The following is a 72,089-nucleotide window of genomic DNA, read 5'->3' on the forward strand; positions in this document are numbered from 1 at the left end:
AACAAAGGTTACTGGACATTACAATTAGGTTCAGATTTTACACACACTAAACAGTTAAAATTATGCTTATCTTAAGAAACTATAACTCATGCCCTAAGGTAAATATAACACACACCCTCAGCTTGGGCCCTCGCCATGCACTACTTATTACCCCAGATATTACAGCACTCATGACAACTTCTATAATGTCATTAAAAATCTAAATGAAACATTAGCAGTCAAATTATTGAAATAAAAAACGGTGCATGGCAGGGGCTGGAGTTTATAGCTATCTTAGGGTGCAGGCTATACTTACTTGTAATAATTCTAGCTATAACTGCTGAATTTCTATGGTTTTGTGCGAGTGAATCAGAACCTAACTATAACGTCTCTGTAACCTTTGATTTTTTTAAAGTGAATTCTTATGGGTTTTTTAAAATTCTATTTCCTAACTATAACGTCCTTGTAACCTTTGTTTTTTAGTGAATATACATATATATATATGGATATTTATATATATATAAAGCTCGACTCCTCAAATCGTAAACAAATTACGACACTCCACCAGGAATCTATGCAAATAATTTATTAGTAGAAAAAAGAAGAAAAAAAAGAGCAGGACAATAGTGTGAGGTTTATCACAATTTATAATGTTAGACATTCCCAGTTGAGTAAAGCTATAACTACGCATTGGCATTTGATTAAGAATGATCCATGAGTAGGTAAGAGTACAGAAAGCCACAGATCACGTTTAGGAGAGCGAGGTCAATCAGAGACTACCTAGTTAAAAGTGAAGTGACTGCAACGAAACAAGGCTTGAGAGAAGGCTTGAGATAATGGTAAAGATTTGACAGAGATCAAAATTGCACCTAAAAAGACAATGCAGATAAGGAAGTCATTGAATTGTAGAACAGAATTTGGGTTGTGTTTACTTCCGTGTTCCCGCCCTAAGAGCTATGTGGGTAGTATGACCCTCCCGGTCCATAAGCGGAGCCTTCAACATTTGAGATCAATGAAAAACAATGATCCCACATATCAAGTGGCTTGACATTTCCACAAGCAACATGATAGTAACCATACTTTGTTTTCGTATAGTGCAATTGAATAGGCACCAAAGAGATCGAAGGGAGAAGAGAAAGAGAAGGTGCTTCACAGGCTTGAATCAAGATATGTATTACAGCTGAACACCCATGAGCTATATGGATATGGATGAGGATATGTTTGTTAATTTATGAGTTCTCATGGTAAAAAATGTTTTTAGCCAGCATAGCTGCTAAATGTAGTGTGTTAGTGTTATTGTATGAATAATGTTGCAAATAGGTTTTTAACTTTTGATTTTGCATATGTGTTTTAACTGTAACAGTGCCTTCAGGAGGGATCTAGGTGATAGATCTATCAAATTCAATAGTCAAGGTTAGTGTAATGATGCGCTTATGAGCATGTATTTGTGAACTGACCTGATGGAGGTGAGAACGAGGTTATATTTACCCACTGGGAATTTATTCAAATGAGCGTATTTTTCTTTTTTTTACATGAAATGAGGACAATAGTTGTCAATATTAGTTTGTTTACTTTTTTGAAAAGATCTGACTAGTTGATCAGTTGAGGACGCTGCCTTTATGCTCATTACAAAGTTATTTAGAACAATGTTTCTCCAATATGGTTAAATTGTGAGGAATGCAATCCTATGATTAGTTTTCAAATAATTGAAATGTATTTTTCTGTTTATGTTTGCAATGTGAGCTCCAATTAGGTACAGGTATTTATTCTTTTTTTACTTTGACAAGTTGACATGTTGAAAGATGGCACTGCCCATAGTATATATTCTGATTGTCCGTTGTTGATTCTGATTGTGTAGTGCACCAATGATGGTAAAAACACAAGTTTATTAGTTAATTAAAACCATAAAACTTTCCTTCCACATAAACATTTAACAGAACAATTTTAGTGCAAAATGGCAATTACAGTTCTTTAGCTTAAGGTGAAGTGGTTAGTGGGTTTTTCTTCTATATAAAGATTTTAAGAAAGGAACGTACTAGTGCTTTAGGTATTGATAATGGGACAACAGAACAATCTTATTGTGGGTAAAGTAAATACAACGGCAGATAAAATCCTGTGTTTAAAATGAAAAGCCATATGAAATATCCTTCCCCCGAGATATTTAAGGAGAACAGTAGCAGACAAATGAGGCATTGGTTAAAATAGGACAGAGTGGGAAGAGGCCTTCTATCAGATTTATCTACCCCTACTTACGTCTGATTGTTGAAACCGGGCTTTATTACGACACGAGCTAAGTACCGTGTGGACTACATAGTGCACCAATGAGTTTTGTTTAAATTTTGTGTTTGGGGCTAACAACAATGTTGTGATAAAGGCGCAGGAGTGCTATAATGCCTTTGACAGTCCTTGGACTATTAATTCACTGCTTAAATTCCTGGTGGAGTACTGCGATTTCTTTACGATTTGAGGAGCCAAGCATTTCATTAAATAAGGTGTGAGACGCTGTGCCGTGTGTGGCACCGCTAGCGATTTGGTAGCCCGAAGGTAAACGCGTCAGTGAGTGTGGAGTCTATCTATCTATCTATCTATCTATCTATCTATCTATCTATCTATCTATCTATCTATCTATCTATCTATCTATCTATCTATCTATCTATCTATCTATTTATATATATTGGTATGAAAAAACAAAAGTGAAAGGAACATTATAACTAGGTGAAACTGAGAAGTTTATAGTCATGGTGAGGGCCCAAGTTTTAGTTACTGTAAGGGCACAATTTATAGTTCTTGAGGTAACTATAACAGCGGCCCACAACATTAAAAAATGCTTGGGGCGCCCCCCGCCCCTTCTAGGGACATCACCAAGCTGCAAAAATGAAGTGTGAACAGTTCTTGCAGGGCATTTTGGGGCACTCATTCAAGCAGCAGGGAACAATAAAATGAACCACATGTGTTGCTAATTTATTATTCACTTTTTTGTAATATTTTTAATTTTCTTTGGGGCTGTTGGGGGAGTTCGAGGACCCCGCGGCCTCAGTTGACTCCCTAGCCAGCACCCACTGTAGGCACCAGTGGGAGCAGGCATTTCTATTCATAAGTGGGTGCCCTGGTGCCCAACTTGGACACCCACAGTTCAAATTTTAGAGGGAGTCTGTAGGGGGATCAGCTGGCTCCCTTGGCAAGAGCTGGACATTTTTTTAAACAACGGATGGGTGCTCCAGTGCTCACCTGTGGCACCCAACCTGCTGCCACCGTTAGGGGCTGTTGAGGAAGCCCAAAGGCTCCTGCAGCCCCAGATGGCTGTCAACCAGCTCATTTTTGTTAAAAAACAATGATAGTTGCCTTTTTTTTTTTTTTCCATGATATGGGATAATAGCAAAAAAAACATTTTCGTCATGGGGGGTTCCCTCACGGGCACCACCAAGGGCTAGGGGTGCAGGATATCCCTATCCTGCTCCTTCATATTGTTCTTTAGTTGTACATTTTCAGGACAAGGGAAGTCCTTTTGTGGCTGCCACAACATACTGTGGCCAGCCTTTCAGAGTGCTCGCTCCCACAGATCCTCCCTCTCATGGTGGCCTATAGCACTCTATTTTTTTAAGTTGTGCTTGCAGCATTTTTGCAAGAGTCTCTCAAACCCAACCATCCAGATATTAAAATATTTTAAAATTGAATTTCTATAAAACTACTGAATAAATTTACACCAAATCAAAAAAGCACAGTTTCTAGACTGAGGTCAGTCTTCCTGCAAACTTTGGTGTAATTCTGTTCTGCTGTTTTGGCTGAACCACTGTTCAAAAATCCCAATGAAAATTGCATTTAAGGATTCCCCCCTTTTCTCATCCCCGCTAGTCGACCCCCTCGAAAGTTTTCAAGAAGGAGCTGATAAAAAAAGAGCAGTTTTTTGGAAAGTTTTGTGAAGATTCGTCAAATTGGGCTTAAGTTTGAAAGCTATTTTTATGGAAACACCATCCTACCTATTACTACCTAATATCTGTGTTTTATAGATATACTTCGGTATGTTTATAATATTTGACTTTACATTAAAATTGAAATTCAACAAAAACACAACGGTTAAAGTAACATTATAGTTAGGTGAATGTCAGAATGTTACATTTTAAACTCAAGAACACTTTAGTTAACTATAGCTTGCGCCCATTCCATGCACAGTGTTGCCATCAATTATGTCATTTGTGATGTCATTTTGATGTTATCAATGATGTCATAGAACATGTCAATACTGTTGTAATACAAGAGGTAATAAGCAGTGCACAATACACCTAACCCTAACAGGTGGGCAAGACCTAATTTCTGTTTTTGTTTTGCCCAGTAGCGTTACACAGGAGCCACACTGAGCACTGCAGTACTGTGGTGCAGTGAAAAAATCTGTATTACATAACCCGAAGGGGTGTCCCTCTGGGATCCCAACAAGGGCCAAAGGGTTAGGGCACGCATACACTGTCACCTTAGTCTTTATTTTTATTTTGTTTGTATGACACGGGGACCAAGTCCCTCAGTCATTAAATGGCAGTTGCAATTTCTCTTCTTGTTGCGGCCAGCCAGTCACGTCGTGTGTATTGAGTTTGCGGTACTCTAGGGTAGTATAATATCACTACATACATATAAATCTACATCATTCTTTCTGGCAAATATGGTCTTATTTAATTCAGCCATTGGGGCTGTAGTACTGTTCAATGTTCCCGTGGAAAATTGCATGGGAAAACACATTTTGGACCTCGCCCCTTTTTCTCGCCCCGCTTGACCAACCTTCCCAAAACTTTTCACAAAGAAGCTGAGTTGGCTAAACATTTTTGTGGAAAGTTTTGTGAAGATTCATCAAACGGCACCAAAGTAATTAGTGAACTAAAAAGGCAATTTGCTATGGAAACCCAGGCTTAGAGTCTTAACCATAACAACACAGGTCAAAGTGAAGTTATAGTTAGGTGAAAATTTTAGTCCTAATGTAACATTTTAAACTAAAAAACAAAACACTGCAATTCACCAGTTATAATTAACTCTAGTAACCGTAACTCGTGCCCTAAGGTAAATATAACTCACACCCTCGCCATGTACAGTAGTGTCATCAATTATGTTATTTCAAATGTTGCAGTGATGTTAACAATGATGTTATAGAATGTTGTAACATGTGGAATAATTAACTTTGCATGGCGAGTGAGGCCTGCTCCTCCACCCAACCCATTAGCACAGTCCCACAGACCCTTTTTTTTTAATGGGATGGGGCAGCTCAACCCTCGTCCCTGAGCCACTAATGGTCCTGGGGATGCCTTCCTTGGGGCCTTTGCATATTAAGGGGAGGTAGTATTTTGTCCACCTACTAAGAGCCTCAGGGATCCCATCCCCCATGGCCATTTTCATAAATTAAGGAGAGGGGTGCACAGCCCCCATCCCTGAGCCAATGTATATTTATAAAGCAGAGAGGGCAGGGCTCCCTGAGCCAAAAGGGGATCGGGGGACCTGGGGCCTTTAAGGGAAGGGGGACGTGCAGTCCTCCTCCCCATGCCAATAGGGGGATTCAGCATGCAGCCCCCCCTCAAGCTTATAATGGCCACAGGTATCCCATTTCCCGGGTCCTCAGGTGTTTGTAGGTAGATGGGCCAGTGTCCACCCAAGCACCCAGCAAACCATATGCTATGGGGCATAGAGAGAGCCACAGGTACCCCATGGCCCATAGCTAGCTCCTCACACGCATCCATCCTGGGTGCTGCAGGAGCTAACATTGCTCCCACCTGGCGGAAGCAGCTGTTTGTGCCTTGCATAATGTATGCAAAGGGGGCATTACTCCATTGGAGGGGCGAAAAAATAACTCAAAGAAATCTGCGAGATTTCTTTGCATCTTTTTTTCACACTTTTAACGCCTGCTCAGAGCAGGCTTTAAAAGGAGGCATACCATTATTCATAAGGGGCCTCAATGGGCTTTGCAGGATTAGCGTCAATATTTTTGATTCTAATCCTGCAAAGCTCGGAACTAGGGTAAAAAATTCTGACGCTAGTTCCCTAACTACCACCATGGTTTGCCGTATCTTAGATACAGCACACACATAGTGGCATTAGGGAGGTGCTAAAGGGTCCAAGTCTTCTCCCACCCTGTAGAGCTCCTGCAGAGTGGAAGCAGACATGCCTTCCTTTCCCCATGTTCCTGCAAACAGGGAAACCACTGTGTCCTGGGGTGGGCTGTCGGGACACAGTAATTGATCAGACCTCTGGGGGTTGGGCCCCAGGGCTTTTACAGGCTCTGAAAGTGGGGTCATCCTCCCTCTAATTCGAGCATATGTTGCAAATGATAAATTTAAATCACAAATAAAATGATCCAAAACATAATCCGAGATTGTGACACATTCAAGTGCTATTGCAAGGAGTGGGGGAGGGAAAATTAACATTTAAATTAATTTTATGTTATTTAATTTATTTACAAATAAGTAAAAAAAAAAAAAAAAAAAAAAACATTTTATGATATGTGATGTTTTAATTAGTTCAGGTGTGTCACTTGTTAACGTGGTAGCCCTTATTCTAATAATGTTTAAATAATATATAAATAATATTTTTTTATTTTTCCATATTACTTCCAATAAGGAGCTCTTTGCCCTGTTGGTAGAGCGCTCCAGAGATGAAAATGATGATAGTAGTACATTTTCTGTCATAACTCAGGCCATCATTACAAGGCTGGTGGTCATTAGACCACCAGCCTCGCTGTGGTGGTCTTACGCCACAAAGCCGTTGGTAAAGACCGCCACATTACAAGTTGTGAGGTTTGGCTGAAGCCAAACCTCCACAACGGCACCTGGCCCGTCGGTGCTACTGTGAAAGTTAGCACCTCCAGCTCTACGGCAGGCCTAAGCCTGCCAGCCGAATTATAAGGCTGCAGAGCAGCAGGCTTTCCGTGGCGGTCACCCCGCCACGAAAACCCTGGCAGAAACACACCCGGCGACAGGAATCCCCACTCCTGTGGCCAGCACACACACCCAGACACGTCCACTAACATGCACATGTGCAGCCACACACCTCCACACTCTTAAAAACACGCACCCCACTCACCCACACACTCGCTACATACATCCCCATTCACTTAGAGACACACTCTCAAACATGCACACTGAAACAAGCATTCACGCACTCAGGCACACCCATGTAAATGCACACACGAACACCCCCATTCACGCGCACACATGCACACAAACATTCACATTCAATCGCATACATGCACGCATTCACAACCCCCTTCTCCCTCCGCATACATACACTCATACTACGCGCCCTTCACCCTCTGCATACTCGCACTCACACACTCACACATGCAGAAACGCACACAGACACCCCCGCACTGCATACATGCACCCACAAACACCCCCCAACCGTATACATCCATTCATACACCCACACTCACACATACACACACCCCTCATCCGCTCATCCACACACTTGTACACAAACACCCCACTCACTCACTCACTCAAAAACACGCACTCATACACCCCCATTCGCACACATACACACACACACCACACAAAAGCACAGAACACCCCTCCTATTCAGACAATCACCGTATTTTTTTCCAGGGAGCTAGTCATCCGGGAGGGGATGGGTCCTGGTGGTTTTGCACCACCAGCACCACCACGCCAGCAGGACTTTGCCAAGCTATAATAGAGCTTGTAATACGGCGGGTGGAATCTTGCTGCCGTGATGGTGCTGGCGATGCATAAATGGGCGGAAGTCCTCCAACAGCTCTAAATATGATGGTCAGCAAAACACCACCACTGGCAGCCTGGAAAAGACCGCCGAAATCATAATGAGGGCCTCAGTCTTTGTAGCCTTTACGACCAGAATAGTATTGGAAACCGTCAATGGAAACACATCTGCCACAGGGAAAAGAGTCACATCACAGGTCAAAACCTCATTTTCATTGAGACAGACATTCATCAATACCAACATAGATCCTCACCCAGGAAGATCCTTAACCCAACAGAAAGTCACTCAAGCAGGCACTCACCTATAAATAGAAGACCGCCAAAATCATAATGAGGGCCTCAGTCTTTGTAGCCTTCATGACTGGGATAGTATTGAAAACCGTCAACAGGAACACATCTGCCACAGGAAAATGTGTCACATCACAGGTTAAAACCTCATTGTCATTGAGACAGACATTCATCAATACCAACATAGATCCTCACCCAGAAAGATCCTTAACCTGACAGAAAGTCACTCAAGCAGGCACTCACCTATTAATAGACAGGCACAAACTTCAGGTAGACCCACGGCAATGTGTATCCACATTGAGGCAGACACACTCACCAACAGCAAAGAAAATAGTCAGCCAGGTGCGCACTCAAACCCAGGCACTTACCTAGTCAAACCTCACCCATGAAGACACAAGCTGACACTGATGCAGACATTTATCCAGACTCACACCCATGAAAGCACTCACAGTGGTTCACACCCAGAGTATCCTTCATCCAGATAGACCTTCTATCCACTCACTGACACTGCTAAGGGAATAAATCAATGGACATTGGCAAGTATGTTCAGAACATTCCACTCAAAGACAAAGTGGGGTTGAATATTAGTCAATTATATGTTAGCTGGATTTTCTTTGGAAACAAACAATGGAGCCTGCAATTTCTTGCATATGGCTGTTGACACGACCTTCACAGGTAGAGAATGCTTTGGCATTATGGAAGCCACATCGTGACTTTCAACAAACCTTATCAGACACTGCTTGGTATTTTCTGCATTTCCTCTATCCTCTCTAGTATTTCGTTTCCATTATGGAAAGTGACTCCTGCAGGACAGGCACTTTTCCCAGATAACAGTGCAGCATGCAATAGACAGACTGCTAAAATATAGTGTAAGCTTGAAAACATACAGAGGGCACTCGTGGTCACTGGTTAGTGACATACTGTGGAATTCCTGAAGCAGTTCCACACCACCAGCAGTCACAACTCCCATGTTTGGCATCACAAGCTACCGCTGTATGGAAGGAGAACACAGATGGGTGAGGCAAGCAGTCAAAATGAGCAGCTCACAATCAGTGTCTGGGAAGATTTTCAAACTGCACCTACATAGAATCTGACCATGTATGAGCGTACACATCAGTTTCAATGGGCCTTGACGGTGGATAAATGAGGCAAGTGTGCAGGGTCAGCCATAGACAAAATCCTCATGAGGAACAGGGAACAGGGTCAAGACTGATTTGCATATGGCTGGGTCTAACCTGGGGTGGCGTGGTGAGGAAATAAACGATGGATTAAACCCAGATCTTTGTGACTGGGGGTGAATGTTTGATTTGCTCTGCATTCCGTCCATCATCTGTTCTTTTTGCATGTGCCTCATAGCCAGCATCTAATTACCGGCCTGGGCACCTAGTTAAGGCAGGTACGATTTCTAATTCTTGGCCAAAACATCGTAGATGCCATATCTTTCATGGATGATCATCAGGAGAACGCGAGAACCCCAGTATTAAAGGCCCTAAAACAGCTGCCTGGTACAAGATCATACTGCCAGCAGATTTAGCTATATTTCCAAATCAGAACACAGCTTCAAGGGAACAGCACAAAGGAAACATAAAATATATTCTTTTCATATCTGTACTTATCTCAGTTGAGTTACATCAAAATGTGGTATCTTCTTCATCTCCAACCCAATTAAAAGCTTGCCTAATACAACCTTCTTCAAATTTAAGTAATCTTCTGGATACTGTCTTCCGCGGTATGAAGTGTTAATGACTTATTTTACTGGGAAAAGACCACAACCATGTTTGGCATTGAATTTGCCTCATGGGGTTAGGCATTTTTGGATTTTAATGAGATTGGATACACTTCCTTAAATGCATTAATTTCTAAATGGCATGATTTCTCAAATGTTTGTAACCTGTGTCAAAATGATATCTAGGATTTGAACCATGTCTTATTTGTCTGCCCTGCCTTACTATTATGTTATCACAAGTTGCTGAGACCTCTTTTTATGAGACCTCTTTTTATAAAGTTTTCTGCATGAACCACAGCTGAGTCCTTGCAATTGCTTTATAATCCCCCAAATGAAATGTTTTGTTCCCCTGTTTTAACTTTTTAAAATCATTTTAAAATTTGTATTGACGAATATTCACCAAATTTTCCAATAAAAGTGTTGTGGTAATTCTAGTTGCGCACTGAAAGTTTCAGGATGGTCCGTCAAGCGGGCCGAGAAAAAGGGGGTGTCAAAAAAATTGCGTTTCCCATGTTAATTCTTATAGGACCTTTAGACATGACTGCAGCCCGAACTCCTGGATGGAACTACACCAAAATTTGGTACGCATATTACGCTTTTGCTTATTTGGTGCAAATACGTTCAGCAGTTTTTGCGAAATTTAGGGAAATTCAAAATTGCATATCTCTGGCTACAAAGTATTTGTGAACAAAGACGAGCTTGTGCAGGGAAATGCACAGCTCTGATTGGCTGGCAACACTTCAAACCAGGAAGTGTTGGCAGTCATCATGGGACTTGAGTTCCAGTAAAAAAAAAAAAAAAACGGGCTAAGTTAGGGACACCCTGACCCCTTAGCCCTGGTTCCCCCCCTAGAGTAAAAATGCATTTTAAAAATATTTTTTTTGCCGCAAATTCATGATATTCGTGGCAAAAAACATTAATAAAAACAAGTGCGGGCGCATCGGGCTCCCTCACAGCCCCTGGGACCACCACCTCCCTAGGGCTTTTAATGTAATAAACGTGGGGAAGCTACATGGCCCCCCTGAGCCCCAGGGACCACCACCTCCCCAGGGCAATTTCAAAATTTTGTGCAGGGGGCACATGGCCCCCCTGCAGCCTCGGGATCACCACCTCCCCGGGGCAAACAACAAAAATATGGAAAGGGGTTCTGTTTCTGTCCCCCTTATCGCAGAGGAACACCATCTCCCCGGGTCTATGTTTGTTGGGGGAGGGGTGCACAGACTCCCTCATGGAGCCACTGATGGCCCTGGGGACTGCCACTCCCTAGGGCAACTCCTCTATGTCCTGAGGCGCTCACCCCCAAGACATATCTGTAAAGCAAGTCCCACTGTCAAAAACTGCAGCTTTCATCTCTGTCCCCTGCACGTGTGCAGGGAACAGAGCTGAAATGCTTAAAGGAGCTCATTGCATGCTGCAGCAATGGCACCTTGAGGAAAGCCTTAAGGCTTCCCCGTGGTGCCATATAGCCAGTACAGGGCATTTTGTTTAATATTAAAAATAAATAAATATGTAGGGACCACGGGAGGCCCTTGAGGGCTCCCTCACGGTCCCAGATAGCCCAGAAAGGGCTAAAAGAAAAAAAAAAAGAAAAGCAATAGCTGAGTGTGAAGGTCACAGACCTTCACATTTAGCATTGAAGGTCTGACTCCAGCTGGACTCGTTTTTCCTTTTTTTTTTACTAAAGTATAAATTATTATTATTATTTTTTAAATGACAGATACATTTTGCATTTTAAATTGTACACAGATATCTCATTCTAAGTATATCAGAAATCAAATGCTATAAAAGTCTCTATCTCTGTCCCTCTTTCTTTCTCTCTCTTTGTCTCTCTTTCAATCAATTTCTCCCACTCACATACCCGCTCAGACACTTGTGTCCTAAGCGAACTGTAGCTCGCACCTTTGCCATGCACAACTATTTACTCCACATATTATATCACTGATGACATCTTCTATGCCATCTTTCATATTATCACTGCAACATCTGCAATAAAATTATTGATAAGACAACTGTGCATGGCAAAGGCGTAAGTTATAGTTAACTTAGGGAATGAGTTATAGTCACTTGAAAGAACTCTAACTGCTGAATTTCTGTGGTTTTGTATGAGTAAATTCAGAACCTAACTATAACGTCCATGTAACCTTTGTTTTTTTCAGTGAATATATATATATATCCAAAGCAAAGCGGCTAGTTTCAGTGGTGCTGCGCTCGCGTTACCGGTGCATATGCCGAGGGCAATCCAAACCCTCAATTAATTCTGTAGAAAAACGTTTGGCAATGCACTCCATCAAGGTACCAAAATTAAATGTTTATTTCAAGACTGCAAACAAACAACGCGTTTCGACCGAAAGGTCTTTTTCGAGTTATGAAGTCCTGTAACAATTCTCCCTTTTATAATCATTGAGTGTTATTACAATGAAGATGCATGTTGGGGTCTGTAGTCCAAATAAACAATTCAAACAAGTAACAGGACTCCATGAAATAAAATTACAGCATTGAAGCGCTTGGCACTTAAGAGAATTCCTTTCTAGGTGAATGCGCCCTTTATAAATCCGCAGAATGCTGCCACTCACAGTGAAGTCAGCTAGCAGCTGAATTGGACTATAGCCGGTGGAAGAAAAACGCAAATGGCACTATAACAGACCAACAGGTGAAGAAGGCTGGTTAAAAGCCCCTGTAAAGAAGTACATTATCCATATTATTTTAGTAAAATCAAAAACCATATGCTTTTATCCACATGGTTAGTATGCTGCTACAGCTTTGTTTTAGCCCGGCCTCCTAGTTCAAGAGTCTGGTGAAGATTCTAGCATCTGTACATCCCAACTGTACAGATAAGAGAAAAGGTAGAATCACGCAAATTCTGTAAATGTGAGCATCCACTCACATTTTTGGGTGGCCTACATGAGCGGAATGCTTAACGTGCTCACTACTCTGTGCCATTTCATCTTGGACCAATGGTTTGTGCCTTGTTTCTGCTTGTTTGAGTGCCAGAGACTACATGCTTAGTATCATTATAATAGTTATGAATCGTTGTTCTTTATCACAGATGGCAGTGCTATACCATTATGGTGGTGGCATACTCTCTTTTTCTGCTGGTCTGAATCCCACGGAAAGCATCTTTGAGTTGTGACTCATGCCCTCATCATTAGATGTTCTAACAAACTGTAATAGTAATCCAGCAACCAGAATTACTAATGTTGTTGAGCACAGGACTTTTCAAATGCAGAATAACTGGGCCTTTCAGACTTGTTCAATTGGCAATGGAGTACATGTAATGTGTTCTGATTCCCACATGTTTTTCACCGATTCTGGGTTCTCTTCCATGTATATTGAACTTTGAAGCATGGTTCGATGGGACAGCTCAGAATCTCAATTCTGCAATAAACAGATATTTTTGGCTGACTTAGAATTACTACATTTCTTTCATTGAGGCCAATTGTGTTGCAATCCTACTGGCACGCTCCCCTAAGTTATCATGCTTTTCGCTCCAGGATTCTGGTCCTTGCATTTCATTCTACCTCCATCATCCTGGCTTTTCCTGACCGACTGGTTCCCTTTTCATTCTCCCATTCATGCTTGAAGCTAAAACCCTTACATTGTCCTTCTCGTTATGTATACATAAAGGTGAGTGACCAAAGATAGATTTTTATCTCTAGCATTCCAGCCCAGTGTATGCAAGCCTGAAGACACCATGAAGAGAATTGGCCCAGTCAAAAAAAATAGCAACTGCAAGGCTTTTATGCCCTATTGACTTTTTCCTTTTGATACTGCTTGCTTAGGCATTACTTTCCAAGAAGCATCCTCAGCCCATGAACCATGCACCTTAACCTATCAATCTGACATATTGTGTTGCAACATGCAGTTGTTTTAAAAACACATGTGAATGTTTTATTAATAAGAAATAATAATTCTTGATTCACTGTTGCTTAAGTTACCATCAACCATGAATAGGCCCAGATCAACATTATTAGGCCTCAGCCTTTTTCACTGACTTGAAACTTGCATTCATAGACAAAAAGTATTGCTTTTATTTTTCATGAATGTCCTTTCAAGTTCATGTCTCTAGCTGGTGTTTTTTCCATTTCCAAAAAGTAAACAAAATGGATGTCATTTTCATGGTGTTGCAAAAATTGCAAATTAAGGCCCGTATTTATCCTTTTTTTAGCGCTGCATTTGCGCCGCTTTTTGACGCAAAACGGCGCAAACCTACAAAATACAATGGTATTTTGCAAGTTTGCGCCGTTTTTGCGTCAAAAAACGACGCAAATGCGGCGCTAAAAAAGTATAAATACGGGCCTAAATGTATTAATTTGCACTAGCCGAGAAGGAATCTTTGTTCAGGAGATGTGCCGCACAAGTCACAATTTCAAGCCTTGCTGCCCAGGCTATAACTGTGCTTCATTCATTGCTTAAGCAGTTTCTTGATTTTTGTTTAGAATAATGCCATAGGGTATAGGGTGCTCGATTACTCTTCATAATGTAGGGATTTCACATTAAATGTTGATTGTCTCATCTCTTGATTATTAGTGCAGCCCTATGATACTAAGGGCCAGATGTAGCAAGGGTTTAGCGAGTCGCAAACGGCGAAAATCGCCGTTTGCGAGTCGCTAAAGCCTCATTGCTATGTAGAAATGCATTTTCCGACTCACAAAATGCATTTCCGACTCGCAAATAGGAAGGGGTGTTCCCTTCCTATTTGCGACTCGCAATGCTATGCATTTTCATTTGCGACCGCAAAGCGCAGTTACCATCCACTTGAAGTGGATGGTAACCCAGGCGCAAACGGGAAGGGGTCCCCAAGGGACCCCTTCCCCTTTGTGTCTGGAAAAAATATATAGTTTTCAGGGCAGGCAGTGGTCCAATGGACCACTACCTGCCCTGAAAAATACCGAAACTAAAGGTTTCGTTTTTTTTTCAAAGTGCAGCTCGTTTTCCTTTAAGGAAAACGGGTTGCACTTTGATAAAAAAAAACTGCTTTATTTAAAAGCAGTCACGGACATGGTGGTCTGCTGTCTCCAGCAGGCCCCCATCCCAGTGAGTGCCCTGAATCGCTATGGGGTCGCAAATTGCGACCCACCTCATTAATATTAATGAGGTGGGTTTTGCGACCCCATAGCGACTCGCAGAAGGTGTCTGAGACACCTTTCTGCATTCCAAATTGCGAGTTGCAATTTGTGAGTCGCTGGGACTCGCAAATTGCAACTCGCAATTTGGAATTTTGCTACATCTGGCCCTAAATCTCACAACGTTGAGTGTGTTTTTTTTAATCTCTCTGAAAACCTATAAAACATGCCTTTCTGGGATGTGTGGCAGACTTTTCTTGCCTTTAAAACTGAGAAGTCTCTATGTCAGACTGTTATGTGACTCTGTACTTAGACTTTTTGTTTACTTTCTCAAAGACAGACTACATATTGGTCCGTCTGCTAATTTCTATTTAGACGTCCTTGACTTTTTAACCGAGCTGATTTATAGTCTTTTGCCGAACTATATTTTAATTCTTGCTATTTACTTGCCTTGGAGAACCACAGTGTGTAATTACCTCTTTTAAATTACATTATTTACATTATTTGATGTATTATTGACTTTAAATTTTGTCCTGTGAAGGTTTTCTTTAATGGTAAACGACCACTGCCCTCTGGGACTCACACAGCCCGGGTCCTAAGCATCAACCCTTTTAACTTATTTTAAACATTGACAGAATGATGACGCAAAAAACATTTACATTTTCTTTAATATATTCAGCAATCAAACACATATTTACATTAGATTTGCACTGATAGGTAACCTTGAAATGTGCTGGCAAAGTCATATAGCATGTTTAAATGCAGAATGCAAAATAGATACACTTGTTTACATCACCTAAAAACATTTTTGGAAACAGAACCTCACACCCACAGTGTGTAGAAAAGCCATGGCCTTGCAAAGGTTATTTAAAGGTTAATTGGATTGTACACAAGATCTGTATATCTATACCACCTTCTAGTAAATTGCAGACTTGAATGTGGGTGCCAGCTGCTGGATCCATAAGTAAACTATTCACAGGGCATAAATATCTTAAAGTATCTTTCCAAACTGAAAATCATCAGCCTCCTAAAGGAGTTATGTTAAACAAACAACAGAATGTGACAAAGGAAGTCTCAGAGAAACAATTGAAGAAACAGATTCTCCCTGTACCTATATCCTTTCACCGATTTTCCACACATACACACACAGCAGCTTTGGTTTCAGCAAACCTTGGCAATGTTTCTGCTCTATTTTAGTCAGTGCTAGCAGACAAGCTTCCAAATTAGAGGATGGTATGGATTTCTCAATTTTAAAACCTACATTCACAGTTCATAAAGTAAGTGCTGACAACTTTGCAAAGTACATTCAGTTCTAATGGTCCATTTACATACCAGTCAACTTAATTCTCCTTTTGCCAGTGCTTAAGCTGTAAAAGAGTAAGTGCTGGGCCTAGATTTGTTGAAAAAGCCCACTGGTGCTGCTGCAGAATGTTGAGCTTTCCAAATGCCAAGAATGACTAGTCTTTATGTAGCCTCATGCCTCTTTCGTCCACTAATATAATATCCCTCTCCCTGTACCACAAAGTCATAGGTCCCTTTTCATCCCCACTTTCTCCATTTGTGACAGTTTTTTTCATTTTCTTCTTGCCCATTCTTTTCCTCTTTACTGCTTTCGTTGTCTTGATCTGTGTTAAAGTCTGATGATTAAAATTAAGAGAGTGCATGTTGGCCCCACCTGCAACCAATGGCTGCTTAAAATCTGCCCTGCCTAAGGCCATCTTCCTAATACCATCTCAGGAATTCCCTTTGAGACATAAAGTAGGAAAAAACGCAAGCAAATGAACCCAGCAGTGGCATGATTACTTACCGGCAATCTTCATTACTCCTAGGGCCATCTTCCTCGTCCCATTACGTACTTCATAGTTTGAAGGAACTTGGGGCCAGATGTAGCACGCAGTTTTGCCCATTCTGTGTCTATGGGAAAATGTGTTCGTACATATGGCCCTTGAAGAAGTAGCCCCTGGAAGTAATGTATGCCAGTGTCAATCTTCAACAAGGCATGCATTTATAAAAAGTAAAACACTCCTCAGGAATGCACTACCAAGGCCGGATTGACCATTAATTCCATCAGCCATTTCCCTTGGCAGCTGGAGCCACTGGAAACCGTTTTTTGAAGTTCCACAGATGTTGTCTCTGTCTCCAATTCAGCAGGGTATATTGGTAAAAAAAAGAGAGAGAAAGAGTGGGAGGGAGAGTGAAAGAAGAGAGAGAGAGTAATAGGAATGAGAGAAGCAGGAAAGGAGCAGGGGCTGGTTTGAACATTCAAGTAGGGACTGGTTTGTATATATTTGCCATCATTGCTTTTCGTTTCTAGACCAACACTGTACACTGTGGTACAAAGCTGTGGCACAGATACCTTTAGCCCCTACTGCTATTATTCAAAATTAGTTAACAGAAAGATTTGTATATTACTATGCTAATAATCAGGGCCATTATAGTTATGCATCAGGGAAGGACCAAATTATGGGTCAGGCCTGACTAAATTATGTAAGAATGAAAGGCAAATTACGCAGCATATTGAGGCTCATTGTGTGATAGTATTAACACAATATTTTGCCTTTCTCTACACATATTAACACTATTTGTCCAAACGTTTTGCCTCATTAGTGTCAGTTTGACACCCAAATACAGCAATTAGCAACAGTAAGGTGACCAGTCAGCCTTTGCATATGGTCCTACACTGCCCACCAGCATGTGTTGCCATGTGCTTAGAAACGTTTGATCTGTTTTAGATAAAAACAACTTTGTTTGTTAAAATCTGCAGATTATGTATTGATAACACGTCCCGTCCTAGATAATTTACTTACTCTGGGACTCGTTTTAGGCTAATTAATCTTTTGACCCTGATTGGAGACACCTTAAGATGAGATAACTAATCAGCATGTCAATCAATAGATCAATAACCTCATCAATATTCACAATAGCAAATCAATCAAATTAGTTAATGACATTAATAAGAAACAAAAACAAACCATGACTTTTCAGTCATGAATGACCACACAGAATTTAACAAAATGTATGATATTTATTCCCTATTCGTTACACTCTACTGGTAAGTTTATTAGTCTCAACACCAGGAAACACATCAACAAAGTCACTATATGGCAACTTGAATAAGACTTTATCAAAGCAAAGATCATGAACATTAGAACAAAGCACGACGTCAACATGAATTAACCTTAGCAGAGTATCATTAGCGCATTATTCAACAAAGCATAGATTCAGTCATTTGTCTATTTGCATCAGTTTTAGTGAACCCCTTAACTAACCTCGAATTAGCATTAGCATGTTGGGCTTCATGCAAAACAATTTAGCAACACAAATTTAGAAAACATCTAACTATGGTCTTTGTCAAAAGAAGCAGTTAGTACCTAGAAAGAAAAGGCAAACATACAATTACAATTTCATTAATATAGTTACTCTCCGTAATGGGTCAGCATACAGAGTCAGTCTTCGTCCTCAGGACATCAGTTGATTCGCCAGCAGCCAGGATAAGCAGCAGAGTTCAGCAAGACAGGGCAATAGGAACACTTCCCTCATAAGGAGGGAAAGTATGAATCAGGCGAGGCAGGGATGAGTATGGTTTGAAGAGTCAAACAGCAAAGTCTTTAAGACAGACTACCTAAGTAACAGCACACAATGGCAAAGTGGCTAGGTAATGGCAAAGAAAGGCACGTAATGGCTAGATAATTGCTGAATTCTCCTTCTGACAGGACATTATATTAATCTTGTTGTACAGTCTCCTAATTTCCAATTGGGCAAAATATGTTGCATCATTATCTCCATCCAATGATCGGCTTGTCACCTCGCTAGAATTTTCACTTAAGACAGTTCTCACGTAGTTTATTGGCTCCTGTAATTGACTTCTCCAACGGGTAGAATGTCAGGTGCTAAAAAGTTACTTCTACTGTTCAGTCAGTAGTTCCATTGTCTTTACCAGTTCAGGCGACCTTGTACCTGTCGCAAGTTTACACTGTTGAATTCGACAAGAATGTCTCCTTGAGCAAGTCGAGTCCCATGAGAAAGAATTTACTACGGTTACACACACATCTTCTAGCTTCTGGAAAAGTACGGCTACATGTCCTTCAACAAGTCAGCTCATTGTACTTTAGAAAAACACATTTAATATGAGACCAGGCAGCTAGGCCCCGGCTCTTGCTAACTAAGGCCTAGTGGTTAATTTAGCAAAACCTTAACATATAACTCCTAATACTAGTACTTAGTACATTATTACTCCATTATTAATCAATTTCATTAATCATCATATACATTGGGGGCCGCTCCCCGTAGGCACATTTCAAATGAGTACATTAAAAGCACAGCAATACATTTTCTATGCATCATCATTATACATTAATTTGCAAGCTTTTCGTGTTAATTTTAATTATAAAAGCTACACTCCAACAATCCCTCCTCTGATGACACTTGTCATCACACAAATTCCCTCGTATTCAATTCATTCATTTTCTTTTCTCCTTCATTTCTTTTTCTTCCCCTGATTTTGTCTTTTCATGTTTTGCCCTGAACAATTTTTCCCTTTTCTTTTCTACCCTCCTCGCATTGCGTTTTGTCAATTTTACCTTGATCCTTTTCCTGATTTTGCATGATAACCATAGCCCAAATAAACAAACCAAAACAATTACTATCCACTGTATTAATTTTCCCAATATCCCATGCCAAATGTTACTAAACCAGCTGCCCACCTTTGCAAGTCCTTTCCCAACCTTCTCCCAGACACCTGGTTCTTTCAGTTCTTTCAAATCTGCACTATCTCTTGTCAGGTTAGTAAGCATACTTCTAATCTCATTACTATTGTCGGGTATATAGGCACAGCAGTGACGCTCATTAAGCATCTTACAGACTCCCGCATTTTTCGCTAAAAGAATGTCAAAAGCAAGCCTATTTTGAAGAGTCATAGCCCACTCCGTAGCAAGTTCAGTATCCATCAGGAGTATAGCCCCTGTGAAGTTTGTCAGCATGTTATCCACAATAGTAGACAACTTTCGAATCTTTACAGAGTTCAAAATAACCCCTACCGAAGGAATTATTGCTCCAAATATGTCTCCTACTACACCAGCAGCAGTTTCTCTCTTATGTCTAGTATGAAGTAATTCAGTCACTTTTGGGAAGTTCTTCAGATCATCTAACTGATAGATCTTTGGGAAAACTATTCCCAAATAACATGTCCCATACCATCCCTTTGGAAGACGGTAATAAGTATTAAGTCCACAAATATAATAGGCCCCTGGGATTGCTTGATCCATTCCATTTAACATGAATGTCCATTTACTCTGAAACAAATACACATGCTTACATTCACTCGTTCCCACAAACACATTATCATAATATGACTTTGGCTGCGTAACGCAAAGCTTACCTACATGTTGTGCATCTAAAGCTAATTCCCCTTGTTCCCTAACCCCATTGTAACTACCACTATTAATAAAGGATCGTTGCTGCAAGCCTTTTTCTACCTTTCCCTTTAAAACCCTTCTTATATCTTCAGTGTGATCTAAAAAGCTTTCCTCTACATGTGTAAGCAAGCATGTCAAGTTATTGCAGTGTGCATAAGATGTACTAATTGTTACCCTAGGCTCAAAGAACACCTTAATCAGCTTTATGGCATACTATTTAGCTACACTATTCAAATATTCTACGATAGGCACATAAGAGAATACAAGGTCATAGTTGGTGTAAAAATATTGCACTTCTTCTTGGTTATAGAAATGCGTTAGTAGCAGACTACAACTTATTCCGTAGGTTAGTGGCAAACTGTGATATGTAACTCCCTCTTGTACTGAAACGGGAATTTGTGTACACACATAACAAGCTTTTTGCATCCATAGTATCAACATACTCACTTAGCAAGCGATAGAAAACATTAGTAGACAGTTCCCCTTTTGTATTAGTTTCCTCATGCAGATACTTTGAATCTTGCTCAAACCTCTCCCAATGTGTTAGTGTAGCACTCTCAGAAACTGTAGCATTGTTAGCTTCATTCTCATCCACCAAACGCATCTCCACAAACAAAGCTATAATGAATATCACACATACAACACCCAAAGCAACACCCAAATATTTACAATGCCTACTCCCCTCACTATCATCTCCCGTGCTAGGCATGATCTGTAAAGAATCAGAAAGAAAAGTGCTAATAGTGGAAACAACTACCAACTGAGGATGTTTAGAAACTCTTTTTCCCCTTATTTTTATTTCTTTTTTCTCTTTTTTTTTTCAGCAAAGCTAAGTGAAAGTCTTTCTCCAGCAAATATTTACAGCTTTCTCATTCACTCCCAGGATCCTTGTCAAATCAGGTTAGCAGCTTGTCACAATCGATTTTCAAAAGTCAATTCAGGTTAACAGTGTCACATCCGGTAATTCATCAGTCTCTTCTCTCAGGTTTCCCTTTAACTCAATTTCAACTTAACACAGTCTCTTTTATTTGTGGCCAATTTCAAGTACCATAATATTGATCTGGAACTTCTCAATCAAAACAAAACGCCAAGAACTCTTGTTGCCATTCAGCTGATGTTGCATAAGCCCATTCAGGACCCGCGTATCTTCTGTTTGCTATTCTCTTTCTTTTCAACTTGCGGTCACCCTGCAATTCTCCTTCACTCAGGTCTTCTTTCCATGTGGTATCGACCTCTTCCTCTATTGTTTCATTAATGACCACTTTTCCTTTTGCTACTTGTGATTCTGGCCACTTATCTCCTCTCATTTTAATATTCGGCTTTTCAGGTTGCTGTTCAATGCCCTCCTCTTGTGCTATGGTGTTTTCTCCTGCTGGACCTGCAATCGGCCCAGGAGGAGTCTGGACACTCTGACTTTCTTCTGCCTCAACTCCTTCGCCCTCTGGGTCTGTCAGGGGTTCAGCCTCAAACCTGTATCCGTCTGCTTCTGGGAGAACCTCTCTTTGGGTCGGTCCTCCTGGTGCCTCAGTTGAGATAGGCTCACCGTCACCCCTCTGGATCTCGTTTACTGTTTGAGTGACCAAGCCGTCCTCAACGGGCTCTCCTCCAGTCTCAGTTCCCCTTTGATTACTCTCCGGCCCTGAGACTTCCTTTTCTGTAGTTGTTATTTTCGACAACTCAAGTTCCTCATCAGTTGGACACGTCACCTTCTTTGTGTGACTGGCATGGATCCAGTTTGGAATTCCAGCACATTTCATAGCAGTAGTAGTTGTCAGTATGACTTGATACGGCCCCTTCCAACATGGCTCCAAACACGACTTCCTCACGTGTTTCTTGACAACAACCCAGTCACCAACTTTCAGGTTGTGACCTAGATCATTAATCGGTGGTAGTGTGGTTGCTTCCACCTGGTGAGAGAAAGACCACGTCAGCCAGACACTTGCAGTAGTCCAACACCATATCATCTGTGATAGCCACAAGAGCATTTGCAGGCACTGCGGTCAATCTCATAGCTCGGCCCATGAGAATTTCATGAGAGACAGTTCTGTCTTCTTGTTGGGTGTATTTCTCATTGACATTAGCACTAAAGGCAATGCATCTGGCCATTTCAAAGTTATAGCTGCGCACATTTTCGCCATTCTTGATTTCAAGGTACCATTCATCTGTTCCACTAATCCTGAGGCTTCAGGACAGTAACTACAAAGCAATTTCTGTTCAATGTTCAATGCTGCACACAAGAGCTTAACCACCTCATTGTTGAAGTGACTTCCTCTATCTGATTCTAAAGAGATCGGGAACCCGAAACGTGGTATCAATTCCCAAAGCAACAACTTCGCTACTGTGAGACTGTCATTCCTACATGTAGGGTATGCTTCAATCCAATGACTAAAGATACACACAATCACCAACACGTATCTAAGACCTCCATACACTGGCATCTCAATCAATTCCAATTGCATTCTGCTAAATGGACCTTCTGCTCTCCCAATGTGGCTCAAATTAACCTCTGTCCCTTTCCCCGCATTCATCTGCTGACAGATGATGCACCTGTGGCAAATCACTTCTGCAACTTGTCTGAATTTCGGGTTAAACCAATCAATTTTGAAAAACCTGATCATGGCATCTCTCTCAATAAGTGCTTGCCTATGGTAAAACCTTGCAAACTGTGACAAGAGACTGTTTGGCAAAACCATTTTCCCCTCATCTGACACCCACAAATCAGCAGGTCTTTGTACACACTGCATTTTAAGCCAAGAGCGTTTCTCTTCTCCGCTGGCACGTCCCTGCAACAATTTTAATTCTTCCATTGTGTCAACCACCCTCAATGCGTAACCTGTGCATGTCTCATTTTCTCTTTCCGGTAACAATTCCCACTGATCTTTGAACAATATGCAGTTCAATGCACAAAACCTTGCGACTTGATCTGCATATCCATTTCCCATTGACACAAAGGCCCTCATTACAACATTGGCGGCAAAAGCTGTTTACCGCCGTGCAGAAGACTGCCAACACACCGCTGTGGCAGCGGAATTCCGCCACGATCATTATGACCCACTGCTCAGAATCCGCCAAAATTCAGACACCCACACAAGTCCGCCACACCAAAGGTCAGTGATAAACTTTCGAAAACAAAACCTCCACCGCCACGCCAACAGAAATACGCCCACACTATCACAACACACGAATCCACGCGGCGGTCATTCAACCGCGGTATTCCATTGGCGGTACACACCGCAGCGCTCAAAATACACACACATTTACAAAACACTACCAGATTGGACAATTCGAAATACACACACCTGATACACATACACACACCACTCCCACACACCCATTACAATATAAAACACGCACCCACATCACCCACAAACTCCTACAACAAAATTACTGAGAGAAGGCCAAAGAGAGACACTACAAACAACTACCAAGCATCCACAGGCACACAATACCATCACCCACATAACTTCCACGCACCTCATACAACACACCACTAAATATCACTTCACTTATCACTACACACACCACCCCACACATCACACACACCACCCCATGGCACGGCAAAGACATCCCAGGTTCTCTGAGGAGGAGCTCAGGGTCATGGTGGAGGAAATCGTCCGGGTAGAGCCACAGCTATTCGGATCACAGGTGCAGCACACCTCCATAGCTAGGAAGATGGAGCTATGGCGCAGAATAGTGGACAGGGTCAATGCAGTGGGACAGCACCCAAGAAATAGGGATGACATCAGGAAGAGGTGGAACGACCTACGGGGGAAGGTGCGTTCCGTGATCTCAAGACACCACATCGCGGTACAGAGGACTGGCTGCGGACCCCTCACCTCCTCCCCACAACTAACATTGGAGGAGTAAGTCTTGCCGATTCTGCATCCTGAGGGCCTCGCAGGAGTAGATGGAGGAATGGACTCTGGTAAGTCAAATCTTAACTATTACATCCCACACCCTACTTGCATGCTATCACATACCCCCACCCTCACCCTCACCCTCATCACTCCAACTCCTCACAAATGTCCCAACATCACAAACCACACATCCTAACACCAAGCCCTGCATGCAACAACAAAGCATGGACACCCATCACCAAATCTTGGCCACTGCACATACCCATACACCCCCCTAAACCACCATCACACAAGGACCCACACAGAAATGCAAGCACTGGGGTACAGGGTCACCCAATCATTGCACACCATGACACAGATGTAATAAACATCCTTTTATACCCTTGCAGGACCACTACCCAACGTCACCGGACAGGAGGGTCCACACATGTCCACACCACCAACAGAAGAGGCCCACAGTGATGACAGCAGCTCTGTCCAACTGGATCTAGATGACCAGCCCGGCCAATCTGGGAAATCTAGACAGTCGGTTCCCCTGACACAGTCACAGGCCACCACAGAGCTTCCCCCCTCTGGAAACACCAGCACAGCACCCACCCAGCGGGCCCCTACCTCTGTCCCCAGGACACGTCAAGCAGCAGTGTGTCCACCACTACAGGGAACCCAGGCTAACCCACCATCCCAACAACAACAGGGACCTGGGGGCAGTGGCAGTGGGCACACGGAACTAGGAGGGCTGCTGTGCGACAGGGGGAGGACAGGCCAAGGGAACCCACTCTCCACGAGGCCCTCTCCAACATCATGGGATCCTACCACCATTCCCAGGAGACGATGGCAATGGTACTGGCCAAGTTTCAGGAGACCCAGCGCCTGCAGGAGGAACAGTATTTGGGCTTCAGGGAGGAACTCAGAGCCATCAATTCCACCCTGGGCACCATCGTAGGGGTGCTGAAGGAAGTCCTCAACACCAGGAGGGACACTGTGGCACAACAAGGGGCCCCTGACACTAGCTTGGACGATGAACTGCCCACCACCTCCACCGGCACTAGTGGACAGGAGGCACCGCCACAGGACCACCACACCAGCACCCCACCCCCTGCAGAGGGAGAACCACCCCGCAAACGGTCCCTGAGATCCAGGACAAAGACAGAGAATGATGGCAAGACCCCCGCCAAGAAATGAGACCACCCTGAATGTCATCCTTCTGTCCCACCTTGCCACCCTGTCCATCCTCAAACTGCCCCAGCTCCACTTCCTATGCCCATTTGGGCAATGCACCTGTGAGACCAATAGACTGGACTCTGCCATGGACATTCCCCCACCATCACCCCTCACCATTTTACAACCCCCTCCAATATTTAGCACTGAAATAAACACCTGTAAAGCACAAAACAATCTGGAGTCTGTCTGTGATTTTAAAATAGTGTGTTAGCAATTACAGTGACAAAATGCTCTTTCAATTGTAATGTCAACTTACCTATGTCACACAGCTCTAGTCCACGAGGAAACAAAGCAGATGTCACACAGTGGGACCCACATCTGTGAAATCGTAAGGGAAAATGACAACTCAGTGACCATACACTGGGTGAAAAGGACAGACAGTAGAGAGGTAGTAATGTTAAAGTACATGTAGTAGGCAGGTTTGTCTTCTTACCTGTGTCTCACTGGAAGTATTGCAGGATAACTGAGTTCCTGTTGTTGATGTCCTCTTCTTCTGCTTCCTCGTCTTCACTGTCCACAGGCTCCACATCTGCCACAACACCGCCATCTGGACCATCCTCCTGCAGAAAAGGCACCTGTTGTCGCAAAGCTAAGTTGTGAAGCATACAGCAGGCCACGATGATCTGGCACACCTTCTTTGTTGAGTAGAATAGGGATCCACCTGTCATATGGAGGCACCTGAACCTCACCTTCAGGAGGCCAAAGGTCCACTCTATAATCCTCTGAGTCCACCCATGGGCCTCATTGTAGCGTTCCTCTGCCCTTGTCCTGGGATTCCTCACTGGGGTCAGTAGCCATGACAGGTTGGGTTAACCAGAGTCACCTGCAAATGGCGAGGGCAACTGTTAGACACACACTAACCTGTAGGGATATCCCCAGACCCAGACAACCATTCCCACTGACTTGCTTCCAGGTGCTCACCTAATAGCCACACACGGTGCCTCTGGAGTTGACCCATCACATAAGGGATGCTGCTATTCCGCAGGATGTAAGCGTCATGTACTGAGCCAGGGAATTTGGCATTCACATGGGAGATGTACTGGTCTGCCAAACACACCATCTGCACATTCATGGAATGATAACTCTTCCGGTTTCTGTACACCTGTTCAGTCCTGCGGGGGGTACTAAAACCACATGTGTCCCATCAATGGCACCTATGATGTTGGGGATATGTCCCAGGGCATAGAAGTCACCTTTCACTGTAGGCAAATCCTCCACCTGAGGGAAAACGATGTAGCTCCGCATGTGTTTCAGCAGGGCAGACAACACTCTGGACAACACATTGGAAAACATAGGCTGAGACATCCCTGATGCTATGGCCACTGTTGTTTGAAATGACCCACTTGAAAGGAAATGGAGTACTGACAGCACCTGCACCAGAGGGGGATTCCTGTGGGATGGCGGATAGCTGACATCAGGTCTGGCTCCAGCTGGGCACAAAGTTCCAGGATTGTGGCACGATCAAGCCTGTAGGTGATGAGCACATGTCTTTCCTCCATTGTCGACAGGTCCACCAGTGGTCTGTACACCGGAGGATGCCGCCATCTCCTCACATGTCCTAGCAGACGGTGCCTATGAAGGACAACAGCGAGCACAGAGTCAACCAACTCAGAGGTACGTACCCACAGCTTACACAGAACACGAATCATAATCCGAAATTTGGCCTGTATGAGTGTCGAGACAAGGCCTAGGTATGTGTGACGCAGTTAAAAATCAAGCCATGTGGGCCCCTGAAATGGCGGCTGCCTGACCTGTAAAGTGGGACAATGGGATGTGAGGTAACTGCGCTGGCGTTGTACACCGTTGCGGTAGGCAGTCGAAGACCGCGGCACAATTCTGCATTGGTTAACATTGGACCCTATGGGTCCTAGGAGCCAATGACGATGTACGCAGGCGGTGACAGTACGCACTGCCACGGACGTGACCGCCATTTTCTATCTGTTCAATCACTCGATACCTGATCTTCGACAGGAGAGGACCTGCACTGCAAGTGCTGCTCTGACCTCGGTCTGGAAGAGACAATGGCTCGTGTGCCTGGGGAAAGGGCCCCTGCCTTCAGAGAAACTCGTGGATGGGGTCCTCCCCCAGTACACGCTACTCTACGGTCCTCCAGACAAACAGGTAAGTACACTGGGAGCATGCGGTATGGGCTATGCCTGTGTGGAGAAGGGTGGATGAAAGATGGGGGCTGGATTGAGGCGTGCATGAAACGACGGTGAGTGCATGTGCCACATGGCAAGGGTAGGAATGGGGGCCAATGACTGTGACGGTGCAGTTGGTAATAACTTTTCTTTTTCCCCTGTACAATTCCTGTAGGTCAGCGCCCACCAGAAGAAGGATATTTGGCATGCCATCGTCAAGCACGTCCGCACCCTGTGGTCTACCACTGCCGTAAGAGATGGGAGGACATTCGCCGCTGGAGCAAGAAGACGGCGGAGGCCCAGCTGGGGATGGCCTCCCAACGTGGGAGGGGTGCCCGTCACACCACGACCCCCCTGATGTTCAGGATCCTGGCGGTGGTGTACCCGGAGTTGGATGGGTGCTTGAGGGCATCACAGCAGCCACAAGGGGGTGAGTACACTCTCATTCTGCTGATTTTGCGTGCAGTGGTGGTGTCTGGGTGGGGGAGGTAGGCTGTGGGTTTCCCTAGGCCAGGGCGAGTGTGCTAGTTAGGTCCCCTTGTTCTGGCAGACCCTGTGGCACCCCACCCCACCTGTGTAAAGTGCCAAGTACACCTAGTCAGGCTCCTGTGACATCCATGTGTGCAGATGTCGGCCATAGCCTTGAAGGCCATGTCCCAGGGATTGAACAGTGGACCCCAAGTGCGCGGTGTAGGGCAGGGGGCTTCTGTGTCCGTCGTGTCCACCAACTGTAGCGGTAATGCATGCACTCAACATATCTTTCTTCTGTCGTTCCCCCCCTTTTTGTGGTCTCCCTGTTCTTGTGTGCATTAGCATCATCAGGCGGAGGAGCAGTGGCACCGGAGCAGGAGGGAGCTGCATCCCACATGGCTCTAGAGGGAGACACTACAGACTCGGAATTCACCAGTGGGACGGAGGGCGAGGGGAGCTCCACGGCGGGGACAGGAGCTGACACCAGTTATATGGACTCGGCCTCTGATGGGAGCTCCCTTGTGGTGGCGGCCACATCTGTGCCCCCGCATCTACAGGTACAGCCGCCACCCCCCTACCAGCACCGCCCTCCCAGCAGCCCCTCAGCCTTTGCCCCGTGCCCGCTCACCCAGGAGGGTGGGCATCACCTTCGCCCCAGGCACCTCAGGCCCTGCCCCAGTCACCCCTGCTACCCTCAGTGAGGAGGCCATTGACCTCTTCAGGTCCCTCACTGTTGGGCAGTTTACCATTTTGAATGCCATCCAGGGTGTAGAAAGGCAGTTGCAACAAACAAATGCATTCCTGGAGGGCATTCATTCTGGTCAGGCGACCCTTCAGCGAGCTTTTCAGACTCTGGCCTCAGCACTGTTGGCAGCTATTGTCCCTGTCTCTAGCCTCCCCCCTCCAACTTCCTCCACACAGACCCAATCCACTCTACCTCAGCCTATCCCAAGCACACCTTCAGACCAGCATGCACACACGTCAACACACAAGGGAAGCTCAGGCAAACATAAGCACCACACATCCCACAGGCACTCACGCAAGCATCACACACATGCAGACACACCAACATCCACTGCCTCCACTGTCTCCCCCTCCTCCTCATCTCCCTCCTCCCTCCCAGTCTCGTCTCCACTCACACCTGCATGCACTACATCTACAGCCACTACTTCCATCACCAGCACACACATCACCACACCCCGCTCACGTGCGGTCACCACCCCCACTACCATTCACACGTCCCATGTGTCCTCTCCCAGTGTGTCTGTGACGCCACGTCCCAAGATACACAAACGCAGCCACACACCCACCCAACAGCCATCCACCTCACGACAGCCTACAGCGCATGCACCATCACCCAAAGTCACCAAACGAACACCTCCTACAACCACAACCTCTTCCTCCACTCCCAAACCCCCTCCAGCTACCCGTCCCAGTGTTCCCAAGAAACTATTACTGTCCACCCTTGACCTCTTTCCCTCACCTCCCCCACCCTGTCAGTCTCCTAGGGCCCGACTCTTCAGGTCCCAACCTAGCACCTCAGCCACAACATCTCCGGGACCATTTGTGCCTGTAGTCACCGGAATCTGGAGGGCACCGGGCAGCAGGGCAGCCAGTGTGGCATGGAGCCACAGCACAGACAGTCCCCCACCTGTCAAGCATCAAAAGTTGGCCAGTGCCCGGCGGGAGAGGGGGAAGCCTCCAGCCATCAAAGCCGCTCCCAGGGGTACAGGTGGGAGTGTGGAGTCAGCTGCGACACCTTCCAAGGTGGGGAAGGGGCACAAGAAACTCAGCAAGTCTGGGAAGAGCAGCACGGCGGAGAAGACCGCCATCATCGCCGCTGCCCAGGAGGCCAGCACCAGCCCTGCTGCCCAGAAGGCCACCACCAGCACCAGCCCTGCTGCCCAGGAGGCCACCGCCATCATCCCCGCTGCCCAGGGGGCCACCGCCAGCACCAGCCCTGCTGCCCAGGAGGCCACCGCCATCATCCCGGCTGCTCAGGAGGCCACCGCCAGCAGCAGCCCTGCTACCCAGGAGGCCACCGCCAGCACCAGCCCAGCTGCCCAGGACAGGACCGCCAGCACTAGCCCAGCTGCCCAGGAGGCCACTGCCAGCACCAGCCCAGCTGCCCAGTACAGGACCGCCAGCACCAGCCCCGCTGGGCCATAAAGGACCGCCAGCAGCTGAGTCACTGCCAAGGACCCCGCCGCCACAAGCACCGCTGAACAGGACACTGCCGCTACAAGCACCGCTGAACAGGACACCGCCGCCACAAGCACTGCTGAACAGGACACTGACGCCACAAGCACCGCTGAACAGGACACAGCTGCCACAAGCACCGCTGAACAGGGCACCGCAGCCACAAGCACCGCTGAACAAGACACTGCCGCTCAAGCACCGCTGCCAAGGACACCGCAGCCACAAGCACTGCTGAACAGGACACTGCCGCCTCAAGCACCGCTGCCAAGGACACTACTGCAACAAACACCGCTGGCCCATGAGCGCCAAGGGCACTGACGCTACTGAGTCCGTCACGAGCAGGATGAAGCACTCTGGGCACAAGGCCCCCTCCAGAACCAGTGGAGAGATACATCCACTACCTCAGTCCTTGGCAGGATGAAGCACTCTGGGCACAAGGCCCCCTCCAGAACCAGTGGAGACTGTTATCCACTTGAGAGACTGTAGCTTTGCACTCCCCAGGATGGAACAGTGGGCATCCCACCCACTGTTGAGACTTGAGAGACTGTGGCTTTGCACTCCCCAGGATGGAACAGTAGGCAACCCACCCACTGTTGAGACTTGAGAGACTGTGGCTTTGCACTCCCCAGGATGGAACAGTGGGCAACCCACCCACTGTAGAGACTTGAGAGACTGTGGCTTTGCACTCCCCAGGATTGAACAGTGGGCAACCCACCCACTGTAGAGACTTGAGAGACTGTGGCTTTGTACTCCCCAGGATGGAACAGTGGGCAACCCACCCACTGTAGAGACTTGAGAGACTGTGGCTTTGCACTCCCCAGGATTGAACAGTGGGCATGTGGCCCCCTCGTCGATTTGGCATCGTGCACTCAACTGGCTGAGGTGCCCCCCCTTTCCCTTCCCCCTGAGGTGCCTGTTTTATTGCTATCTGATGCCCCTGCAGTGTTCTCTCCGTCATGTTCGGGGATTGAGTGTGGGCCTCGCCCATGCCGTGTGGGGCCAGTTTTCCACGGACTTCAATGGAGCAATATCTGGACTACTATTCTTGGTGTATATATTTGTTTATAGTGTATATTCTTCCAGGGGGTTTGGGGGGTGTAACTGTAACACATGCTGTATTAGTGTGTGTGTTGTAGTGGGTGAGGGTGGGGATGGGGGTATTGCGTGTGTTTGTCCCTGTTTTTTCCCTCCCCTCTCCCCTGTGTCGTAGGTGCAGTACTCACCGTGGTCTTCACCGCCGGCGTTCGTGCTCCTGGTAGAGGAGCAAGAAGATAAGGGCTGGCAGGATCTGGAGCTCGGGTTCCATGGCATCCGGATTCCTCGTGGGGTGTGTAGAGGTGAGCGTTTTCCCTTCGAAGTCCTGTTTCCGCTGTGTTTTTTTTCGCGGTGATTCCGCCCCGGAAAAGGTGGCAGATTGGTAGGTTGTGATACTGTGGGCATTACATTGTCCTCCGCCTGTCTGTTGGTGGTGACCGCCATGCTGTTTGTTTGTACCGCCGTGGCCGTCTGAGTGTTAAAGTGGCTGTCTATGTTGGCGGTTTCCACCACGGTCGTGATTCCATTCTTTTTTCCACCGGCCTGTTGGCGGTCTTACCGCCGCTTTAACACCGACCGCCAGGGTTGTAATGACCACCAATGTCTTGTGACTTCACGTGAGCACTGCATTTCACCACGGCAATTTCAAGAGGTAACTGAATCGCATGCAACAACTCCTTAATTCTTTCACCATTCTTCACTGGGGAAACAGAAGAGGTCATGAAACCCCTCTGTGACCATAGCTGACCACAATCATGGACAATTCCAAATCCGTACATGCTGTCACTTTCAATTTGTCAGCGGCATGGCATGCCCTTGTAAGAGCAACCAATTCAGCCACTTGAGCAAAATATACTCTTTCAAGCCAAGATGCTTCTAGGATACCAGTTATTGTACACACAGCATATCCTGCTCTCAGTACTCCCACTGAGTCTCTCAGGCATGAACCATCAACAAAGATAATGTAATAATTTTCTTCCAATTGGGTATCTTTAACGTCAGGTCTCGGTTTGGTGCTTAGTTCTGTTAACTCAAGACAATCATGTTCTACCTCCTCAGCATCATCAACATCTGTATTCTCATTGGGAAGCAAAGTTGCTGGGTTTAACACAGTACAGCGCTTCAATGACACATTTGGTGACCCCAATATAATCGTCTCATACTTTGTTAGATGGGCATTTGTCATATGCTGCGTCTTAGTTCAGGTGAGTAGTATTTTGACTAAGTGTGGGACCATTACTGTTAAAGGGTGTCCCATCACTATGCCTTCACACTGAGTAAGGCTTTGACCAAATGCTGCAACTTCACACAGACAACCCGGTAAGGCTGCTGCTACAGGGTACACAGTAGCTGAAAAATATGCTACTGGGCAGTTTGCACCTCCATGGACCTGTGTCAGGACAGACAAAGAACAAGCATCACGTTCATGACAAAACAGGACAAAAGGCTTTGTGTAATCAGGCATACCTAAAGCTGGAGCCCTGCACATACACTCTCTCAGCTCAATGAATGCCCTCATCTCTTTCTCGAACATAGTTAGGGTATCCGGGCCATCCTTAACCTCCTTAACGGTCAACCTCACCAATGGCTTAGAAATAATTGAGAAGTTCGGAATCCACTGGTGACAGTAGCCCACCATTCCCAAAAACATCCTAACGTCTCTCTTGGATGTCGGGGGATTCATCTGCAATATGGCTGTCACTCTCTCTTTCGATATTCTCCTTAACCCTTTCTCAATCAGATGGCCTAAGTACTTCACCTCTTTCTGACAGTACTGCAGCTTCTTTGGGGACACTTTATGTCCATTCTTTCCCAAGTGATTCAATAGGGCAATAGTATCATACCTGCAGTCGTCTTTCATTTTGGATGCAATCAACAAATCATCTATATACTGCACTAGAGTCGAATTAAAAGCCAATTCCAATGATTCCAAATCCCTCTTCAATATCTGATTGAAGATGAAAGGCGATTCCGAAAAACCCTTGAGGAATTCAACACCAACTGTAAACTTTGTCCAAGATTTTGAAACTGAAGAGTAATTGGCTGTCCTCATGAAGAGGCACAGAAAAGAACGCTTGAGACAAGTCCACGACTGTGAACCACTCTGCATTACATGGAATGTGGAACATGATCACGGCTGGATTTGGCACTATGGGACAACATTTTACCACTATGTCATTAATTTTCCTCAGATCTTGGACAATTCAAACTTTCCCACAAGGCTTTCTCAGTCCCATTATTGGTGAATTACATGGGCTGCTCATCACTTCCTTCAGAACCCTTTGCTTCACAAAGTCTGCAATTATCTGCGTCACCTCTATTAGGACATCTTGTGCCATGTGGTACTGCGGTACCTGGGGAAACAAGGCATTTGGCTTCACATCTACTTTGACTGGTTCTACTCCTCTTATCAATCCCACTTCCTTTCCTGTCAAGTCCCACACTTTCTCTGTGACTGTTCCCTGTAATTCTGCTGGCAAATCAGTCAGAGTGAACATCGGTAAAAAGCTTATCAAAGGGTACTCCTCATCTGTGGTCTCCGTTTCTGGCTCTGAGATCTGACCATCATCCCATTCATCATCACTGTTTGTCTGCACCTCGATTCCTTCATTGGAACAGGTGATCGAACACCTCATCTTACACAGCAAGTCTCTCCCTAGTAAGGACACGTGACTTGAATTGCAGACTACAAACCAGTGCAATCCCTGAAAGGCACCAATCTCAACTTGGACCGGATAGGTAATCAGATTAGTCAGGAGCTGATTTGCTACTCCTACCACCTTTATCGTGCACCCTGAAAGAGGCAGTTTCAGAACCTCTGCACTTCTGACTGTAGAGCGTGCAGCTCCTGTGTCAACCAGGAATGAAACCTTGTGACCCATCACCTTCCCCTGCACATAAGGTCCCCTCTGATCTACTTCTAGGGATGTTGCAAGCCTGCACTCCTCACTCTCTCAGCAGTCATCTGGCCATTCATTGTTTATTCCATTCTCACCACGCAATGGGAACTGTTGTACTGCATTATTTTGACTCATTGTTTGATCTGTGACCTGTTGAGGAAGCATCACCTGTTGCTATCCCATTGGAGCTAGAGGCAACTGCATTTGCTGTCTAGGTACCACGGGAATCTGCTGTTGCACTTGCTGCACCTGCACTGGTTGTACGCGTGGCATTTGCACTTGTTGCATGGGTTGGAGACCTTGCATCTGAACCATATTATTCTGGAAGTTCAGAATATGACCCCTCATTTTTGGACCCTTCACATTTTGAAATGCACCAACATCATTGCTTTGTTGAACAACACCATCATCGGACATTCCCGATTCCAGTGTCCCACGCCCCCGCACGCATGGCATGGTAACATCTTCTTCATCCCTTGCACATCATTTTGAACCACAACAGTATTAAAAATCTGGACCACGGTTCATAAAACCTCCTCGACCTCTGCCTCTCGCTTGCGTCTGAAACATTCCGTTTCCTTGCGGTTGCTGCACCATCTGCTGTACTCCATTTCCCTGCATCCCTGCTTGAGCTGCCTTAATTTGCATCACCTTCAGTTTTCTCTGCTTCAATTCAATCTCATCACTACAGTATTTTGCATACTGCAACACCTCATCAATCGGCTTCGCTTGCCAACAGATCAAATGATTCTTAATCATCTGGCTAATTTCTGGCCTCAATCCCTCAACAAACCTGAACTCTAGGTGATTCATGTCTTTCGGCTCTATGACCTCAGTGCCACTGCAGTGCTTGAACGCCTTTAACAACCTCTCATAGGAAGCATGTATCAACTCTTTGCCTTCTTGTGCCGTTCGATCAATCTTCTGCCAATCAATATTCTGCGTCGACACTTTCTGCTTCAAAGACTCAATCACCTTAAAGTAATACCTCAGGTGATGGTGCTCCAGTAACCTTGTCTCTTGCCGCCTCTTCTGTCGGCTCTTCTGTCGGCCAATCCACACTCCTCTTATACTCAAGCCACAAATCAGCTGGAACTATAATCTCAAACAGTGTATTCAAGTCTTCCCAAAGACATTTCGCAAGCTTCACAAACCTGTCTGTCTGCTGATACCACTCTATCGGCTTTTCCCTCAGTCTGGGAAAGTCATTTGTGAATGACAAAATGTCTCCTCTAGACCATGGTACATGAACTAGAACCCCTCCAGCTGTTTCTCTCATCGGTAACATCTTTATTGTACCCGTATCTGGCACAGCTTTCCCCTGCTGCTGTTCCAGGCAGTCACTTTTCCTCTAGTCTCTCTTCTTTGTCCATCTGCCTTCCCACTTCTCTAATGCTCCCCAATCTTGAGCACTCTGTAGTATTTCTTTAAGGTGTGCCTTCATTCCAGTAGACCTCATGTGATCAAAATCTTTAGGCTCGAAGTCTAACCTGTAACTCCTCTTCAGATGCTTAGTATTGTCTAAATCTATGCCATATTTGTCTGCCAAGTTCGCTAACCTCTGGTGCACCTTACCCACTTCTTTGGTTATCTTGGGGCACAGATACCTTAATTCTGCTTTGGTGTATGATTCTAACCTGTTTACTCCCATGCTTCCTTCAACTAGCTCAGCTGCTTCCAGGCCCAACCTCACGGAATTCAAGTATTCCTCTCTCTCCGACCGCTCTGCTGTCGCAGGAGTAGTCTGTGGTGAATTAAGCTTGTCTAAACACTCGTTCAATTGTTGCGCAGTCAAACCTTGCAAAAAGATATTTCCAGCCTACACCATTGGTGTTTGTGATGTATTTGCACTCAGTACCTGTGGAGTCAGTAGAACCAAACCTGCTTGTCTCATTGTCTCTAAAGGAACCCCACTGAAGTCCAACAAGGATCTAGACCTCTCTGCTGTCTGTTCTCCCGGTTTCATCCCTTGAGAGCTTCCTGCGAACCCTCCTCTTATCACCTCTTGAGTCATTACTCCTTGGTCACATACACTAGGCTTTGCCTGAGCATACAATGGCACTGGCGGACCAACAGTAATTGGCAAAGATATAGCAGCTGGTGCCTGTCAGTTTCCCAATCCCTGTGGAGCATTAACTCCCATAGCTTAATTCATTACAGGTGCTGTGACTGGCTGCGGTCCTGTGACCGAAGCATAATTCGGAACTACCTGTTGCTGCGGCTGGGGCAGCAAATGTGGAGTTGGCTCAATCTGCACTAACTTTGATCTTGTGTACACTGGATCAGACGGCACCATCAAATTCGTAGTCATCTCTAATATTGGGACATCAGGGTAGAGCCTCTGAACTGGTGGTGGCTGCAACTGTGTCTGCGTCTCTGGCGCAGTGGATACACTAGCACCATTCTGTATCAGAGCTGATGTGGTAACATTATTCGCCTGTGCTGTATTCGCGGTCCCCTGATTCTGTGTCGAATTTACAGGACCTGCACTAGTAATCTGTCTATTGTCATCCATAGCATGTGGTGGCGGTTGATTAAGCAACAACTGATTAAGAAACTTTTCTTCATCTGAATCATCTGCATCTACCCAAGATTTCTGAGTCTCCTTTTGCTTGCTAGAGCCCTTGTCTGTTTTACAAGTGGCTTTTCTTCCCTGCGTGTCAGCTTCTTGAGTTATTGCCGGAAACATTCTAACTCCGTCTATTATTTCCCTTCTCCACATCCTAGTCTCACTATCCCATCTAGCTTCTGCTAGTGTCTTTTCTGCTTTCCTCATTCTCCTCTCGAACTTCTGTTGCCTCTGTATTATGGCCATTAATTCCCAAATCGCAAATGCCTCAAACTGAGCTGGTCTCGGAGGCGGTTTTTGCTCATTTAAAACCTTACGCAAATTCTCTAGGATCCCTATGTAGAACGACCCATTCTCTGGGAACGCCATACACCCATCTTTCTCTGTTAATCTGCACCATTGCTTTAGCCAAAGACATGGCGCGACTCCCTTCTCTTCCATTACGGCATACGCCGGAGTATCCTCTGGTGGTGTAGGCTCTCCCCCACTCGCTGTAATGTACACATCTCCCCTCAAAGCACTCTTTAGAGCCTTGAAAAACTTCACCTTTGCTTCTTTTTGTTTTGTTTAGAATCAAATCAGGAAGTGATTTTAATTCCCAGAACACTCTTCGCCTACCTTCTCAACCAATTGCCTCTCACGATGGCTGCCAATCCGTGCACGACCCTTCTTACTAGCTGACCTATCCCAGCGTGGCTCCAATGATGTCACACACACTGCGGCTGACAAAGTCTTGAGGCTTGTCTTCCTCACTCTTGATCCACCCAAACTAATGCAATATATTGCGAGCACTTCAACAACAAAACTGAAATTTGCCGGTTTACTACAGGAAGGGTAACACAATCGCTTCAGAACTTTACAGAGATTTCCCTTGAAGCCTCAGTCGCTACTCTCTCCTTCTCAGATCCCGCACTCGCAAGCAAAATTTGACCCGCAAATTTCACTCTCGACTTGTCAATGGTTCGTCCTAGTGCACTTTAGAACTTACCAAATCTCCATTGAAGGGCTTCACTCACACACTTTGACTCAAACTCGACTCGTCAACCACGCCCGATTGACCTATTAAACCGCACAAATTACAACATAAACCAAGTGTCTCATACACTTATCAATATACTCCGGAGTATTAGACCACGCAGGGTCCGCACATCACCAACAACCACGTGGACAATTTTTGAGCACAAAGCGCCACACTCACATGAAGTTTGCCGACTTCCCTACTCTCATACTGCGGAGTATGCCCACTCCTACTAAAACATTACCTGGCCTAAATTCTCACACCCCACAATTCACCTGTGGTATGCATAAGCTGTGCAAGCGCAAATTCTACGTCACACATACTATAACTAGAATGCTAAGAACATACCCAACTCACTTCGGCAAGCTCCGAGATTCCGGGAAAGTCATTTGGGACTTAGGGGCACATCATATCACAAATTTGCATTATTTCAAAAATACTTCTAAACAATGGTCCCTCGTCCTAGGGCCCCAAAGGGCCTAAACCATCCTCTGCTACCAGAACTGATAACGCGTCCCGTCCTAGATAATTGACTTACTCTGGGACTCATTTTAGGCCAATGAATCTTTTGACCCTGATTGGAGACACCTTAAGACGAGATAACTAATCAGCATGTCAATCAATAGATCAATAACCTCAAGAATATACACAATAGCAAATCAATCAAATTAGTTAATGACATTAATAAGAAACTAAAACAAACCATGACTTTTCAGCCATGAATGACCACACAGAATTTAATAAAATGTATGATATTTATTCCCTATTCGTTACACTCTACTAGTAAGTTTATTAGTCTCAACACCAGGAAACACATCAACAAAGTCACTATATGGCAACTTGAATAAGACTTCATCAAAGAAAAGATCATGAACATTAGAACAAAGCACAACGTCAACATGAATTAACCTTAGCAGAGTATCAATAGCGCATTATTCAACAAAGCATAGATTCAGTCATTTGTCTATTTGCGTCCGTTTTAGTGAACCCCTTAGCTAACCTCGAATTAGCATTAGCATGTTGGGCTTCATGCAAAACAATTTAGCAACACAAATTTAGAAAACATCTAACTATGGTCTCTATCGAAAGAGGCAGTTGGTACCTAGAAAGAAAAGGCAAACAGACAATTACAATTTCATTATTATATAGTTACCCTCTGTAATGGGCCAGCATACAGAGTCAGTCTTCGTCCTTAGGACATCAGTTGATTCGCCATCAGCCAGGATAAGCAGCAGAGTTTAGCAAGACAGGGCAATAGGAACACTTCCCTCATAAGGAGGAAAAGTATGAATCAGGCGAAGCAGGGATGAGTATGGTTTGAAGAGTCAAACAGCAAAGTCTTTAAGACAGAATACCTAAGTAATAGCACGCAGTGGCAAAGTGGCTAGGTAATGGCAAAGAAAGGCACGTAATGGCTAGATAATTGCTGATTTCTCCTTCTGACAGGGCATTATATTATTCTTGTTGTACAGTCTCCTAACTTCCAATTGGGCAAAATTTGTTGCATCATTATCTCCATCCAATGATCGGCTTGTCACCTCACTAGAATTTTCACTTAAGGCAGTTCTCACGTAGTTTATTGGCTCCTGTAATTGACGTCTCCAACGGGTAGAATGTCAGGTGTGAAAAAGTTACTTCTACTGTTCAGTCAGTAGTTCCATTGTCTTTAACAGTTCAGGCAACCTTGTACCTGTTGCAAGTTTACACTGTTGCATTCGACAAGATTGTCTCCTTGAGCAAGTCGAGTCCCATGAGAAAGAATTTACAACGCTTACACACACATCTTCTAGCTTCTGGAAAAGTACGACTACATGTCCTTCAACAAGTCAGCTCATTGTACTTTAGAAAAACACATTTAATATGAGACCAGGCAGCTAGGCCCCGGCTCTTGCTAACTAAGGCCTAGTGGTTAATTTAGCAAAACCTTAACATATAACTTCTAATACTAATACAGAATCATACATTAGTACATTAATAATCCATTATTAGTCAATTTCATTAATCATCGTATACATTGATGGCCACTCCCCGTAGGCACATTTCAAACGAGTACATTAAAAGCACAGCAACACATTTTCTATGCGACATCATTATACATTAATTTGCAAGCTTTTCGTGTTAATTTTAATTATAAAAGCTACACTCCAACAGTACCAGTTGGCAAATATGTAGCAAACGCGTAAAATCCATAATTATGCAGAGCATGCAGCAGCCACAATATCAAATAATTCCAGTGGCCTTGTGATAACATAGGGGAAAAATCATTTATATAAAGCAAGCACTGGTAAAGTCAATCTGTCTCATTTGATTGTTGTTTCCTACAAATGCCCTTGCTTATGCTTATTAAATTGGGCTGGCAATGGCAAAATCAATAGAGGGGGACATCCTTCTTGGACATGCATTTTCTGAGATATTGTCACATGACAAAACATCTTAGAAACAGACAAGATGGCTGCCACTTTGTGGCATGTCATACTGCATCACGTAAAGTAGTGGCCATCTTAGGAGAACACAAAATAGACTTCAAGGAGAGAGAGAACAAAAACGCAGAGCTTGGTGCTGAAGGGATGGAAAAAAGATGACTATGGAGTGAGGAGAAAAAGAATAGGCTGATGGAGTGAGGGAATGAGCATAAGCATGCTCTTCATCAGAGAGAGTGGAAAGGAGAGAGAAAGGGGAAGAACAGGACGTGTACTCCCATGGAGCACTCCATAGCAAATGATGCTGAAAAAATGAAGAAAGTAGTTCTCTGGCTCAGATAGTGCAACAATGTACTCAACCAATCAAAAGCAAATGTGAAACCTAAATGCCTTAGAGATGGGACTAGTACAGCTAATAGGGAGCAAAGAACTTGAATCATGAGAAGCAAAGGTTACTATTTGTAGAAGCCCGCTCTTAGAAGTACTGACGTGTTGATTACAATAGTGGCTGTGATAGACAGCTAAAACTGTGTGCAGCAAGAAACTAATAATGATTATGAGGGCAATAAATAATACAGCAGCAAACAAAAACTGTCTGTCTGTTTTTGTATTTTGGAAAATTCCAAGATTGCAAAATTACTGCAACAACTTAAAATGTGTTTGCACACAGAATAAAAATACAATGAAATATGAGCATGCATGCAAATAGTGCAGGCACTAAATCTCATAAAGTACTAATTCATGAATAAATAACATGAAAATCATCAGCTAGAGCAGAAGATAAGGGGAAATCAGGACTATTGTGAACCACCACACATATACCTCTTGATCTATGCTTAAATACACTTCCAACATCTACTTCCCTTGATCCTGCACCAGATGGGAGTACCAGTAGAAATTTAAAACAATATGCAGCACCATTGGCACATCACTTAACTACTACTATAGCCTAGCAGGATATAACAGTGTTTCAGGCAGTAGAAACTGTGGGGCATACTGATCAAAGAGTTGTCCTGCTCTTGTACCACACAATGGGGTGCAAAAGTGGTGCAACTCTTAAATTAGATTTATCAAGCCAAGCAAGGCCGCCTTGTATGACACAGACAGAGTGTGTCACCCTTGAAGGAAGTAATGGTTCCCTCTTAGAGTCTTAGAAGTCCTGGCTTGTCAGGCATTTCTTCAGTCTCACAATAAAGACCCTGAGCTGAGAGGACAGCCTCAGGTGGCAAGAAGAGTGGAAATCGGGTGGCAAACACTCAGGATTGTTGCCCTCTGCTCTGAGAAACCACAGAGGTGAGGGAAACTTGAGAAGCAAGTAGGGGACTCCTTGCCAGTCCCAAGGTTGGAAGTGAATCCATTAAGGTATTGATTAGTCTACTATAGCTTTTGGTTGGAGTGAGGTCATGTTGGGCCTGGACTTTTTGGCAGGGTTACCCCCCTGGATTTCTTTGCCTTCTGTTGCTGACCCCAACCCATTTTGTTGTCATTAGGACTCCTTGCACCTTTTCCCAGCTAACCAGTGGTAAAGTGCTTGTGGTCTCTCTATAAAACATGGTACAGTGAACCTCTAACTGATTGCTACATTTAATTTACATATAAGTCCATAATAAATATAATACATGTACCCAGGGCCTGTAAATTAAATGCTACTAGTAGGCAGCAGCACTTAATGTGCCACCCGTAAAGTAGCCTTTCAAAACATGTCTCAGGCCTGACACTACAGCCTGTAGTGCATTTGTGAACTGCCATTTCAACTGGGCAAAATAAACCTTTTGCCAGGTCTAAACCTTCCTTTTTAATGCCTATACGTCACCCCAAGGGTAGGGCCTAGGGGCTAATAGGTGCATTGTATTTAAAAAGTAGCAGATTTGCACTCAGGTTTTGCATGTCCTGGCAGTGAAACGTTCCTAAAGTCGTATTTCACTGTTGTAGGCTTATCTCTCCCATTCATTAACAATGGGTTACCTTATTACCTTTATAAAGTGCTAATGATAAATTGGGAGTAGGTAGAGATTTTCTGTTGACATTAAAATTAATTGTAATTAAAATTATTTTCAATTGTGAAGTCAGATTTTAAGTTCCAATTCTGAAAATGCCACTTTTGGAAAGTTGGCATTTTCTTGTCCCAGTCAACTGTGCCTTCTGCCAGTGTCCTGGGTCATATGACCGTGAATAGATCTGCTGTCGAGGTGTTTTGCATTACTTCTATACAGTGACACAAAGGGAGCATAGGTGTGGGCATGCTGGCAGGATGAGTCGGGAGGGGCTGTGCCCAACCTCACTTTAACTTCAAAGGGCTTTGCCTATAGCACACACAAAAGGGCCTGACACCAGGCTTGCCCTCCCTTTTTTCACCCCAGGCAGTTTAGAGCATTAACCAGGGAAAGTCTTTCCAGAACCAGTGTTGGGGCACGACAGGGAGTCCCCCATACAAAGGTAGGCATCAAGCTATAGGTTCACCATGTGTTAAGTGATGTGAGTGGAACACCAGAATATAAGTTCACCATATGGCCTATGTTGTGACTGGAGTTTAGTATATTTTGAGCAAGACCCATGAGTGCACAAGTATCATAAAGATTTACTTCATTACAGCAATTCATTGTTAGCTTAGGCATTAAAATCACCAAAAATAAGAAAATTCCTGGGTGAAAGATGAATTCACGGGAGCAGACCATAAAAAGCCTTGCCACAGTTGAGGAAGTGGCTGTGAGGTTGTCATATAAAGTTATGCTTCAAATCACCACAAACTGCACTGCCAATCACCTTTCACGCAAAAAATATTTTGAGCCAAAAGTTGACACAGGCACACTACAACAACTGCTTTGTGTGATGGAGGCCCAACCTGGTATTATCTACATAAACATGGTATAACAGGTGGGAAAAGCACAGGACCTGATAGGGTCTGACTGTTTGAAATCATAGCTCCAAATAATTATATGGCACATTATCAATGACATCACCATTGTGATAGAAGAATTTCACTCTAAAAATATCATATAAACTTTTGTAAACCCCTATAGAAAAAATAAAAATATTGACTACAAAAATATTGACATAGCAAAACATCTTAAAAATACCAATACTGAAAAAATATAAAGTATAACAATATCAAGGAAACATGCACACAAATAAAACAATAACAATATTTATAACCAAAGCATTGGCTACTGAAGTATTATTCTAGATATTCAGTATAACACAGAACAGAGAAAATAATATACTTTAACTGAAATAAAAAGTAAACGTCAAAGCATATATGATAAATAAACCATCAAACATAACAATGTTCTTAGGGCCATATTTATACTTTTTGAGGCAAAACTGCGCTAACGCAGTTTTGCGTCCAAAAAATTAGTGCCGGCTAACGCCATTCTGAAGCACCATGCGGGCGCCGTATTTATTCAATGACGTTAGCCGGCGTTATCCGCCGGCGTTGCCTGGTGTGCGTGAAAAAAAACAACGTACACCAGGCAGCGCCGGCGTAGGGGGATATGGAGCTTGGGCGCCAAAAAATGGGGCAAGTCAGGCTGAGGCAAATTTTTCGCCTCAACCCGATTTGCGCCATTTTTTTCGACTCCCAACCCCCATTGAAATGACTCCTGTCTTAGCAAAGACAGGAGTCATGCCCCCTTGCCCAATGGCCATGCCCAGGGGACTTCTGTTCCCTGGGCATGGTCATTGGGCATAGTGGCATGTAGGGGGGCACAAATCAGGCCCCCCTATGCCACAAAAAAAAAAAAAAAAAAAAAACTTACCTGAACTTACCTTAATGTCCCTGGGATGGGTCCCTCCAGCCTTGGGTGTCCTCCTGGGGTGGGCAAGGGTGGCATGGGGTGTCCCTGGGGGCATGGGAGGGCACCTCTGGGCTCCTTCCGAGCCCACAGGTCCCTTAACGCCTGCCCTGACCAGGTGCTAAAAAACGGCGCAAAAGCGGCCGGACGTCATTTTTTTTTAACCGCCCACTCCCGGGCGTGAATTTTGCCTGGGAGTGTAAATACGGCGCACATGCCTCGGAGTCAATTTTTTAGACGGGAACGCCTACCTTGCATATCATTAACGCAAAGTAGGTGTCCACGCAAAAAAATGACGCAAACTCCATGGACTTTGGCGCTAGACGCGTCTAACGCCAAAGTATAAATATGGAGTTAGTTTTGCGTCGGAATTGCGTAAAAAAAAACGACGCAATTCCGGCGCAAACAGAGTATAAATATGCCCCTTAGTGTTTTCCAATGTTCTTAGTGTGTTCCAGTACCCGACTGAAACCTGAACAATGGTGACCTTCACTCTGCTCTAGTGTTGCTGTCTAGTGCCTTGGAAGCTCACTCTATAGAAGTAAAGCACCTGCTTCCATGAAAGAAAATTAGCTTGCCAACTTTTTAAACATAAAAACATACCTTCTAAACCACCTTAAATTACAATTAATGAAACTAAACATCAGAAAAAAATATTTTTACTATATTCTCAATAGAGAATACAACTTAAATTAGTCTGAAACTGAACGTAGAAACCTCTAAACACAATTGTTAAATACTGCACATTTCAAGATCAAGCCAGAAAACAAGAAAAATGTATTCAATGCAAAATGCCAGATTATTTATAGTGTAATAAGATTTAGAATTAACAAACTATTTAACAATTAATTTCATTATATTAAATGCATATTTCTGTAATATATATCTTGCACAAATTTCAAACTGTCCAATATGGGTACCTGCACACCTTCATAGAAAGCCCCTAACAAAGTATATGGGTTAAACCTATACTAAAGAAAGCACTACCAACAACTGAACCCCCTGGAAGTGTAGTAAATGTTATTCAAATGCCTGTAATGGTTGTGAAACTACCAGAAATTATATTGTTGAGCATATGAAAGAACACAATCATTCACCTAATATAACTGAAGTACAAACTCTTAACGTAGCCCAAGACATGAAAGAAGCAAGCGTCCGCTCGTGGGGACCAATAGGAAGAACTGTACAAGACTATTTCCTAATGCTACTGAAAAAGCAATGGGACAGTTGCCTTCCATTCCAAATGTATAGAGATTAGTAACTAGAACCCGAAGAACAGAAATACTAGACACAACTGAACCAAAACTATTTGATAAGATACTTTTTCCTGACACAGCAAAGGACCTACAAAATAATCCCTCTTACATGCTAATTAAAACAATTCATAGCTACTGTCACAGTGCCCTTTCCTCGGGATCTGGACGCTGCTGAACAAAAGGCCCACCTCCTGGCATAACCAACTCAGAAAGCTATCAGAGCACAGAGTTATGATGAAGCCAGGCGGGGGAAAGGGAATTATGGTAGGGAACTGCAGGGAGAGAGATCTGAAAAGAAACGGTTAGAACAAATGTGCATACACTCATTCATAACAGTATAAACTCACCAATAGACTCTTGAATAAAGGCGTCTCTGTGATATCAGATTGAGACCCTTTGTGAATTGGGCATAGCCCCTTCTTTGAATCATGGAACAAGAACAAACTTCAACCTCTGAACCGAGAGATGGCAAGAGCTTTGGACTATGGTCATACTCTGAATATCAACCATCTAACAATTATGCATTCATAACATAAACGTTTGATCTCAGCCTAGAAATTCTCAAAGACTTAAATATGTATCTCACATATTATGCTTCCCAAAAAACAATTAAACTATAATTTGCTTATCTCCAAAACGTTTTCACATTTACTGTTAAGGCCTGAAAGTCTTACTCATTGAACTTGAAGCGCTTTGTTTGTTGGGCAGAAGCGCCTTGTTTATTGTTCATGAAGCTCTTTGACCATCATACATGAAGCGCTTTGTTCATTATGCCAGAGAGCGCTTTTACTTGCTTTGTCTGAAGCTCTGCGCTCGTTATGCTAAGGGGCGCTTTACTCATGTGGCCTGAAGCATTTTGATCCTCGTGCCAAGACCGCTTTACTCATGTGGCCTGAAACGCTTTGATTGTCATGCCAAGGGTGCTTTACTCTTGTGACCTGAAGCCCTTTGCTCGTTGTGCTAAGGGGGTGCTTTACTCATGTGGCATGAAGCGCTTTGACCGTCATGCCAAGGTCTCTTTACTCGTGTGGCCTGAAACTTTTGACTGTCTTGCCAAGGGCGCTTTACTCGCGTGGACTGAAGCGCTTTGATTATCTTGCCAAAGGCGCTTTACTCGTGTGGACTGAAGCACTTTGATTATCGTGCCAAGGGTGCTTTGCACATGTGTCCTGAACCGCTTTGCTCATTGTGCTAAGGGGCGCTTTACTCATGTGGTCCGAAGCGCTTTGATCGTTGCGCCAAGGCCGCTTTACTCATTTGGCCTGCAGCGCTTTTATCATCGTGCCAGGAGCGCTTTACTCTTTGGACTGAAAGCGCTTTGCTCGTTGTGCTAAGGGGCGCTTTACTTTTAGAAGTAACAACTCCCTTCAAGATTGGGCTCATCAAGACCTTACCGCTACAAGAACGACCTACTTGTATCTGAATTCACCATGGAAACAAGGATACTCCAATTTGCTGCCAATCTGCCATGCAGGAAATTTGTTCTTCTTCAGAGGAACCCCACGAGGTCTGACTGCATCGAAGTCTTCAAAATACTGAGCAATGTGCTTGGGTGTCTGGGCTATATAGGCCTGCCACACCCCAAGATGGCCGCTGCCTCTAGAAACCTGGGAATTGTAGTCCATTCATAGAATAGCACAGTGCATCTTGTCCACCAATGTCCTGACCCTGCAGCTACATGAGCTTTACCACAGGGCAAGCAACGCTGATAACCACTTCTAGAACAAGAGGGGATGACAAGTGGTGCGCATGAAGTGCCGCAAATACGTGCAGCGGAGTTTCAGGCTGGACCTGGACCACACACAGCCTTATTCCTGACAGCTACAAAATATACTAACACTAACAATTTGCACCATCTAGCTCATGGATGTCACATTTAAATCCTGTCCGCTTCACTTTTACCAGATATACCCTATCAATGGCCAGTATCAAAATACTAACGTTCCACTAATTTATGCCCTCTCGTCCAATAAACAAAGCAGCATATAACATGAATACTAACACAACTTAAATAAACTCAAAGCAAGTAGACCCCCTAAACTATTGCTATGAATTTTGAACAGATAGTGGTTCAAACATTTGTCAAAGGTTATCCCCAAACAGCAATACAAGGATGCTATTTCCATTTTAATTAAGCTTTAAGGAAACACATTCACAAATCCACATTAATTATCAACAACCCTATCAATACTCAATTTAACTCCAAAATCAAAACATTTTCAGCCCTAGCCCACGAGGTTGGAAAAGTTACTCCTTGCAACTTATATCCAGAATAGCCATTCTATTAAGCAAATGAAGATAAACTAACTTCCTTTTTTAGTCTACTTTGAAGACACTAAGGTTGGACACTGTTCAAAGCAAAGGTAGCAATCCATGTTTCACATATATTCGTGGATTTTGTACAGCAATAATCTACCCAAAGTAGCCACAACTAATAATGCAGTAGAAGAGTGGTATAACTCCTTCAAAGAAACCCTTGGAAGACGTCATTCTTTCCTATAATCAATTTATTGAAATTAACGAAAGAGCATAACTATCAGGACCTACAGCAAAACAAAACACTTATCCAAACATTAAGGCCTAATGCTTCTAAACAAACTCACCAAATGCATGAGACGTTACCTGTCAGTGTTCTACTCCAAACAACCAAAGACTACATTGCCTAGAAACCATAGCTGAAAATTCTTTGAGAAAACATATCAAATCCTAGCCCTCCCCTAAAGCTTCAAAAATAGTTTACAAAATAAACACTAGAGTAAAGCTGAAAAATGAAAAGAAAATGATTTTAAACCATTTTCTTAAAGAAATGAAAACAATGTATGAGCGACCAAAAAATGTTCATTCCAATTGAACAACTTCACCTTACCCTCCTCTTTGAGCAGTTTCAATCAGCTGGATCACACTTTTTTCACGAAATACTGACACATTCCAATCTAAATCACAATTATGAGGGGATATTGAGTAATGGCCACTACTATTTACATTTAAGAAAAAGGCAGAACTGGTGACCAAGTTCCACATTTGTTGGACAGGTAAAGAACAATCATCCAAGAATCAATGGACAGCAGATCTGTGCCTACTTGGTTTCCTGCCTCCTCAAAAAAGTGGGAAGCACCCATGCTTGGTCTCAGCTAGATCTGCCATCAGAAACTCTGTGCCGGAGGTGCCAGAGGTCTACCTTCCACTGGACCACTGGCTGAACAGCATGAGAAGACCCTTCCAGAATATAGATTATAGAAGTCCTACTGATGGAGATTTTTTCGGCCAATTACTGCTAGGCCAAAAAAAGGAATTGACACTATGACTGGTAGCTGGGTCAGATTTCACAATGTGACTGATAGTGCTCCTACTCTGCTTGTAGGACCTCTTTCAGCAGAAATTCCTTGATGAGATGTCGAGGAAGTGTAACTTTGATGGGTGGGCCACATTGAGGCTGGCAGAGGGGGGCCTTTACTAACCTAACCACGCACCAAAAGGTAAATGAAACCCTAAATATGAACTGGGGTAAGGTAGGGTTAGACCTGTCATCTTTTGGCATGTATTCCCCTGCCTTTTTACTTCTGACCTCCTGTTTTTTGATCCCATGCTATAGTTCAGTTTTGCCAGATTTAGTACTCTGAGCAGTTTACCACCTCTGACCAATGACAAAATGCAAGTGCTCCCTGTCTAAATTGATTTGGTGATTGTTTTATTCATGATTGGTATATTGATTTACTTGTAAGGCCCTAGCACAGTGCACTGTGTGCACCCAGGGCCTGTAAATCAAATGTTACTAGTGGGCCTTCAGCACTGATTTTGCCACCCACTCAGTATTCCTTTAAACATGGCTCACACCTGCCATTGCAGTGTCTTTGAGTACAGTTTTAAACTGCCATTTCAACCTCGCAAGTGAACTCACTTTCCAAGCCTGAACCTTTCCTTTTATTACCTTTAGGTCAACACTAAGGTAGGCCCAAGGCAGCCCGTGGGCAGGGTGCAGTGTAATTAAAAGGTAGGCCATGTATTTGTGTGTTTTACATGTCCTGTTAGTGAAATACTGCTAATTTAGTTTTCACAAAGCAAGGCCTATCTCTCCCATAGGGTAACATGGAGATTGCAGTGAAATATCTTTTAATGTAATATCCTATTGGGAGCAGATAGAGATGTGGAGTTTGGAGTCTCTGAACTCACACATTAAAAATACATCTTTTGCTGAAGTTGTTTTTTGAATTGTAAGTTTGAAAATGCCACTTTTAGAAAGTGGGTATTTTCTTGCTTAACCCTCAGGTGCCTCTGCCTGGCTGTAGAATACACATCTGGGTTGCCTGATAGTTGAACTCTTGTACATTCACTAAAGATAGTCACACAAAGGCAGCTGAGGTGTGCCTTGCATATCCTAATGGGCCATCACCAGGCTGATGGACCTTCCTGTGCTAAAGTGGTGGTAGGAGTTGTCACTGACACCTGAATAGGGCCATGTCTGTCCTCACACAAAGCAGTCTCCAACCCCCTGGATTGTGTCTGGAACCAGGGCAGGAAAAAGGCAGAGTCTTGGGCACTCTTCTTTGAAGGTATAAGTACTGGACCACTGACAATATATGTCAGTACATGAAGTACACTTCTGGACTGAGAACATTCTGCCAAGAAGAAGGGCTGGGTGCTGTAGGAGGGTGTGCCTCTCTGCCTGTTGCTTTGTTGTGCTGGCCTGCTGCTTCTGTCATGGGAGTGAAAAGACTGGACTTCACTTTCTGTGCCCTCCTTTCCAAGGTTCTCTAAAGGATTGAGTTGAGCTTGCCTCCATTTAAGAAGTCCCAGGGACATCAAAAACTTAATCTGCTAGCAGCTGGGCTCCTCTGCTGACAGCCCTGTCAAGTGGTGCCAAATCCAGTCCTGGGCCCTTGAGGGACGTTTTAGTGCTACAAGAAGAAAAATCCAGGCATCAGCTCCAAGCAGTGTGTGGCACACTCCTCCGACTCTGACGCAGTACCTGCTTATCTCTGTGTAACCGACACTCCATGGCCTGACTTCAATGCATCATCCCTGGGCACCATTCTCTTCATCAACGCTGCACCGCAGTAAAAAAACAACACTTCATGCCGCAAATTACACATCACCTCCCTTGTGGCAGTAAGGAACTGATGCATCACCTCCCATGCCAAGCAGTAAGGAACCAACGCATCACTTCCCCTACAACAGTAAGGAACCAACACCTCTCCAGCTCTTTTGATGCATCACCTCCCCTGAGGCCCGCATCGTCTTTGTTTGTGATGCCTCTCAGGTACTTTGCCCCAGTCAAACGCTTCATTGACTTAAAGGTACAGTTCATCTTTTAAAAATTGATATTTTGTCTGGTATGTTGGATTTTTTTCATTTTGGTCTTGGTTTATACAGATAAATATTGCCCAGTTTTGTATACTGGTGTGGAGTCCTTTTGTAGTGTTTCCACTTTTTTACTGTGTGTGTGTCTACAAATACCTTACACATTGCCTCTGAAATTAGCCTGACTACTTGTGCTAAGCTACCAAGGTGGGTGAGCAGGGGTTATCTTAGCTGTGTGGCTCCCATACCCTGACTTGAGTGAGGGTGCCTACTTTGACAGGGTGCAAACCACTGCCAACCAGAGACTAAAATTCTAACAAGGAGCATTCAGCTAAATTGACATGTAAGATAAAAAAGGAGGTGTTACATGTAGTCCTACTTTAATACACAACCTAAAAGCAGAAAATGTCCCTCTGATATGTACATGCATCACAGTTTCTCATCTTCTTTACAATCAGTGGTTTATTTTTTGTTTTTCTGAATTGTTTTTTCTATCTACCCAGACTGTAGTTTCTGCCCAGTTGAATAAAAATAATTCAGCTTATAGCCCCGTTTGAGAGGTAAGAGAAAATATTGCCAATTTCTGCTAATCATACATGTCAGGAGCCAGCTTAGACTCTTTTTCCAGAATCATTACATGTGCAAGAGCAAAAACTGACAGCAAGCATTAAAGGAATAGGAATATTCTAAGCCTGACCAAAACTCTTTGTGATATTAGGAATTCTTATGTTGCAAATTACTGTTCCTTTTGGTAATTGAACCTATGAACGTACTGTGCCTTCTGAAAACCAGAGGTCGACACAAATTAGAAAAATGTGCATGGGCAAAAAAAGTATCTTGAGAACAATAATTCTAAAGGAATGAAAGTATCTACAAACTATATGTCGAAGAATTAACGATACAGAATACAATTATGTACTTAGCCCTTAGACCCACAATGTTAAAGGTCAGTCCTGCACCACAACCACTACCTGGATTTTTCTGCTGGTGGTAAAATACCACTAATTATACATGTGCATGCTGTTCCTGGGGCTTTTTTAAGTCCAGAAAGCCAAACACATTTCAAGCATATTATCAAGTAAGTCAGAGATTTCCTAGATTTCATGGACCTTCATTACATTATTGGTGACGGAAATGGGTTGTTGTCAGAGATGTTTTAAAGCATGGGCAAAGTGGGCTCTGGCCCAGGGCCCCAGCCTTTTAGGGGGCCCTGAACAGAGGTAGTTCTGTTCTGCAGACAGTCTTGCCTTGAAGACCTTGAATAATTCTTAAGCAGATTGTTTTAAATACCATTTCTCTTTAATTTATTGTTGATGTGGGTGATGTGTGAGAGTCTGTTACAGACATTTTGCAGATAAACATTGTGCTTATGATTCATGCAACAGCAGTAAAAAGTTTCTTTTAGGGGCATGGCCAACCAACATGGCTGAGCGAATGTGATCCACTATGGCTCTGCTCCATGCCACATGGTTAATCTGCTTATAAGGGCCAATGATCGCATATATTAAAGGCTGCCAGGGAACTAAATGATACAGGAAAACCAAGAAGGCAGACTTGATGCAATAGAGATTGGAAAACGACCATCCTGGCGTGAGGCGGCCTAGACGAGGGAGATGACGCCCTAAGATAGCTGGCGCTGATGCGTGGGCTGCAAGGAGGTGATAGAGAAGTGAGCAGCTTGTGGCCTTGAGGAGCATGACGGCCGAAACGATACAGGTGGGGCCGGAAGGCCGCCCTTTAGGACCCAAGAGTGTCAGAAAGGGAGTGGCAGAGGACCGACTCTGAGACAAAGTCTACTTAAGGCTCGAGGGAGGAGAGGAGGTGCAGAACGCTGTGGCACAAACACCAGAGAAGTGGCGGGACATAAGTGAACTGGCAAGTACACCCCCAGGGGGGTCTGCTTGGCGGGGGCACCCGTTGAGTCTGGACCAAATAACAGAAGATGGTGAAAGTTTGCAAGCAAATGCCTGACCCTAAGATGGTGGCTGGTCAAGCAGTTGTCACCCTGGCACTAAATAAAACGACCTGGGCCGGGGCTGTGCATACAGGGAAACCATGCTTAGAGCAAGATGAGGATCAGCAAGAGGAGGAAATTGTAATAATTTGAACACAGCGCTAACGGTCAAGGTTAGGAGATGAAGATCCTCGTGAGGAGGGGAGTGAAGGAACTACCCATGGAGGTGTCTGGGGAACCACCTTCAAATTTATTCTCCAATAAAAGATGCAGATGGCTCCAGACCACTTGCTGTGATCCGGGGAACAGTGGCTTCTTCCAGGCTGCAGTGAGGTGTTGATCTGTGGGACAAGAAGGTGAAAATCTGGAAAGAAGGTGCCACGAAACTTGGAGGGTGTTCAGCCCCTGCCCTCTATCAACACGCGGCAGTGACAGCAGAGGTCAATGTCGCGCAAGAAGACACAATCTAATAGGGTGCCCAGCTACTTCTGTCCCACAGACATCCGTTTCAGATGATGAGGTCCGCCCGAAAGGCAACACCATAGTGCTCACAAAAGAGGACTTCCTGGCCTCCCTGCACAAATTAAAAAATGAACTGAGGGAGAAACTCAAGGCTGATATTAAGGCCACTTTTGAAACTTTCAGAGAAGAGATTAACTCCCGCCTAACAAGTCTCCAGAGAGACATAGACTCAGTGGGCATACGCAGAATAGATCTGAGGGCTAAAATTCAAGACATGGAATTTCTCACAGTGACAGGGGAAATAGACACATTTCATCCCCAATTACGATCTACGCTCCTAAAGTGTGAAGATTTGGACTACCGTTTCTGTCGGGACAATATAAGAATGCTAGGCCTGTAGGAGGGCTGCGAGGGCCATGATCTTGAAGCCTTCATGGTGGGAATGTTCTAGGAGATTGTAGGGGATAACTACATGGAGGTATGGTTGGAAAGTGTGCACTGGGTGGGTCTGCCCACTGCCAGGGAAGGGAAGGAACCCAAAGATATCCTAACCAAGGTGAGCTCTTTCAAAGTCAAGGAGATGATACTGCAAAAGGCCAGACAGCAGGACGTAGTGAGTTTTCAAGGAACAACTTGCTCCTTGTCCCAAGATGTAGCTCCAGCCACCTTGGCGCGAAGACAGCAGTTTCAGCCCATTACAGGGGCCCTCCAATCCAAGAACATTAAATAAATAGAGATAGACGTTCTCATTTGGGATAGCATTTGAGATGAACAATAAGTCATACCACTATGTGGATTTTGACAAGGCGGTATCCTTGTTGTAGGTATCCAGAGAAAATCATCGAATAACTTGAGACAAGAGGAAGCGCAGTCAGGGAGACCTGGGGACAGCAGAACCTCTAATATGTGTCACCAACAGAAGAAGGGGAAAAGACCCCACAAATCGTAAAGAGGCAAAGGACTTAATTCCCCACAACTTTACTGGAACTTGGTCAAAAAGGAGGACCGATGAAGGCTTGCATGAGTGAGACTTTTCTGTTCACTGCAGAGAAGTTTAACAAGCACGCTGAGGATGTTGGACTATTCTAGGATGGATGAACTGAACCCAGGGATCCCAGAGGGGAGACCTATATTCAAGCTCGCGAAAAGATGACTCAGTTTGAAAAATTTACCAGCTACAGGAAATAGGCCGGTGAAAACCTATAGCAACCAGAGGGGCACAAACGCGGGTATTGGTCTACGGCCCACCTAGAAGAAAGTTAGTTACTATACTAATTGTCAGACAGTATCATGATTAATAGTTTTAAAGTTTTTTAATAGTTCTTAATTTGAGTTCACTGTAATTGATGTACCTGGCATGGGGGGATGGGACATATGCGGGGGGAACAGGGGATGCTGCTGGTGGAAGAGGGGAAATACAGGAATAGGAGTGCTTTTCAAGATCCTACTGTGTACACTAGGGAGCTCCTCTCAACACTTCACAACTTTGGAAGACCAGGAGCCAACCCCAGTACAATGGAGGACACTTATACATGGGTGAAGACTGATATAACACTTACCAGACACAAATACCCAAGAAGAAACGGAAACAGAAGGGAACAAACTAAGAGGCAGAGGCAAGAACTGGGAACAGACTCAGGCTGAAGCAAAGGCAGGAATAGGACTGGAAAAACTTCTGGTTGGAACAAACAGAGAAAGGAATGGGAGCAGGCTCTGGCTGGAACAAGCAAGGACAGGGCTGGAATACAGGGAGTACGAATATGCAGTAAACAGGACTGGGGAACAGAGAGCAGGTTCAGGCTGAAACAAGGCAGGAACAGGACAGAAAAACGGGGAGCAGGCTCTGGAAGAAACAAACAGGTACAAGGCTAAGAGATAGGGAGCAGACTCTGGCTGGAACAATCAGGAGCAGGGCAGAGAAACAGGAAACAGGTTCAAGCTGGAACAGAACAGGAACAAGACTGGAACACCATCTGATAAGGGGTCTGTAACACAAAGGAATCGAACTCCAATGCACGACAAAGGATCTTGAGGAAATGGCTGCTTATAAGCAGTTCCAAGCTGCAGAAAACCACTGGTGGAATCACATGACTGGGCTGCACAGGAGTGGTCTCAGGTGTGTGTAGTTTCAGACACTCCCAAGTCCTGGAGGAGAGGATCCGGTGAAAAGGAGCAACTGGATTTCTCCCATAGAAAACAATGTAAAACAGAATCTAGGCTTTCCTGACTACCAGGCTGTGCATTATGGGATTTGCAGTCCCAGGAAGCAAATGTAATACTACAAAAGCATACCATGGCAAAAAAAGAAACAAACGGGAGTCAGCAAGGGACTCTAGATAAGTGTTCAAGGTGATTCCTAGGCTTCCGACAGTCCCCTTACAGCCCCCCTAGAAATGGGATGACAGAGTCGTAACAAGGACAACAAGATAGGCCTTCTGTTGGCAAGGGAATTAAGTAGAAAGCAGGAAAAGGAATATATAGGGCTGATCAGGGATGAGGACGGTAGGGTGCAACATCAGGAAGAGGGGAAAGCTCAAGCATTTAGGAAATTCTAGAAGAAGCTTCTCACTCCTGACAGGATCAATGGGATGGGAGCAATTGACCTATCTCGAATTAGTAGATTAGCCGCAGGTTCCCCAGGACATTGTCGAGGATTTGAATAACCCCATCCCAAGAGAGGAAGTACAGGAGTCTATGGACTCCCTCAAACTTAATAAATCTCCACGTCCTGATGGACTGACCGCACACTTTTATAAAACCCTTAGTTCTGACCTGACACCACATTCAACTACATTGTTCAACCATATTGAGGACGGGGTTGCAATATCTCCCTCCATGAGTGTGGTCCTGGTCCTCCTGAAACTGGGAAAAGTCCCCTAAAATGTGCATCTAATTGGCCAACTGCCCTTTTTAATCTTAGTGCTAAGATTTATTCCATGGTCTAGACCACAAGATTGGAACCCTGCAATTTTATTGGCATTAGATGCCAAGAAGGCCTTTGACTGGGTAGATTGGTCCTTCCTGGTGGCCACATTAATGAAGTTTGGTTTTGGGGAAAAGTTCATTAACAGGGTAATGGCCGTCTATTCATGCCCCAGCTCTCGGGTTATGGTAAATGGGACTCCCTCAGGGTCCTTTAAGCTGATGCAGGGGACGAGACAGGGGTGTCCTCTGTGCCCCTTGTTGTTTGTGCTCAGCATCGAACCATTGGCAGCCAAAATCAAAACCAATCCAGAAATAAAGGGAATCTAGTTTGTGGCCTACGAACATAAACTCTGCCTCTTTGTGGATGATGTTTTACCAGCTCTTCGGACCCCCTGCTGTTTGCTTTCAGCTCTACAAACTGCAGGCTTATGAGGCAGTCTTAGAATTCCAAGTTAGCATGCTTAATCTGTCGATCCCCACACCGGAAATGGAGACCCTTGCCTCACAACTTCCCTTCCAGTGGGCCAAGAGGGAGATTACATATTTGGGAGTAAAGCTCACTCCCAAACTGGAGAACCTCTACAAGGCAAACTTTCCTCCTCTAACTCCACAGTTGAAGGCTGACATGAAACAATGGGCATTGGGATACCTTTCCTGGATGGGATGAATAAACGCAATCAAAATGATGGTATTACCAACATTTTATACCTGTTTCAAGGGCTCTTGATAGAAATACGGAGGGATTTTTTTTTTATGGACCTACGCTCCTTCTTGACGAGGTTCATGTGGCTGAGAGCTAGAGAGCGACTCTCTTATAAAGTTTTGACTCGCCCCAGAGAGGCAGGGGGCTTTGAACTACCTGGCATGCAAAATTACTAATGTCTGGTGCAACTCTGAGTAATAGCTGAATGGTCACTCAGGGAGTCAGATAAATTATGGCTACATATGGACAGAGCAGTGATAGGGAGGACAATGTGGGATATGTTGTGCAAGCGTCGGCCAGATCAACCTCACAATACATATCTGAGCATACCCACAGCCACTAGACAGGTGTGGGACACAGTGAAGACGTATCAGTGGGAAACTTTTCCCTCTCCACATACATCTATCCACTTCAATCCGGCATTCCACCTGACCTTCTCCCTGGTCCCTTTGTTGCGTGGCAGGAGGAAGCATGCTTAAAGATCTCAGACTTGTTTCATGGGACAGATTTTCTAACCTTTGAAAATTGCTGCTGGGACTTTAATTTACAGCCCTCTGAGCTTCTGCATTATACTCAGTTGAAACACTGGGTGTCTTAACCTAGTGTACGGGAGGAAGCCACAAGGGACTTACTACCAGTGGAACACTTTGTTTGACAGGGCGGGGCTTCTAGAGCCTGTATATCTACTCTTTATAGTCTATTACAGGCATCAGATCACCCCCCCACCCTCCACCACATGACTCTTTAGAATCAAGTTCTTGACACCACTATAAGCAACAAGCTTTGTACCAAGCTATACAGTGATCTTCTTAAGTTTAATAGCTCTGGGAAGAACATTATAAACTTCTCTACGACTGGTATCTGTACCCTGCAAAACTTAAAAAGATCTATCCTGGCATGCAAGATACTTGTTGGAGAGGATGTGGGATATTGGGAGACTTACACCTCCTATGGTGGGATTGTCCAACAATTCTTCCTTATTGAAATGAGATACTAGCACAATTTAAAGATATCCTACGATACCCCATTCCTAGTAAGCCAGAATGTGTATCATTAGGTATATGAGACCCCTCCCTGAGTTGTCAGACAATAGAGGACCGCTCAATTATGTGGTTATGTCTGGGGCGCCTAACATAGCCGTTGTGGCAGCTTGGACGAAGCCTGAGGCTCCATCTATGTCTCAATGGTATGCCAGGCTCTGGTAAGCACTCTCTATGGAGCATTTGGCAGATAAGCTGACAGACAACAGGGCAAGTTGTGACTACATAAGGGGACCCCTTGTGCAGTTTCTACCCAGGGGTCTTCTGCTCTTTTCCTGTCATCCCCGCACAAGGGCCCTCCATTTATTCCAGATTTAAGATGTCTCCATGCATGCTGCCCCACTTTGAATACTCAACCCCCTGATGTAATAATCCCCTGCGACCTCACAACTCCATTGTTGGAAATGCTGTCTTCTCACTCTAACCTCTCCATTCTTGTTGACTTGATGTTCTGTAGTTTCAATGTTAATGTAATCCATGTTAGGATGCTTTACTATATGGTGGTACTACGTTCCATGCCTATAAGCTTTTGACAAAGGGATAAGATGTGTGCTATTACTCTGTACTGTATGATAATGGCCAATCTATGTGAGATGCTATAAGTATTTGTAGCATCGGGTTGCAGTTGGCTCTAGGCCCTAGGGTCAATGCATTCATGTCTGTACCTATAAAAACTTTAATAAAGACAGTTTTACAAAAAAACTAAAAGTTTCTTTTAGATCAAAAAAGGATCTCACATATAAGATATGGAAGGGTGTCACAGAGATTATTTGCAGTAATATTAGTGAGCTACTGCTGTGTTACAATCTTGAAAGCATGTCACTATCCCTGAAAATTTGATTTAATCAGATTCAGAATTTGATCTAGTGTACCTGTGTACTGTCAGTAACCTGGCCAAAGAGGGCATGAATCAGCTGAAAGTGGATCATAAATTCAAAGCTGCACTGTGCCTTCGGGGAAGTAGCCAGGAGAGTACCTTCTTCCAAATTCTGTGGGAATGCCCGGTGATACAAACGCATGGGAGTTCAAAAACCAAAAATATATCTCAGGTCTGATACGGGTAGGTCCCATATACGCCAAATGGCTCCTTTTGATGATGTCAGGGTAGGAACTATGGCCAAAATATCATAAACTATGGGCAAAACTGGCAGCTGGGATAGTTAAACGAAATATTGCATGGTTCTGGGTAAAACCAGATTTCCCACGGGTTGCAGATTGGGAACTGGATTTAGACTGGTTCCAAAGAGTGGAACCGGTAGTTTACCAGAGTAGGCAATTCCCCAGGAAATGGGAGAGGGTGTGGGGTGCCTGGCGTATCTTTCAGCGGCATAAGGTATAGAAGGGTGACAGAGGGGTGGGGCACTACTAGTGTGATGTTTTTGGTGTTGTGCGTACTGAAACAATGCAGGCCAGAAAAGTGCCATCCTGTAAGGTACTCAATCCTCAGCTAATGTTATTTATTGCCTACATTGCTGTGCCTCATTTGCAATTAACTTTCTTCATCCTCTGTATCTGCTGTATGAGGAACAATGTTTAAAGAAAAAGAGTTTTAAAAAGAAAAATAAATTCAAAATCTGAAGTCATAAATTATTATGAAAATAAGAGTCATAACAGACGTCCTTGTGTTTATCCTTCAAGGCCCCTTGTCATTACATACCGTTTCCTCTTAATTGTCAAGAGGCACTGAGGTGTTACTCTTCCTTCCATTTTACTTTAAGATTTGAAAAATAAAAATCAAGAGGACTGCGCATGCAACTTCGCCTATTTACTTCCTTTTTCATGTTGAAGTCATTTATTCCTAGAATTATAGGCTTACATCACAGAAGTTGCATGGGACTAAGTACTAAACTGGTGGTAGTTTAAGGTAAAATGTAAAGGATAAAATCCGGCTTTTGCTGATATAAGCCTGGTCATTTTTAGAGGGGTGAACATGAGAAGGTCTCTGAGGTATCTGCATTGGTGTGGGGCAATACTACAGTGCTCTAATGCCAGAAGTCACCCTAGAGGCACTCAAAATGCCTGCTGGCAAGATTTGGAGCAGTTTATAATTCATTGCTGCTAGCAATTCTCTAGTCTATTCGGCCATTTTGCCACATAGGCAGAGATAATTTGTTTCTTATAATATTCGTTCACATACTATAACCACCCAAATAGTAATTTTCACTGCTCAACAAACAGTTGATGTGTGACTTTACATGAAATCCCTTCTATATGCATTTTTTAATTTTACTTACATCTGAGGTCTTACTGTATGTAAACATGGTCACTGTTTGTGCGTTGAATGTACTGGAGTGTGTGATGAAAGCTGTTTGGATGGCTTTCTTGTCGATTGCAATTTGTTCTTCCTCTTTTATGCCTTTCGTCCCCATTTTTGTGTTTGCACCCGCCACTGGAGCAGATTTTTTTCATAGATCATCTGACTGGATGAGCTGTATCCTTCCACTCCTGAATTGAGGGGACTCCTTTTTTCTTTTTCTTTTTGCATTACATAGGACTGCATGCCTTTTTGCTCCCTCTAATGTATGTTTCTGCCCCATATATACCAACCCTCTTTCTTTTGCTTTTATCTCACCCCACCTTGCTTGCTTTATTTGTGTAATAATTGTGACAGATTTCTCAAGTATTCCCCACGCTGTATCTGCTACCCTACCTCCTCCTCTCCTCACCTTGAACCGCACATCCAGTGCCACTGAAATCCTTCCACTAACAATGAAATCCCAGTGTTGCAGGGTTCAGTGGTCAGTGCTCCCTTTGATATAAACTTCATCATGTGACAGTCTCTGCTCTGCTCATTCTGCCAGAGATCAAAATCCTCATTGCCAAATTGATTTGAGGTCCAAGCTCTTTGAGGAACCAGGGAGTAGAGTATATGGGTGATCCCTAACTGGTATAATGTGCTCCCCTATATTTATTTATTTGCAATTTTACATAGTACAAACAAACTCTGAGTGTTTTACATAGGAACAGTGTTGGAAATTACCATCTTGTGCATGGTATTCTCTAGATTCATTGCCTTCTTTAACTAAACATGTTTGTTGGACATAGGATTCAGCATGCTTTATGTCTGCTAGCCAGTGGTAAAGTGCGTGTGCTCTCACTTCTAAACGAGGGAAAATTGGCCTAGATCTAAATGGCACATTTAATTTACTTATGTTCCTAGTATAAGGTTCTATATGTGCCCAGAGACTGAAAATTAAATGCTACAAGTGGGCTACAACACTTATTGTGTGAGTCTGATTATCAAACTTCATTTTATAGAACATTTTGTTATACAATATAACAAATTTCAAAATGCAATTCACAAGCTATGGAGCATATTTATGAAAATGTGGCGCAGCGCAGCAAGTCACCTTGCTGAGCTGCGTCACAGGGAAAAGACAGGAATGCGCCATATGTAAGCCAATACAGCACATTCTTGTTCTTACCCTTGTGCTGGAGCACAATGGGTTGCCTAGTACCAATGCAGGCACCATTGCATCATGGTTCAAGGGTGTCTGCTTTGCATGCAGGATTGTTTTTGTGCAGGAAGGGAACCTGCATTTTTCAACAGTGGTTTAATTGTGTTCCCACTAGGCTTTGTTCATCAGGACATCTGATGACGTACCCTCAAGATAAAGGCACATACCCAGGTAAGTGAAAAGGGCAAAAAATAAACTTGAGTATTTATTTAAAGTTTTCTAATAAATTTTCCTCAAGTTGTCTCTATTTCTTGTTCTATCTTTGCGTGGCCACCAAGGAGGGAAATGACTAGTGAAATGTTTAATAGGATGATGCGAAATGGATATAGGCATTTTTGCCACGTTTGCAAAACAGATAATTTCTCTTTTTTCTCGCCCTTCCCAATTGTACTGTAAATTTTTCTGGTAGGGTTAGAGTTTTCTCTATTGTACGGCTGAGACAGTTTATACCAGTATTCCCCTTGCTCAAAATGGGTAGAACCAAAGAAAAAGAAAATTCATATAGGGAGTGCCTCAGCCCACCAGAACTGTGAAACGTGTTGAAGTGTCAGTAGGCAGTGACCACCACTACTCATACCAGATGTCTTCTACACACTCCAGGTCACCTTTTCTCTGCACCTCCTTTTTTTCCCTCTTGGCATCCAGGAAATAGGTTTTCATCCGCCTTCCCTTCCTCCGGCCTTCCCGTAGCTGAAGACCTCTCCTTCCGCATTACATTCATCACCAAAATGCCTTGTTTTAGGTTTGAGTCCTTCTTTAATTGCTTTTTAGATCCTCTTTTCTTTCTGTCCCCATTTGTTCATGATTATTTTTTTGTTTCTAGCCTCTTTTCCCTATAACACTGTACTTTCTTTGTTTCTCGGATGGCTGTCAGCAAGAAAGTTATCCTGTGCGGTCCGCCTTGCAGCAGTAACTGCTTGTTTTTCCCCACATCTCTCTCACATATATTTTTATATAGGTCTTCAACTGGTGCTTCTGGTGCTATGAATAACACTTGCTGCCAAATTCCATAGACACAACAGGTCTATTACTAGTGAGCTTACCAAAGGCTAGATTTCCCCATACAATGTATATACTTCAGTTTCTAGTTCACATAGAATCAACATGTGGAATGCTTTCGGAAGACAGCAAATCTGCAGGCCATTTGTAACTTTTTAACAAATAAAATCATATCAATGCTTATATCCTCAAGTTTAGTTTAAGAACAAAACAAATGAAAAACATGTGTTGAAATGTATTTTTATCCCATTTTTAAAATGATTAGCATTCCGATTGTTGATGTAAACGGGGAATGGGAGTTATTCCATGAGAATGAACAACCCTAATTCACTATTGTGATATTTAATCATGGGAAATATTGCTAACAAATTACTTGCATGTATTCAAATCGAGTTTAGACAAATTTCCTAGCTCCACTTAAGATTTAGGTACACCATGGACATATAATAAAAAACTCATGCACGTGCATACTAATGTCCACCTCTACTAAGTTGGAAAACAATAATCGCCAAGCCTTAGGCTTTGTTAAGAAGGATATGTCTGTGTGTAGGAAGGTAGCCTCTTTCTAGCACTGTTACCCCCACTTTTGGCCTGTTTGTGAGTATATGTCAGAGTTTTTTTACTGTCTCACTGGGATCCCGCTAGCCAGGACCCCAGTGCTCATAGTTTGTGGCCTGAATGTGTATACCTGTATAGTGCCTAACGTGTCACTGAGGCTCTGCTAACCAGAACCTCAGTGCTTATGCTCTCTCTGCCTTTACATTTGTCATCATAGGCTAGTGACCACTTTTACCAATTTCAATTGACACACTGGAACACCCTTATAATTCCCTAGTATGGTACCTAGGTATCCAGGGATTGGGGTTCCAGGAGATCCCTATGGGCTGCAGCATTTCTTTTGTCACCCATAGGGAGTTCAGACAAATCTTACACAGGACTGCCACTGCAGCCTGAGTGAAATAACGCACATGTTATTTCACTGCCATTTTTCACTGCACTTAAGTAACTTATATGTCTAGCCTTCACTTGCTGATGGTTAGGTGCAAAGTTACTAAGTGTGAGGGCACCCTTGCACTAGCAAAGGTGCCCCCACATAGTTCAGGGCAATTTCGCCAGATTTTGTGAGTGCAGGGACACCATTACACGCGTGCACTACATATAGGTCAACACCTATATGTAGCTTCACAATGGTAACTACGAATATGGCCATGCAACATGTCTAAGATCATGGAATTGTCCCCCCATGCCAAATCTGGTATTGAGGTGCCAATCCCATGCCTCCCCGGGGTCCACTATGGACCCCGGGTACTGCCAAACCAGCTCTTTGGGGTTTTCTCTGCAGCTACCTCTGCTGCCAACCCACAGACAGGGTTATGCCCCCCTGGGGTCTGGGCAGCCCAGTCCCAGGAAAGCAGAACAAAGAATTTCCTCTGCAAGAGGGTGTTGCACCCTTTCCCTTTGTAAATACAGTAGGTGTTAAGGGCTGGGGAGGAGTACCCTTCCCCACCCTCTGGAAATGCTTTGAAGGGCACAGATGGTGCACTCCTTGCATAAGCCAGTCTACACTGGTTCAGGGAACCCCCAGTCCCTGCTGTGGCTCGAAACTGGGCAAAGGAATGGGGAGTGACCACTCCCCTGTCCATCACCACCCCAGGGGTGGTGCCCTGAGCTCCTCCAGTGTGTCCCAGACCTCTGCCATCTTGGATCCAGAGGTGTGAGGGCACTCTGGAGGCTTCTGAGTGGCCAGTGCCAGCAGGTGATGTCAGAGACCCCTCCTGATAGGTGCTTACCTGACTAGGTGGCCAATCCTCCTCTGAGGGCTATTTAGGGTCTCTCCTTTGGGCTTTTCCTCAGATAACAATTCACCAGAGTTCCTCTGCACCTCTCTATTCGACTTCTGCCAAGGATCGACCGCTGACTGCGCCTGCAAAACTGCAACAAAGTAGCAAGAAGACTACCAGTGACATTGTAGCGCCTAATCCTGATGGCTTTCTTGACTGTTTCTGGTGGTGAATGCTTTGGGGGCTTCCTGCCTTCAACCTGCACTGGAAGCCACAATGAAATCTCCCGTGGGTTGAAGGAAACTTCCCCCTGATTCAGCAGGCACCAAACTTCAGCGCCACCGGTAATCTGGGACCCCTCTCATCCTGACGAGCGTGGCCCTTGGAGCAAAGGTGGTGGACCCAAGTGACCCAGACTGTCCAGTGGTCCAACTGTCCAAATTTGGTGGAGGTAAGTCCTTGCCTCCCCTCTCCAGACAGTAATCCTGTGCACCACGTGAACTGCAGCTGCTAGGGCTTCTGTGCACTTTTGTAAGGAGTCCTTAGTGTACAGTCTAGCCCAGGTCCCCAGCACTCTGTCCTGCATTGCTCAACTCCCTGAGTTGACCTCTGGCTTTGTGGGACCCTCTTTTGTAGTGTTGAGACGACCGCCTTGCTCAGTCTTCTTGAACGCGTGTTCAAGGACTTCTGCGGGTGCTGCCTTCTTTTGCGGGGGCTCTCTGTGTTGCTGAGGGCCCCCTCTGTCTCCTCTCCAAGTGGCAACATCCTGGTCCTTCCTGGGTCTTTAACTGCGACCTTTTCAGCTAGCAAGTCTTGTTTGCGGTCTTTCTCCAAAGAAACAGCTCTGCATCCTCCAGGACATCTTCTGCACAAAGGAGAAGTTCCTAGCACCTTTCGTTGTTGCAGAATCTTCAGCTTCTTCCATCCGGAGGCAGCCATTTTGCACCTTCATCCAGGGTTTAGTGGGCACCTGCCCCCCCCCCCCGGACACTTTCACGACTGTTGGACTTTGTCTTCTTCCTTTGCAGGTCCTCAGGTCCAGGAATCCATCTTCAGTTCTTTGCAGTCTGTTGTGGTCTTTGCAGAATCCTCTATCATGACTTTAGTGTGTTTCTGGGGAAGTAGTAGCACTTTACTCCTACTTTTCAGGGTCTTGGGGTGGAGAATCTTGGACAGCCTTCGTGTTTTCATACACTCCCAGTGAGCCTCTACACACTACACTAACCTAGGGGTCCATTTGTGGTTCGCTTTCCACTATCTTTGAATAAGGTTTGTGTTACCCCTAGGCCTATTGCATCCTATTGTATTCTACAGTGTTTGCACTACTTTCTGACTGTTTTACTTACCTGATTTTGGTTTGTGTGTATATTTTGCCTCCTAGGGGAGTATATCCTCTGAGATATTTTTGGCACATTGTCACTAAAATAAATTACCTTTATTTTTAGTAACCCTGAGTATTGTGTTTCTTATGATATAGTACCTATATGATATAAGTGGTATAGTAGGAGCTGTGCATGTCTCATAGTTCAGCCTAAGCTGCTCTGCTATAGCTGCCTCTATCGGCCACTATAAGCCAGGCAAGCAACCTACACTGTCACTATGAATTTTGGGATTGCCATACATCAAGTGTAATTAAACCTTTTATTATTTTTCACTATAATTTACCACGTAGAGATCTCCATCCCGACTGTGGAGTCTCCATATGGTAAAGTAAAGGAAAACTTTTAAAAAGCATTTAACTCAAAAGTAAATATTACAATTATGTATATGCAATGTTAATGTAAATTCATTATATATATTTACTTTAAATATAGAACAAAAATGATACAGCGCTATTGAATTAATTTTGGTTTAAAACTTTTATAATTGAAATATATTAACTTAAATTTAAAAAAAAATTCTAAAGTTTAAATCAGAAAAATAGATTCCCACCTAAAAATAACAAATTATGGTTCGAATTGCATTAATAATTATTCAAAGCGATTTAGAGAATCAATTACAATTCAAGTAATTGTTTAATATTTATTTTTTCATTATTGTTTTAAATGAAAATAAATAATTATTAAAATATAATACTAAACAATGTTTGTGTTATTTTTATAAATTATTGTTAACATTAATTCATATTTATTGATGCTTGTAACTATTTTAATTCAGTTAATTTAATTTAACATGATTTCCTATCAGGTGTTATTTTTATCCCCTACAGTGGCAGTACCGGTGGTTAGTGCAGGACTGCTGGTTGTTTTCTTTTTTTTTTAACAGTAACTTACATTTGAATTTGTGACGACCAAAAATAAATAAATTGACTCAGTAGTGTAAACTTACTCAAAAGTCTTAGTTACATTTGTGAATCAGTCCATGTGTGTGCTAGGAGAAGTGGGTGAGTGAGACCCTTTAGCACATTATTAGAAGCCACGCCTCGAACCCTGAAGACCCAGAGACCGGGGGGGGGGGGGTCCAGGGAGTATAGTGCCTAGAGGGAGTGCCCCTCATTGAAGCATTTGAGACTCACACCTGTGAATTGGGTATTATCACTGGAGGTGGCTGAAATATTCTGCTCCACTGGCAGAATAGGCAGAATTTTGCCAACTCTGCATAAAGCTTGGAACGTGGGGTTCCGATTAAATACTGCTAATTACAGCGTGGCAGATTGTTTTTTCTTGCATGCAGTTTGAATACAGTAAGCTGGCAAGGGCGAGCTTGCTTTGGTGTTCTTTAGTGTGATTTTTGGTTGCTAGGAGGAAATCTGGCAACATTTTTCCAATGCGGGCAGTCGTGGGTGGTTGAAGGCAGTCGCGAACATTGGAGGTCAGAAGGCTACCACTCGAGTAGTAAATTTACTTGAATGACAGCAAAATCACCTCGAGTAGATGCGCCCTCTGGTGTGCTGTGTGGTGCTATCTGCGCTAATTTTTCAGTTTCATAGCATGAGCAGCGTGACATGCCTATTTTCCACATGATGGCGGAACTCTGCAAAATCTTGCAGAATTTTTTTGTAACTTGGCGGAATGCCACTGAGTCAAATTCCACAAGTTTTGTCCACCCTTAATTTCCACCTAACTATACTGTGTAGTATTTCTGCCTTTTATGAAATAAGGTACTCGTTGCTTATAAGGAGCTGCACAAGCTGGGGTGGCTGTTAAGTGCTGAGCCTGAATACCTCCAAACTAACCTCCCTGAGAAGCTGTGACTATCACCGAGAGTCAAGTGCTGAATGCAGTTTACTTGGCTCTGTCTGCTGAGCCATAGTAGGGCAGGCCACAGGACAATATATGAAAGCGACCCCTGGCACCATGGCTGCTGCCCAGAAGCCCCTTCCTGCCCCATTACATATGCACATACATGAGTTACTTCAATAGCAAATTATTGCACATGGGTTTCCACAGCAGACCCAGAAGCATTAGAATATTTCATTAGTGTTGCTTCATAAGTACCTGACATATTCATGACTTTTAATATATGTCGTAACCTGTGCTTTAAAATGCACTGTGTTGTGCCATATTTTTCTGAAGGGGTGACACTTCTAACGTCCATAACTCAACAGGAAGATTGGGATCGCTGGCAACTCTTATTTGCAGAATGTAAGATTTTTACCAGGCGTGGTCATCACAACATAAAAATTCCTTTGTTCCTCAAGACCCATGTTATCTATCAACAGAAATTGCTCAATATATCTGTTGCTTAGTTATTTCTCTTTTGAGAAATGTAGAGAAAGTTAGAGCAGTTAAAGCAAACAACTTGCCAGGCCATATGAATCATTTAAATTTATTTGACCCATGTGACTGATTAGGATTTCAAAGAAATCTGTCATCAAATATATCCCAATATAATTTTGAAGAAAACACTATTTTCTGTGGTGAACCAGGGGAAGAGAGGAATCGGTGTGAAGTAACAAATGTGTGGAAGGTAATCTCCATCAGTTTAATACATACCTGCTGTTTCTTTGCTTCAAATGTCATTCTGAAACACAAATGGCCAAAGACATTCTTAATCATTATACAAATTCTGGCAAATCCCATTTTTTGCAACAAATAAGGTCCCCTAAAGGGCTCTGGAAAGTGTGCATTCCTACCTCAAGCTCGTCATAACAAGCTGTATCTTTTTGCCTTCCACCTCAGCACAAGAAACAGTCATGCATTTGTTAAGATGTTTTTGAGATGAGAATTGAAACCCTGGGGCTTTGTGGTCTGGAAGGGGACATTATTTTACACCCCCTTTTATCAAGTGTGATTCTGTCAGCTCAACGCGCTGTAGTAGATTGACATTGGCAGGCCCTATTAGATGCCCATGCCTGGAAGAGTCACTTACTGCCCTCTCCCAACTTCTGGTGAATTGGTCTACCAGTCCACTGCAACCAGGTGTTTCCCCTATCGATATGAGACAAGTATGTTGGATATTTGTTCCTTTCGGGATTTTTAGCGGGTGTGTGGACCATATATCGTAAATGTGGTCACAGACACAGGAATCTACCTGAATATAGCATGTGTATTTGGTATATTCGAGTCCAGACAGCAAATGTGAATTGCAGTGCCCTTCCAGTTCATTCCAGGAATCTTTTGTTATGATTCAGACTTTTGGGTGGAACTGAGGGCCCCTCTAATGCTTGGGAGTTTCCCCTTGCCTTTTCCTAGCCCATTGTTATCTCAAAAGACTATATCCCACTTGTTAACAGGTAGTTAAGTGGAACATCTCAACTTTCTTTTCATCTCTTGGTTTGTGTTTCACTTGCCCATTGACTCCTGGGTCCACCTCACTCCACCTATCCCCCACCTCACCGTCCTACTAGCACCTTGTAATAAGAACATTGGCTTCACCAGTCTGAATAGCATGAGCGCAAGGAGAGAACTTCCCTGAACATGTCTCAGAGCTGACTGCTTGGGTCCTGCTTCAAGGTCCAGAGTGGACCAACTGCTCTGGGGCAGGCACTGGAAGCGCTCTTGCATGGAGAAGATGCTGCTCAAAAGGAGAGGCCCCTTTATGAATCAAGGTGGGACAAGCCAAAGACACCCACTTCAGCATCATGCAAGGACCTTCATTGTTCTGCAAGCGGGAGGGCCACAGTTCCCAAGGGACCCAGCAGCATGAGAGAAACTGTGTGCCTGTGTGGATGACGGGCAATGAGAAAACGATGTACAGCTGAGTTCTATTTCCGTATCATACCAGCTTCAGGACTAAAAGCCCAATAGGTGCAGAGTACAAAGGAAGTCCAGATCACATTCTGCTATTCCCGCAAAGAAGGAGCATGAGTACTGGAGGGGAACCACATCAGCTGAGAAGCTTGCATCCAGAATTTATAAAGACCGCGCAGGTGGGCACCTAGCTTGTTTTTGACGGAGGTTTGCATATTTGGGCCCAAGGATGTATCAAAGCAGCAAGATCTATTGGGCCAAGTGCACCATGACTCCTTGATTGCGTCTGGTGCTGCCTCTGCTCACCTTGCAATGGCTCCAAGGATGCTGCTTGCACACCTTTTGGCAAGGGAGAGACAGGATCACTGCACTTCGCACTATGTGGTCTTTGTGATATACATTACAATGGCAAAATGCAGGAACAGACAGAACTTCCAATGGACTGAGATATCAGAAAAGGTACTGTGGGTGCCCAGGAAATCCAGGAGGGATTAGACGGGATCTCCACCAGAGGATGGAATTCATATCCTTTTTCTCTGGCCCACATCCTGTTCAGCTTTCTCCCAAGACAAGTTAGCTAATAGATCCCTCCAAGGAAGGCCCCAAAGGCTTAAACCATAGCAAAGGTGGGAACCCTAGGAAGTTGTCCCTCAGAAGCAGAAAAGGCTGCCCCCACTTTAGTTACTGATGGGTATTAGTACTGCCCAGTAAAATGTGTACATGATTTACAGTATTTCATTGAGTGTGGGATTTGAGTAAAATACTCTTTTTCAAAAGAACGAGTATTGAGTGGACCTGGACTTTTTTTAAAGTGGTACAGGATGTATGGAGTTCTAAGTCTCTAATTGCGCGCCACCACCTCTCTGGGTAAGCCTTGCACTCTTCACCTTCACTACCCTGAGGGTCAAGTGCTAATGGGATTACTTGATGCTCACATCTGGGTTCAATTATAAGGTTAAGCCCCAGGACAATATTCGTAAAAGGCTCTGGCTGGCACAATCTGAGCACTATAAGCCGTGATTGCTCTCGGCTGGTACTTGTGACAAAGTTTCATCAGGTTTGGATTTTTGAAAGATGTTTATTTTATGCAATCCTTTATATGTTTTTTGCGGCCTTTTTGGGTGTTGTGCTCAATACTATAAATAGAAAAAACTAAGCTAGTGGAATATCCCAAGGGTTTAAAAATTAATTATTTATCATGACATTCTCCCTATTTACTAGAGCAAATATTTTGTAGTGTTCCTGAGGACAAAATGTACTGTCTTAGGAATGCATCGTTGCAAGCCATCAATATAAAGTTAAGTAACAGGAGAAGTCGACTTGCTAGAAGCACCTCTTTTGGAAGGCAGGATGAACCAAGCTATTATTTACTCACGGAGAATGTCTGTGTCAGTGCTTCCCTTCCTTCAAGCGATTTGGACCACAATGATAGGAGCGGTAATTTGCGGATGAGTCATCGGACCTGAGGAAAAGGTGCCAGCAAAGTAACGCCAAGAAGCAGCTTCTTTGACTCGCGCTTTGGCATCTACCGGCGCGGATTTTAGAATGTTCTGGATCAAGTTAAGCTATACAATGAGGAAGCCAGCGCCCGTTGATATCCGCAAGTGCCCCACGGATTTAGTGTTCCCTGCAGCAAGCGCAGAACCGTTTTCCAAGCTGTCTGAAGGACAGTCTTCCACAGTATTATCCACAGATCAAAAAGCTTACGATTTCTTGCATTTAATCCAAACTTCTTCCATACCTTTCGCCTATCCCCCAGGCTTCGCGGGATTCCATTTCAGATGTAAGTTCAGTTTAAGAGTTATAACAAACAAAATAATGCCAGTTATGTGGCGTTTCTGAATTGTTGCCAGCGTTGGGTGTGTTTGCTCGCTTCGAAGTAAACGAGTGGCTTGTTAAAAACAAGCGTTTGCAATGCAATGGGTCTCGCGTTTGCTCGAGTTAGAGCTGTTAACGTTGTAAATTCCTAACTGGATTTTTCTTGCCACTTAAATTGAAAATGAAAAGTAAAACAGTTGACATAATCGAGCCGATTCAAAGCGGCATGGCCGCCATGAGCATGAGCGCGAATTGAGAAACACAAAAGGAAAAAGAAGTTTGCTAGCAGTTGAAAGTATCGGCAATTGAACAATTATCAGTGTAACAGGGTCAGTGTCCAAGGCGGTAACTAAACCTCCCCAACGAGGGACAAATATAATGCATTTACCAACAATAACAAAGGATTTTTGAAAGGCAAGCCCATGAATGAGTGAAAGTGATGGGCATGAGGTGGGTGTGGTTGAAAGACCACAAATAGATTGCAACAGGTCAGAGTGCTAGCTCCCTTATCCTAATAATGCACTTCCAAAGCATATTTAACTATGCTGCAGCAGTTTAGCAATAAAATTTACTTTTATCCCTGAGGTGAAAACAAGAATTGTAGGTGCTGGTACTGAATGGCTCATTTTCACTAAGGTTCAATGAAGTTTGGCCAGGTTAGCCTTTGTGTTGTCACAAATCTAAACGACTAGAAAGAAGCACTGCTAATAATCGCACAAATGCGCTACAGGAATACAGATAACAACAGTGCTATACGTCTATATTAGTAGCAGAAATGCATATACAAATGCCCTTAAGTTAAAATATGCAAAAACATTACTGACCTGAGCACACTATCCAAGCTGCTTGTCTTTTGTAATAGGTAAATTGCAATTATAAGTGGTACGGTCATGTTATTCTCAGGTGGGAAAATGTTTCCTACTGAAATTTAAGAATGAAAAATGTCAGGTATTAATTTTTGTTAACCATTTCTGCCTGTATTATATACTCCTAGGAAGAGAATATCCAACTGGTAAAAGTTAATGGATCAGGTGAAGACTGTTCAATAGTGGGGGCCACTGTCACCTTTGCTGTGCCAGGCTATAACAGCATTAACAAAGGGGAAAGATGCGAGTCCAGAAAAGTGTGTTCCAAAGATCTTCATAATCTGATCACAAGCTCTGAAATGATTTGCAAGGGCAGCTCCTCCGTGATAGCGCGTCCAGCCCTTATAAATTACTTGTACTTGGACACGGTGGAGATCGGTGAACCTTTTAACCGAGTTGGGCTTTCCTCATCCAAGAATATTCGGATCACTCAAATCAATAATCAATAACCATTGTAATCAATATCCAATACTTAATCAATAGACCAAGCGACACATTAGAAATCAATAACAATCAGTATCTTGACGCACCATGACCTTTCAGTCATGAATAATCACACCAGTTTGTTAGAAGTTAATGAATTTATTTCCCTATATTAACAA

This window comes from Pleurodeles waltl, chromosome 1_2 (genome assembly GCF_031143425.1).
Source record: "Pleurodeles waltl isolate 20211129_DDA chromosome 1_2, aPleWal1.hap1.20221129, whole genome shotgun sequence".
Classification (NCBI taxonomy): Eukaryota; Metazoa; Chordata; class Amphibia; order Caudata; family Salamandridae; genus Pleurodeles; species Pleurodeles waltl.